The sequence below is a fragment of the Lotus japonicus genome, chromosome 1 (genome assembly GCF_012489685.1).
Source record: "Lotus japonicus ecotype B-129 chromosome 1, LjGifu_v1.2".
NCBI classification, from domain to species: domain Eukaryota; kingdom Viridiplantae; phylum Streptophyta; class Magnoliopsida; order Fabales; family Fabaceae; genus Lotus; species Lotus japonicus.
The window spans coordinates 100,205,006-100,274,066 of record NC_080041.1 but is presented as its reverse complement, the minus strand read 5'-3'; the positions used below and the strand labels follow the sequence as shown (position 1 = coordinate 100,274,066).

The 69,061-nt window shown below is 34.5% G+C and overlaps 8 protein-coding genes and 1 long non-coding RNA gene across 22 annotated transcripts in view; 7 read left to right on the top strand and 2 right to left on the bottom strand.

The window, feature by feature from the left end:
- Positions 1-11,455: 11,455 nt before the first annotated feature.
- Positions 11,456-16,014, bottom strand: LOC130728392 (uncharacterized). 11 transcript variants are annotated; one of them, XR_009015660.1, is made up of 8 exons: positions 15,690-16,010; positions 15,504-15,538; positions 15,210-15,238; positions 14,259-14,709; positions 13,522-13,656; positions 13,176-13,345; positions 12,399-12,509; positions 11,456-12,297 (listed from the first exon to the last, which is right to left on the bottom strand). It is a non-coding gene; the product is annotated as an uncharacterized LOC130728392 (long non-coding RNA). The 11 variants fall into 11 exon arrangements; XR_009015658.1 differs by having other exon boundaries at positions 12,399-12,495; positions 15,690-16,009; XR_009015654.1 differs by having other exon boundaries at positions 12,399-13,345; positions 15,690-16,014.
- A 659-nt stretch (positions 16,015-16,673) lies between these two features.
- LOC130714797 (albumin-2-like) lies at positions 16,674-17,324 on the top strand. The gene is given in 2 exon segments (XM_057564748.1): positions 16,674-17,145; positions 17,148-17,324. Coding segments are annotated over 2 exon segments (612 nt in total). The 3' UTR covers positions 17,288-17,324.
- Positions 17,325-19,498: 2,174 nt separating this feature from the next.
- LOC130728391 (probable purine permease 11) lies at positions 19,499-24,125 on the top strand. 2 transcript variants are annotated; one of them, XM_057579852.1, is made up of 4 exons: positions 19,499-20,183; positions 20,464-20,526; positions 20,900-21,071; positions 22,717-24,125. In XM_057579852.1, exons 3-4 carry the CDS (start codon positions 21,068-21,070, stop codon positions 23,805-23,807), a joined length of 1,095 nt encoding a protein of 364 aa, XP_057435835.1. In that variant the 5' UTR covers positions 19,499-20,183; positions 20,464-20,526; positions 20,900-21,067; the 3' UTR covers positions 23,808-24,125. The 2 variants fall into 2 exon arrangements, with proteins under 2 accessions (XP_057435835.1, XP_057435834.1); XM_057579851.1 differs by having other exon boundaries at positions 20,893-21,071.
- Positions 24,126-26,263: 2,138 nt separating this feature from the next.
- LOC130732325 (probable purine permease 11) lies at positions 26,264-27,554 on the top strand. The gene has a single exon (XM_057584395.1). The coding sequence runs from the start codon at positions 26,279-26,281 to the stop codon at positions 27,350-27,352; it is 1,074 nt and encodes a 357-aa protein (XP_057440378.1). The 5' UTR covers positions 26,264-26,278; the 3' UTR covers positions 27,353-27,554.
- Positions 27,555-28,564: 1,010 nt separating this feature from the next.
- LOC130714786 (probable purine permease 11) lies at positions 28,565-30,542 on the top strand (the record flags this gene model as incomplete). Its single annotated transcript, XM_057564737.1, has 2 exons — positions 28,565-29,187; positions 30,512-30,542. Coding segments are annotated over 2 exons (654 nt in total), but the record flags the coding sequence as incomplete, so codon positions are not given.
- Positions 30,543-35,468: 4,926 nt separating this feature from the next.
- Positions 35,469-36,503, top strand: LOC130714776 (albumin-2-like). Its single transcript, XM_057564726.1, has one exon. The coding sequence runs from the start codon at positions 35,469-35,471 to the stop codon at positions 36,174-36,176; it is 708 nt and encodes a 235-aa protein (XP_057420709.1). The 3' UTR covers positions 36,177-36,503.
- A 2,405-nt stretch (positions 36,504-38,908) lies between these two features.
- On the top strand, positions 38,909-40,341 carry LOC130732324 (probable purine permease 11). The gene has a single exon (XM_057584393.1). It carries the CDS (start codon positions 39,000-39,002, stop codon positions 40,008-40,010), a length of 1,011 nt encoding a protein of 336 aa, XP_057440376.1. The 5' UTR covers positions 38,909-38,999; the 3' UTR covers positions 40,011-40,341.
- A 1,221-nt stretch (positions 40,342-41,562) lies between these two features.
- On the top strand, positions 41,563-45,514 carry LOC130728389 (probable purine permease 11). The gene is made up of 2 exons (XM_057579850.1): positions 41,563-41,837; positions 44,214-45,514. The coding sequence occupies exons 1-2, from the start codon at positions 41,831-41,833 to the stop codon at positions 45,299-45,301; spliced, it is 1,095 nt and encodes a 364-aa protein (XP_057435833.1). The 5' UTR covers positions 41,563-41,830; the 3' UTR covers positions 45,302-45,514.
- Positions 45,515-65,853: 20,339 nt separating this feature from the next.
- LOC130728388 (replication protein A 70 kDa DNA-binding subunit C-like) overlaps positions 65,854-69,061 on the bottom strand; it is a 4,478-nt gene continuing 1,270 nt past the window's right edge. The window contains exons 3-7 of one of the 3 annotated variants that reach the window (XM_057579847.1): positions 68,890-68,986; positions 68,679-68,800; positions 68,510-68,594; positions 68,222-68,353; positions 65,854-66,279 (exon numbers count right to left, since the gene is read on the bottom strand). In XM_057579847.1, the coding sequence (XP_057435830.1) occupies positions 68,317-68,353; positions 68,510-68,594; positions 68,679-68,800; positions 68,890-68,986 (341 nt within the window). In that variant the 3' untranslated portion in view covers positions 65,854-66,279; positions 68,222-68,316. The remainder of the gene's footprint in view (positions 66,280-68,221; positions 68,354-68,509; positions 68,595-68,678; positions 68,801-68,889; positions 68,987-69,061) is intronic. The other 2 variants (XM_057579848.1, XM_057579849.1) reach the window with 2 other exon arrangements.

The following is a 69,061-nucleotide window of genomic DNA, read 5'->3' as shown; positions in this document are numbered from 1 at the left end:
TTATTATTATAATACGAATTTTTGTTTTGTTTCTATATTATTAATGTTTTTAAGAAAAACAAAAAAGTAAGCACAACAGTAGTTGAAACAAGAAAAAAATATTACAAGTTAAAAAAAAAAAGAAAAAAATATTACAATTGAACAAATTCTAGAACATGTTGCCCAACGCACAACAACATGAAGGATAGAGAAGGAAATTAATGTGATGTGTTAGTTTTCTTCTCATTGTTGGAGAGAAATCTTTTTTGTGGGGCCCACGCGCATTTATTCCTTTCCCATCATTTTCCTCTCTCATGCAAACGGATGGAAAACACTATTTGCCACTTAACTTCCATCCCACCCAGTGACGGAGTCAGAATTTTCGAGGAGCCTGGGCAAAATTAAACCTAAGCCTAACTAACTGCACCTGATGTCTGACCTAGAATTTTAAATTGCAATTGCGTGCAATGCGATGTTGCGGGGTGAATAGCTTGTTGCAGTGACAAATATGCCGCATTCTTAATTAAACACCCAACTTGAAACAATGTGTGTTTGGATCAGCGTGGTTGAACTAATAGTAGTTAAATAATATATTTTAAATAAATATTAAGTAATATATTAAAACAAATTACTCTTTTTTGACTACGGTAATATATGTTTTAGATTTCTAAAGTTTGATTAAATTTTACGGACTCAGTTTTGATATTGTTTTTTGGTCAATAGAAAACTATATCTATATAATTTTTTTCCGAATCTATATATAGTAGTAGTATACTTTTTTTTGGGTCAAATACAGTAGTATACTTTAAAAAATAATATAACGCTGATGTAATGTTAGTTTACACATATAGATAAGCTCTTTAACCCAACCCAATATATACCTAAAACCTAAAAAAAGAGAGAGAAGGATACACAGTAAACACCATCTCTTGCAGCCGCCGCATTACTCTAAAATGAGAGAAATAGATTCAAGATGCTACAGATTGATTTTTTCTTCCAAACTCTTCTACCCTCCATCTCCTTCTCCATTTTGTGCGACACATTATCTCTTCTCCCCCTTCAACACGATCGCAGTGTGTTATACAGAGGCTGAACAGTAGCAGAGTAGCTCACGGTAGAGTTTTTGCCTAGGCTGCCCTTATTTTTTTCCCCTAAAAGGACCCTCAGACCAAATCAAATATTTTTTTTTGCCATGGAGCTCGGGCAAGCGCCCAGGCAAGCCAGGCGGTGGATCCGCCCCTGAATTCCCACCAACTTTCTTCCTGTCATAATCTCTAAAAACAAACAGAGCATAAAACTAGTTTGATTAGAGGAGAAATGTTAAAAGAAAACTTCCATTGATAGTTTTATAGGTTTGGTTTATGAAGTGCTTGAGCTTTTGATCTCATTATTAATGTGTTTTATAAGGGAATTTCCTTTTCTTATGTGGATTGACATTTATTTGTAAGTTGCGCCTAGTGGACTTCCACATGATGCTCTTTAATATAACTTTTCAAGACTATACCAACTAGATAAAAGTGTCATTTCGGTAAAGCTTCAAAGCCAGGTGCTCTTGGAATATGACATGTGCATGTTATAGTCATAAATAACAACAAAGTTTTTAAGTTTTTATGTGCTTACTATCATCAGTTACTCAATGTCATTATTCAATAATGTTTTGGACTAGACAAAACTTTCATAGTACAAAAGTGTCATACTCAATATCAATATTCAATAATATTTTGAACTAGGCAAAACTTTCATAGTACAAAAATGTCATGCTTAATGTCACTATTCAATAATGTTTTGGACAAGACAAAACTTTCATAGTACAAAAGTGTCATACTCAATATAATTATTCAATAATGTTTTGGACTAGGTAAAATTTTCAAATTACAATAGTGTCATTTCCCTAAAGCTTCAAAGCCATGTGCTCTTGCATGTCATAGTCATCATGTGTGCTTTTGGTACATTGACAAGCATGAACTTAATGCCATCAATTACTTAATGTCATTATTCATTGGATAGCAACAGAAAAGGATCATTCTAGATGAACTTAAAATGTGCCATGCGAACTGAAGTAGATGATGCAGTGCTTAATAAGATAATCAGTGCAGCTGCAGGTATACTTTTGCGCTAAAATCACACACATTCTAACACTGCGCAGGCATACTTATGGTTGATCTCTCACCTAATTCTCCAATGTTTGAGACGTACTGCTGCAATTTCAAGGTTTACTTTCTGCAGTAGTAGAGCTAGGAATTGGGGAGAAAGTGCTAAAAAGTAACTTATTACCTCCCCACTGAATATGATTTTAACTATATCTTTCTATCACACTTACATAGACTAAAATTTCTCTCGAGTAAATGGAGACACACAATAAGGAAGCTTAATGCTCATGCAGCATCCACCAAACATGCATTCAAATCAGTAATAGTCTTGCATCACATCAAAGAAACAAGGAAATGAATAGCGAGTTGCTATGTTCTCTAACATCAGTTCAACCATGATTGAAAGTTATCCCACAAAGCTGGCAATTTAATTAAGTTTGACGACACACATGAAAGCTTTACCATTGAGTAATTGATTGACATTATTGACATTAAGCACATAAAAACTTTGATGTTATTTCAATTTATTCTATAAGCATGCCCGTGAATCTACCAAAAACACACATGATTACTATCATGTGCACATCTCATATTTCAAGAGCACATGACTTGGAAGCTTCATCGAAAGACACTTTTGTACTATGAAAGTTCTGTCTAGTTTAAAACATTATTGAATAATGACATTGAGTAATTGATGACATTAAGCACATAAAAATTTTGGATTACTATTTAACTTAAAATTAACTATATATTTTATAAATTCTAAAATAAATCACGTTAACTAAAAACAATTAAAATTACTATCCCAGAAAAGGCTTTTTAAAGCGCTTTGTTTGCATTCTAAAGCGCTTTGGGAGCGCTTTAACTCTCGGTGCCTTAATAGGTCCTTTAAGCGCTTTTGCGTCTTAATTAATAAAACACCTTTTGAAGCGCTTTTGTATTAAAAACCTTTAAACATGACTAGATACTACAGCGTTTGAGATAATAAAAAAGTGCTGTAAAAGGGTACTGCCCATTTAGCCTACAAAATAGTCAAAACTAATGCATCAACATGAATATATCCAGCTTCAACATAAAAAAATTTGATTATAAAATATAATTAAACTGGAAATTTATATGAGAATAGAATTCGGGTATACATTAAAGAATGAATATGTATAATCAATTACACATTCATTTTGCATATAATTAAGAACTCACTTACAAAGCAAAAAGAGTAACTAAGCCAGTCAAAATTACAACAATTTCCTACAACGATGAGAAAGTAATCCATGACAGCACTCTACTCATTCCTTCAACTACAAAATTTTCCTTGATCTTCTTCTTTGCCCTCAACTGCAGTACCAAATAAAAAAGGCAACCTTAACATCTTTTATCAAAATATCAAAATATTTACCAGAAAAATCAAAGATTTGAAACTCTATGAAGGGGGAAATGAATATATGAACTACATAGTCATACAATACAACACCTACAGTTTAGTTGTTGCTTTTTTCTCATGAAGGAAGAAGTTATGGCTGCTCTTGGCTCATGTCATGAAGGGGTGTGAAATTGAAGATTAAAGAAGAATCCTTTTGATATTTTTCCAGCTTTAAAGAGCATAACTTTCACAAATCCAGCTGTTAAAATTATTGGTGAGAGAGGGACAAAAGTAATCAACACAACACTCACTCTTTTTCTTTTTTGTGATGGTCCCAGCAACATGCCTGCTCTTCATCTTCAGAATAGCCTGATGCACAAAAAGAGCTTCCAAAGTGTCATTACAATTGCAGATTGGTGAATCGAATACTTCTAGCTAGAATACTATATAAATACTTTTTTCACCTCTACTATACTCCTGCAAATGTCTAGAGAACACCATATCCATGTTTTACAACAATACTTGCTAACTCCCCTGCTGCTGCCCTGTGCTACAATGAGAGCAAGGAGCTAGTTTCTATGGAAATGATTGATTCTAAGTGGCTTAATCAGTCTACAACCGAATCAGGACCACTCATTTTTCACATCCAGCTACTATTCCCATAGAGCAGATAGAAGGAACAGGCCTGCATTGAAGAGCCATGATCATAAGAACAAAAGCTGCTTGTTTATGTGCTTTTACAGTAACAGAAGGTTATAGTACATTGTCTTACCAATTCATCTCTCATGCTCCTGTACATCTGGTTTGGATAAAGAGAGAAAGAACCCTAATAAACAAGACAGAACCAATCCTGAAACAATCTCAGTGAAAACACATCATTTTTTTGTGAAAATGAACAAAAACATAGAAACCTGAAGATGACTCTTGACATATGAAATTGTTAGCCCTTTAACATCCACAAACTAAAGAACAAGGTTAGGAGCAACCTCTGAAAAAAAGTCCATCAAAAAAGAAGAAAAACTATCAGAAGTTCATCAGTCTAAGCATATGATAAAGATAACACCAACAATAAACATATTGAGAAAAATTAAAATTTAACCTATGTGGTGACAAATTCATTATGTGAGCCCATGATAGAACTGAATCGGGTGTGCATCCTTGACACATTCACAAAAAATAAATAATAACAAAAAAGTAACAAAAGGAAAGAACATTTATCTCAGATTTAGATGATACCTCATTCCCAGAAATCGCCGCAGAAGATATTGTTCTATAGGTTCATTTACTACATCAACTTCTTGGTCATGCCAATCATTCGGAGTCTACAAAATTAACAGCCCACAACTCAATGTTATATCAGTTTATATATACTCCCATCCATTAGCAGCTAATGCGTAATCCCACCATTTCGAGATTTTAAAGCAAATTTGGGTTACTCCCCAAAGCATGCCATCTCAGAGAACGTCCTAGGAGGTTTGAACTTTGAAATCCTTATGATACTGTAAAAACTGCTTGTTAGCTGAAAATTTGGCCAATAAACAAAACTTCACATTTAATTAAACAAATATGAATTTTATCATATATTTTTTTCATACAGTTTGTAAGCAAAATACAGTACAAGTGTTGAACAGAACTAACAGATATACATATATTAAACCTTAGTCTTCCCACTGTGAAAACCAAATACATTATGAGTGTAAGGTGAATACCATTTTGTCAGCCTGACCTTCCCTTGACGACTAATGAGTAGCACAAAGTTTATCTACATTTAGGAAGAGGAATAAAGCACATTGAAATTGGAAATACATAAATAACCTGTACAGTAATGGAACAAAACAGTGTCCCGCCATAGTTGCAAACCTCAGATAATAAAAGTTAAACAGGGATGAAAACCAAAATCAAGTACTAGAGCATCCTGATTAGTTAAACACTGATGGGAAATATGCCATACATATCCTCCTATCATTCACCACAAGGATGTGTTGTCTACAATGTCAATGACCCCACAGACGCGACAAACATAACCAATATTATCTTTTAAAACAAAAGAATGATCACAATCAGCATCTTTTTCAACTTCTTCCTCAAGCGGAGGATTCATAGAAACATCCTAGTAGAAGTACAAGTGAAATTAAAAGACATAAAAAAGGAACAAAATTAGTAGAAGATATAATGAATTGACAAAGATAGTTGTTCTTATAGAACTGTGAAAACAAGTTACACTTATCATAATATAGAACATTCTACTGCCATTGACATTTCCCTCCAAATATCTTCTAGCTCATCGTCTTCAGTATCAACCTCATGATCTTCTTTCTCCTGTACACCAACATAAACACCTTTATCTCTCTGAGTGTTATCTTCAGCAGCCAGAGTTGCCTCAAATTTTAGATCTTCACTTTCTCCATGGTAAGCAATGGGAGCAAGATACCCTATAAAGAACTGTTGCACAGATAATAAAGCATGTCAGCGAAACAACTTGCTTTAAAAGAAAGACGTAGTAGCAGCTTCTCATGAAGTTCAACATCTTCTCATGAAGATTTAGCAATAAGTTCCAATCCAAATACACAGAATATGAAAAAGGAATCTATCAAAACACGCATATAATAATGGTGCATACTTGGGTGGTGCCCATAAATTCAAATGAGTGTAGGCTACAGGAGTGAGGTGTACCAATAATGTATAGACAATTAATATGACAAGTGCAGACTAGATCCTTATTTATACTATTTATGTTAGGACCAAGTTGAATTATAGCTTACTAAATATGCCCTCCTACTTTTTAATAATTATGTATGTAAAATTATGTTTTACCACTGTTAATATGAAAAAATCATGTATTGAGATTAGGGTGGCTGAACTTCCATCAAATTGGTGGCTTGTTCTCTTTCGTTCTTCCCTGCGTTTTTGTTTTTTTGAACAACCAATAAAATGAATGAAATAAAATTAGCAATGAGGGATGCTAATACCAATGTACAAGGAGAAGAATGAAAAAAAGGAAGAAGAGAACAGAGAGAGGGATAGTAAGTCGCTGGGATACAAAGAGCCAAGCTAAACTTAACTTCCCTGGTTGTGATTTGGGGATATGCTGAAACCCTAATTGTTAGGATTTGGGGAAATTCGAATTTAGGGAAATTTTGAAACCCTAATTTGATTGTTGGTGTCTCTATTACTTCAGTTTTGGTAGATAAGATGTCACAATTATGTAGTTTTGTTTCATGCTCTGGTCTCAAAATTTCAGCTTCCTGACCAGGTGTATGTACAAATTCCAGTATGGGTTATTCCACAAAAACTGATATGAAGAAAACTGGTTCTTATGCAAAAAAATGATTTTGGTGAAAACCGGTTTGTATGCTAACATTGGATGCTGAATGAGTTAAATTTTTTCACCTAACATAAAGACTAATTTGAAAAAATAGAAGGTTTTGGGGTTAGTTTATAACTACAATAAATTTAAAGGGTTGATTCAGAGTTTCAAGAAATCCATACTAGCTATAATTAATAAATAATTCATGTGTAATTTTTCTATTAGTACATGTCACTACTGTATTTGACCCATGATTTTTTTGCTTGTACCAGATGAATTGCCTATAATAATCCTTATGAAGTACTAGTACTTTTTACCCGTGCGATGCACGGGGATATTCATTTTTGAGTTTTGTGTATGTCTTTTTTTGTTAAATCTGTTCCTTTTATTAATGTTTGTTTTTGTTTTTTTTTTGCTTAAATATGTCTTTGGTCCCTCTAACATTGATGCGGAGGGGACGACGGAGACTTATCTCTCCATATTATTTCCAAAATAAGGGTGTATACTAAATAAAAATATTTAGAGGGGCATAAACCAAAAGATTGTGTTGTTGTTTTGTTTTTATCTTTTGACTTGTTATTTTAAATGGTAGATTAATATTATTTTTGACTCTATTGATTAGTCCATCTTAGCTAGTTGAAGTAACATTGATGTGCTAAGAATAAGAAGTGTTTTTACAATTGACATTATTTCGTTGAGAGTAAAACTGAAAACATAATATTTCACATTTTTATCATATTACATTGAAAATACTTCTTTGTAAACTACATTTGAAGTACTATTAGAATTACTGCCATCACCATCGTAAATGAGGTACGATGCGTGACTCTTGAAAATGCTAGGTCATGTAAAAACACCGGTCTTGACATAATTCTGGCACGTTAGTACTTAAAGAACATTTCTAAAATTATATTAATTTTTTGGTTACATAATGTAATGCATTTAAGTAAGCAACAAAATATAATCGATTTCAATAATTACATTCGTAGCTATGTATGACTGTTCATTTATACCATAATTATAATAAATAAAGAAACGAGGAAGTCAGAATAAACATCCAAACAAAAAGAAATTAATAGTAAAAGCACCTTATTCTTTCCAAATCCTTTGCTAACTCCCCCTATGTTTTAATTTAATCAATTCATCTGCACATTAACACATGTGCACAACCCCTACGTATCAATTGACATCAGTTTCAATTTTTTAATAGATTTAATGGTGTCACACAACCTTTAGTTAAAACAAAACAAAGAGGCACATGGGTGGACAGAAAAAGAGAAGTAAAAAAGTCACTCTCATAAGACAGGTAATGGGAAGTTAGTACTTGAAGAATATTTCTAAAAACATATTAAAAAAATATAAATTTACTAATTTATGAACTTTTATTATTCAATTGTAAGCTTCACTAAAATCCCCTTGGGATTCCAACACTTTTTTTGGTCCTTTAAAACATTTTTTTGGTCCCTTGCATCACTTTGCTAACCCCCTACGTTTTACTTTGATCAAACAATTTACACACTAATACTTGTCCACAACCCCTACGTATTAATTGACATGAGTTTCAATTTTTATAATACACTTAACAGTGTTACATAGCATTTAGTAATTTTACTTGAAACAACATTACCGTAAAAAAATTAAAAGGTCAAATTAAATTATCATTATTATGCTACTTAATTGAGTACATACACGTTAAAACCAAGAAACTAAACCTATCTACTGTAGGTCAATTAAATTATGACATTTTTTAAAATTTCTATATTTGGATTTGTCCCTTCTGTTTGTTCTACTTAAAATTTCATTTGAATCCCTAAATCTTTCATCTTTTTTTTTCATTTTTATGGATTGTGATTAGTTAACGGTAGATCAATCACATAAATGTCATACAAAATAAATTTATTGTGCTTATGAGATATATGAAATCTGGATATTAAAATAGGAACCAATTAAAATATTTCATTTTGCAATATCAGGATTTAATGCCCCTTTAAATTCTCAATCAGTTGAAAATAATGCGGTTACTAATTTTTTTTTGAAACTGATTACTAATTAAATGCTTTAAATCCAATTTTGAAATTTTAAAAATGGGCAACGTGTTTTTTTTATTGAAATGGCAGCGTGTTTGTTGCAGTCATGTTTTTGAATTTTTTTTTATATTTAATGTTTTCATATAAAATCATTATTAATGGAATATTTTATAATCTTTTTTTGAACTCAGAATCTTTTATAATTTCATTATTTAATTGCATTCATATAAAATATTTTAGAATCTTAATCATTATTTCAGCTACCCAAACAAAAGTTGAATATGCAAATTAGTATTTACTAACTGGCTTTCAATTTTAATCTTACTGTTTCATTCTTAATTCAAATTTCAACCATTAGCAATATTTAGTTGCATTTAATATAAGCTTCATAATTTCACAATGATATTGTCTGCTTTCTCTTAATTCTTTTTTGGAAACGAAATAGTTTATTAATGAAAAAGCGTGAGACCGTCCTTCTCAAGTAGGAAATACAAACACTCTTTATGCTAAGAGCTACCAAGCTAAGGTAAGAGACTCCACAAAGGGTAAGTCCTACCACACCCCTCCTTTTCTAAGTGATCAGCTCAGTTAGATCATTAGCTTCTCTAAAAACATGAGAGATGTAACATCCTTACTTGACGACTGGCCTCACGGTAACAACACGAGTCTTTTCAGCGCGCTTTGTCCTCACTCGCGCGCTTCTCGGGAAAACTTCCCAGGAGGTCACCCATCATAATATTGCTCCAAGGCTAGCACACTTAACCATGGAGTTCTTATGAGTTGGGCTCCCGAAAAGAAGTTGCAACTTGTTGTTATGGGTAGTACAATCAAATCATATATGTCTTCCTCAACTGTATAGTCCATCCCTACACAGTCTCGGAATACCTCTTGTTCGGGTGTGGTGCGTCCCTCCACATAGAAGGCGATCAATCCTCGCCCTCGTCAGCTCAAGGCGTCACAGGCCCACCAACTTCCGCTTGGTTCGTCCTCGAACCACACCGTACTGGGAGAGGTCGGCTCTGATACCAATTGTAACATCCTTACTTGACGACTGGCCTCACGGTAACAACACGAGTCTTTTCAGCGCGCTTTGTCCTCACTCGCGCGCTTCCCGGGAAAACTTCCCAGGAGGTCACCCATCATAATATTGCTCCAAGGCTAGCACACTTAACCATGGAGTTCTTATGAGTTGGGCTCCCGAAAAGAAGTTGCAACTTGTTGTTATGGGTAGTACAATCAAATCATATATGTCTTCCTCAACTGTATAGTCCATCCCTACACAGTCTCGGAATACCTCTTGTTCGGGTGTGGTGCGTCCCTCCACATAGAAGGCGATCAATCCTCGCCCTCGTCAGCTCAAGGCGTCACAAGAGACACCTAAGCACGAAACCTCTCTTAAAAACAGATCAATCATCCTTAGCTCAGCTAGAAGCTTAATAGGTTGATTAGATTAACAATTTACCCAACCCACCGCTAATGAGAAATCACTCTCAATGTTTTCTCTTTATTCTTCTGTGGTCTTTTCCCCTTCCTTCCAATAATTAGCAAATTGATGATAAAAACAATATCACATTCATATTTATCCTCACAATGTCAATGAATAAAACCCTCAGTGACCACCTCGATCAAAGTGGGGACATGATTGAAAATTATTTTGCATTTTTGAAATTTAAGTTGAAATAAAGTCTAACTTATGTTTGTAACTACTCAATTGAAGTGTGCACATAATTGTTTATTAAGTGGGTATATGATTGACATTTATTTTACTGTTTTACAAATTTAAGTTAATACTTCATAGATCTAATTTATCAATTTCCTCATGCTAATTTATCATTATAGTTTATAACCATTTCAAAATGTTTTGTAGTGTTTTATTAAAAAATTATTGGTTACATAATAATAGTTTTTAATTCATATCAGTTTGAGAATTTCATAAGGCATAATTTATTAGTTAGAATTATTGAATATATTAGTATTAATCCTTAAAATTAACGTTACAGGTTTTACCATTAAATTTTATATCAATGCCAAAAACAACTTTTCACTAACTCTTTCTTCTACAACTATTTACCTTACATGTGGTGTGTATATAAATTGCTCTTTAAAACTTTTGCACTTCCATTATTTAATTTGATTTTTTATCAAACAAATTAATATGAGATTAATATATATGAGCTAATAAAAGACATTAAATATAGTTTTCCGATTGAGAAAAAAAGACACTGAGTAAGTTTTCATATTTTTAATTTTTTTTCAAGTGAAACATTTACATTAAGAATAAACTTAAGAACTATTATTGTCATAATAATTAGTATAGTGGGTTAATTTTTTATAGTTTTAATTTAGAATTTTAAAAGGCACAAAAAGAATGTTTCTAACATTAACCGAATGAGACCTAGTCACTATCACATAAAGTTCAATGCGTCACCCTTAGAGCAAAAGCCAATGCTATCTCCCTCTCCTAAATTCAGCAACTGGCCGAATTATCAACCGCTCCCCAAGTATCATTCCATTGTTGTTCTCTTACAATTCATTATAACTTTTTCATCCTCAGTGTTCCTTTGCTATTTCCATTAGCAACGGAACATCTTCAATGCCAATTTAAACAACATATTTAAGTAAAATCCCTAGAAAGATACTTCTCAAATAACATTCCCTTTTTTAAAGAGATGTTTATAGACGCAAGAAAATATAACATTTTAACATAGTGAATTCCATTGTTAGAAAATGCGTGCTAAAGCTAAACTACAAAGGTGAATCATAATCTTAGGCCAATATACAATTAGAAAGGAGCAAAAAACAGAGAAATCTAAATTAACTTTTGGAGCCTAGTCCTCATGAGTCATGACTTCGGTAGCCTAACAACACTCAATGGTGTAATTACATTATGATTCTCTACCTACTGTCTTAGCCATCATCTTTGATCCAAATTCTTTGGTATGTTTTCAAAAGCACCAATTCTTGAAGACTTGATCACAGCTCCCTCAGTGGCTGGCTCATCAGGGCTGCTAGAGAATTGCACTCCTAAATCAAGTGACATAGGCCTTTGGATAACCTTAATGGGCAGTGCCATGCCTTGACAATTTTTCCATAATCCTTCTCCCTCCACATATACCATTCTAGCCATCAGATTTTAACCAAAACCTGTAGTGTTGAACTCAACAAAGCTTATGCGCTTCAATTATCCGTACTATCATCCTCTTGAGAATCAACAACAATAACCTGTACAGTTTCTAAATGCATTTCACTTGATACAATTGATCAGAGGTTGATTAGCATATGAATCTTTCTGTCCACTACTTTCTTGTCCTTCACTTTGATGTTGCCTCTGCTGGCTGAGAACTTTACTTTCTTGTTCTGGAAAGATTGACGTTCTTGCAATCTAAAATAACTCATTTTAGCATTTTTCTGTCCCAGCCTTCTCTCTCTGCTCACATAATTCTAATTCATATAATCAGTAAGTAGAAAGACCAACATCCTTATAAGCATTGTACTTGTGAATAGTCTTGGGAATGCATAGGCAGAAAAATAAAACTTCAAAGAAGGCAAAAAAAAAAAAACATTAACATGGAATGGGAGTGAAAGAGGAAAGAAATAACAAAGGTGAAAAAAGTAAAAAGACAGACGATTCATACCTTGGTGGGAGACAACAATGCAGCAACTTGTACATTTAGTAAGAATTCTCATATACATTCTCATTTATCTTCTTCGTTACTCCTACTTTTTTCATTCCTGAGAACATCTGTCTTTAGTTCGGATAAGATGATACACTTGAATCACATTGTTGAAAAATATAGCTGGTTGTGATATCAATTTAAGACTCCAAGATAAGATTCACCACCTTAATTTCCTACTCATTCTACCAAGCATGCAGAATTAGAGAATCCAAAACCTTGCAACAGTTAGCATTTAGATTTGAGACTTGATTCTTGGAATTACGAAAATAAAAATAAACATAAACATATTCAATCAAAACCAAGAAGCTACTATCATGTGCTTTTTTAATCTTTCATTCATTAGCTTTATCACTATGTTAAAATTCAGATGCATCATGCATATGCTTAATATGAATGTCAAAAACAAAATAAAAATCCAACAACATGGCTATGTGATTCCTATTTTCTTCCCTCTAACTTGAAAATAAATAACCATTCTTGGTAGTGATACAACTCATAAATTCAGGGTAGCACATTCCTCCATTCCACTCTCTACTAAGACCATATTGTATGTTGTATAGTAACATTTTCTGAAAGCAAATTAACGAATTTAGGAATCATAGCAAAAAGCAAGTCAAGAGCATGTGCAAGCATAATGAGGAAAAAAGGGATAAAGTATAGGAGTTTCATTTACTCTAATTACATCACTGTTGAAAAATATGGTATGGATTGAAGACACCAAGATAAGATTCAAACCTTAATTGGCTACTTGATCATCCAAGCATGTAGAATCAAAGAGAATCCAAAACAATGCAACTGGGAACATCCAGGAGAAGCATTTATAGAATATTGAAGCAACAAAGGGATGAGATCAATTGCAGACATAATATCTGCAAAAAGAAAAGTTGTGGTTGCAGAAACAATATCTGCAAAGAAGAAAAGCTAGTGAGAAAAGAAAAAAATTTATGATGCGATACCACAATCTCTGTCTGGGAGGGAAATTGACAATGTGGATCAAGTTCTATAATTAGTAAATGATGCTTCAAACTGAAATAAGATTATAAAAGATTTTAAAATAAGGTCAGCAGTAGGACTCTCTTACTATGATTCTTAGCTCTCGGGTGTAGTTCCTCAATCGATGCGCCAATCAATCCAATGGCAGAAGTCAGAGCGCACTCACATCTGCTTCAGGAAGCAAAGTTGTCTGATCATATACTTCATCTGTTTTAGGTTCAGCCTACACAACCAATAACATAGGTAATTAAACTGTGCACAGAAAATAGGTATTAGGCCGTGCATTAGTTTCGCTAACTTGAATGATTATAAACACTCAGATGCCAAAATACTGGTGTAGGTCACACAAAATTTTCTAATAAACACTAAGATGCCAAAATACCCACAAAGTAACGACTTAATAAATAAATAAAATGCCAAAATAGCAATACAAATGTTGATGCAAATACCTATTAATGTAAGATACTTAAAAGGAATGCCACTTATTGGCAATTATTATAAAAAGTAATGCCGTTTGAAACTGCCTAAGCTATCAAAGGCTTCTTTGCTATATTAACTATCATAAAAACAATTCAATGAAAATAACTTGTAATTTGGCAAGATTGAAATCAGCCGTTATGGAAGAAATGAAACTGTAGAGTAATAATTCATGAAATAACAATTACTTAATTATATAGTGATTGTCATTTTATATAGACAATTTTCTTGAATAAGCATCAAAGTGAAGCATATAATGAGAATGAACTAAAATAATTCTACACCAATTAAACCAAGATGGAAATAAAAATCTTAAAAGACACACAATAATGCAGATTGGGAGGTTACCTTATAGAAGAGAATAATTTCCCCACGCTCACTAAGCCTCTGCCCCTTCACCAGTTCTCTCGAATGAACATCAAGATGCAATGTAACACAACTTAGCCACAGACCCTAACTTTCTCATGTCCAAAATTATAAAAAAAAAGAAAAAAACTAAAAACTCAAATAAAAAACTCAACTGTAAAAACACAAAATCATTCTAAGAGTGTTGGCCTGATTGCTAACCACATGACACAGGGGTATGCATATGTAAATAACACCTTGTTATCATTTATCAAATTTATATGGAACATTTACATGAAATTAATAATTCTGTTAGGAGTAGTGCTTACCTGGATCCCATACGCCCAGAATTCTGCAATAGCAAAGGGGGAACACACACATGTATATAGGAAATGCTCACATCTCTGCGCCTTGATTCTTTGGATGTTTCTTTGATATTTGAAGGCAGCATCCCCTGCAAAATTGAAATCTAAAGAGTGAGTCTTTCAGTTGAGATAATAATAATTCAAAGCAGCAAATTCATTAACAAATAATTATAATTTAAAAACCATGATTCAATCTAAATTGAATGAAAGAAATGGAGAATAGAGGCATAAATAGACAGAGAGAAGAGAAAGGAGACGAAGAGGAAGAGAAACGGAATGAAACCTAGGAGACATGACCAAAATTCAGTGCCCATAATGAATCACACACAAACAAAGAAGAAAGAAGACGAAAAATTTATGTCTTCTTAAGAACAGATCTTGTCTAGGTATAAACTAAAATCAGCGAAGAATGATTAAGGATTGAGATGCTAACTTGGGCAATCAAGACAATCAGTAGAAATACTGAATTCATTCTAAGACAATCAATTAAGGCATAGTTTTTCATGAAATAAGAAACGATGTAAAATTTGGAAGCAGGAAATACTCAGGGAAGAAATGAATAACGATTAATGAAGATTAAAACCATTACCTTCTACTCAAAGCACGAACAAAATGGACCTGAAACAGTTTCATACCAAAGAAGATTAGAAACAATAAAAGAAAGAGGCACATGGAGGAAGTATACAATGAATAGAAATTGGATGGACAATAATGAAAGCCCTTATCGTCAATCCCTTTATCTTTATGTTCTAATAAAGAAAAACGTGAATGAAGTCTTGATGAAAATTCGAGAACTTCGAAAGGAAGGCATAGAAGAAAATGGGCCGGAAGGAGAAGGTGGGAAAAAGAAAGTAGGGAGAAGAGATGAGAAGAGTGTTCTTACTGGATTGAAGATTGAGGATCGCAGCCTGCGCCCTGCTGCAAATCAGACATCAAAAATGAAAACGTTAGGAATTCTGGAATACAAAAGTCCAAATTTGTAACAAAAACGTGAAAATTACAGAAGGACGTGAGGAAGGCATAGAAGAAAATGGGTTGAAAGGAGAAGGGATGAGAAGATTGTTCTTACAGGATTGAAGATCAGAGCTCCCAGCCTCTGTGTGTTCCTCTCACCATACCCTGCAACCTCCGTGGTTTGAATCGCTTTGCAGAAGGATCCATCTCAGGTTGTGAAGGAGCTTGGCCTCAGGTCACCACGGGGCACCACCCCAGATCGTAGAGTTCAAATCTCTCTCATGTGAGTAGCGGCGCTGCTAGGTTAAGGGGGAAGTAAAAGGTAGCGGAAGATATGAACGGACTGAGAAACCTGAAGCGTTGAAGAATGAGAAACCCATAAGAGCAAAATAGTGGAAGAAAAATGAGCAGCAAATCTGAAGCAGCGTTGCAACAAAGATATGAATGGCCAAGATTCAATTGTAGGAGAATAATGTGCATCTTTACTAAAATACCCATGTTAAAAATTAATTTGATGTGTAATAAATTGTTGAATGACTTTTTCCCCCCTAAGGCTGCAAAACTTTGCTTTTATATAGATTATAGATATAGATTATAGATAGATAGATAGATTATAGATATTAACATAATAGGTTCTGACAAATAAATGGAAAACCTCTCTAAACTAATACATTATTTCATCTTTTAACACTAATACAAATAAATGCTATTTCACACGACAATTTCCCCCAACGACTCCACACGACCAGTTATGTTTAATTTCCTTTAACTATTTTTGTGGATGAGAAAAAACCTTTACTACGCAAGTTGGCTTTAGTGGATGTTTTCGGTTCAAACATGATTATATCATGTATAAGATACAGGTAAACATGAAAAGAATCTACATGTGGAGTAGGTAGCTATCAGCCGTAACGTATGGGACATCTACTTAACTATTATCGCTATCAGCCATAACGTATGTTCATGAATATGTAATCTCTCTCTCCCTCTCTCTCTAGATCTCTGTGTATATATATCCTTGTTTGGTGTTGGGCTTAATAACATACACTCATCCATCTATCAATCCCTCTTGTTTCAATATCTATAAGAAATTAAGATCATGTCTCCAATCGCTCCTGTTCGTGTCAATGCTGCATTCCGTTCATCTGTGAACAATGAAGCCTTCATATTCATGAACGTATTATTGGATTATGCTCCAGGATCCACTGATGACAAAATTTTGAATGGGCCATATCCTATTTCTGTTGCTTTTCAATCACTTAAAGGCACACCATTTGGAGAACATGGCATAGAATGCGCCTTTGACACTGATCGCAACGAGGCCTACATCTTCTCCGGAAACCTGTGTGCCTACATAGACTATGCTCCACATTCCTCAGATGACAAAATACTCAGAGGTCCCATGTCAATCCCTGACATGTTTCCTTGCTTGAAGGGTACAGTGTTCGAGAAAAGGATCGATGCTGCATTCAGGTCAAGTGTGAGCAATGAAGCTTACATATTCACAGGAGACCAATACGCTCGTATAAACTATGCTTCTATCAGCGTGAGTTACCCCAAAACCATTAAAAATGAGTGCCTTGTTTGGCCGGCACGATCTTTGAAAGCGGGATTGAAGCTGCTTTTGCTTCTCATATCACCAATGAAGCTTACCTCTTCAAAGGAGAGCAATATGCACGTATCAAGTTTACTCCAGGCAAAAATGAAGAATAAAGTCAATAAACACTTCCATGTAGTACTTATTAATGTTTAATTGCTTTATGTTCCTTAATATGTAATGAACACCTGCAATGTGTGGAACCAGCACTCTCTCACACTTTCTCCCACTCCCCTGCATTGATCTGGTACTTGAGCATTATCATGCTTCATTCAATTATAATATGAACACATCAACGTAACCTTTTTATGTGCATCATCAGGTATACAAATTTCCTAAATCCCCATTTATTGAAGGTCTCCCTCCAAATCACCATAATTGACTACAAATTTAAGCACCATAATTCATCAAACTCGTAGCAACTCGTTCAATTGAGAATACAAAACAGGGGAAAATAAAAGCACAAGTGGAAAAACTGTGATGCATGGGTACGGCTGTTTTGGCCGCGTACCCGTACCGGGTACGTACCCGGTATGCATACGCTGTGGGTACGAACCCAGTACCTACCCGTTCCAAAAAAAAAAAATGGTTCCGGGCTCAAAACGACGATGTTTTGCCTTTTTTTTTTCCCTGGCTCAAAACGATGTCGTTTTGGCCTTTATTTTTTTTTCGTGGCTCAAAACGACGACGTTTTGCCTTTTTTTTGCATAATTTATTTATATTTAAATATTATGTATATTTTATTATATATTATATTTAAAAAATATACATATATCTAACGTACCCGTACCCGTGTTTTTTCAAAAATCACGTACCGCGTACCCAATACCGTACCCGTACCGGGTACCGTACCCGAAGAAAAATGAATAATTTTTGAATGGAAATGTAAAACCTATTTGAGGTGTTAATTGGTTGCTGAGAAAGAGGAAGAAAAACACAAGAAAACAAAATGGCTTTAAAATGTTGGTTACCTCTGAACTCATATTGAAGAAAAACACAGATCAAAGCGCATCACGTAAGCATGAAAAGAAACTACTTAACTACATGTGGGGTAGGTAGCTACCAACCGTAAAGTATGGGACATCTACTTAACTATTATAGCTATAAGTGCTTTATGTGTTAAAAAAGAACCAAACTGAATTGCCAATTGCTGCTTACAAAAAGCACCATCCTATTCGATTCATTTCAGGTCACTTCTGCACTTCTCTCACTCTTAATATTCCTTCTTGGAGTGTTCGAGGGCCAAAAGCTTCTCAACAACATGTCACTCTCTCTAGAGCTTCATTTATATGGTTTGGTTATGCCTTCAATTTTTATTGTTTTGGTTGTATGGTCTGGTTGCTCTGTGTTTTTGAAATTTCATGTCTTGGGTAGTTCGGATTGTCACCAATTTTTTTTTATCTTTAGTGATTGTTAAGTGTATGTATGAATGTCTTTTTAATCACTTTTCGATCATAGCATGCTGCATGTTTATTATCTAACTAAGTTCACTTTATTATTGGTTTTTTACTGAGTTTCCTATCATTTTTTTTGAAAGAGAGTTTCTTATCATTAGTCATTCGGATCCGCCTACGTTAAAGTGAGATGACTCATTTTATAGAGGAAAGTAAGTAACAGAACCATTAAACTCAATCAATGATTGTGATGTTTACTTTATATTCTAAAGTGAGTTCACTTAGAACCAAATTCTTTATTATTCTTAATGTAAGCAATTCTAAATCTTTTTAAAACATCTATAGATGGTCATTACAAGAAAAAAATTATTATTTGAGAACTAATTTCAAGTCACTTAATGTCATGAAAAATCTACAGAGGATCTTATAATTTGGGTTTTACTTTCTGCGAAACATTGGATTGTCTTTTTATTTACACAAGTATATTTGGATTAATGAAACATAGGAACGGAATGGAATGGAACATAACGGAATGATATGGAACGAAATAAAATTTATTTTCCATTATTTGTACATTATATGATGAAATGGAATAAATTTACCACTCTATTGTTTAGATAACGAACGGTTTAATTTGTTTATTCCTAAAATACTTAGTGACGAAACTTAAACCATGAGTATAGACACTATATACTAACAAAAATCTTAATTTGTCACTATAGGTTTTAGTGACAAAATATAAAAATGTGGGTATAAGCTTCATATACCTACGGACATATTATAAACCGTGGGTATAAGTATCATATACTCTCGATTACTTGTTTCCGTTGCTAATTCTTTTGTTGACGAAAGCTCCACCGTGGGTAAAGCCATGATATAGTGACGAATAAATTAACTTGTCACTATAAGTTTAAGTCTTAGTAAAATCTAAACTCAACAGACATGAAACCTCATTAGAGTTAAGACTTGAAAACCCTCACACTCTCATTCTCTTTTTCCTGCGCTTAAATTTTATCGCGCTCATCTGCTCGCCGTGACACTCAAATTTCATCTTCGTCACGCTCTCATCTGCTCGCGGAATCACGGAACCTTTACGCCGCATCCACTCAACCTTTACGCCGCATCGCCACCACCAGTCATAGAGGCTACTCTCGGGATCCTGCCATGGTCTCCGATTCACGGCGGACAACCCTAATTGCAGATGGGGAAACGAAAAGAGCACAAGAATCAGAGCATGGACGTCGCAAAGCCACAAAGGGAAGTTATGACTGTGCAAACCCTAATCCCCCAATTCGAAAAATGCTACTGTTTAATTGCTTGATTTAATTGTTCTGCATCTATTGATTAAAACCTAACTACAATTCCTTATCAGCTTCTCCACACTACTGCTCCTTCTTTTTTTCCTTGTGAAATTAATTAATTTTTCTCCTGTTTACGTGGTTGCAGGTTTGCAAATTGAGAGGCACAGTTGAAAGAGGTGAAAGTGATTGGTGTGTTGGCAGAGGTGGGTGAACTGGGTTGTTGAAGGAGGTGCAAGTGATTGTTGAAGACTTTTTTCGGTTTTGAAAATTCACTCGCACTCCTCTCCCTCATTCTGTCTTCGATTGAACACTAAGAGGTTTGATCTTCTACCTAGTTGTTGATTATGTTGTCAATATATGCTAAAGATTACATCTTCATATTTTTGTCTTATGTTTTCTTTCAATTTTTCTACTTATTTTGCTTGAGTCTAGAGATTGGTAAGTTTGAATCCCAAAATCCTATGAATGGAGTAATAGTTATGTATTTAATGGATGAGAATTGTTCATATGCTTTTGTTTTGGCTTTTGTTTTGATTTATTGTTCAATGTCATCTTTTTTCATTAATTGTGAAGTTTTGATTTAATTTTCCTTTCCAGGTAATGCAATCTCTTGCCAAATCTATAGCTTGGGATGGAGAGGGGGCAGCAGACCTCATTGAGGTCTGATTTTTTCTTCAATGATATTTATGCTTCATGATTGTTGATTTATGCTACTTTGTTCTTTTGTGCATCCAATATTTGCGTCAAGGATAGATGTCCACTTTTTTTTGGTTTCATGGAATCTTTTCCTGTTCTTAGGTGCTTGTTGTGAAAGTTGAGAAAAGAAGAGGCACAACTAAATTCTTCAATTATATTTGCAGCTTTTCAGATTAACATTTAAACCTTTTGCTCTGTGATACCCAAACCTTTAGAGGCATTCATGTGCAGTGCATTAAGTTTGTATGTCTGAGAGAAAACTTCAGACATTATTTTACTTAGTTTTCAGTTATTTTAGTGAATTTTGATTGTGTGTTTGCTGCGTTGTAGGTCACAGATGCAGGCAATTATTACAAAAGCATGTACTAGCTTAGCATAAAAGGACATCATAGAGATGATCTTCTTTCTTGTGGTGAATGAGGCATGCTGAGTCCTTGATGAAGGCATTGCAGTTAAAGTCGCAGATCTGGATAGTTTGTTGTCATGGACCTGAGCTTTCCACCTTATGGGTTTGTCTCATCTATTATTTTAATACACTTCTTGTTCTGAATGTGGGATTAATTGATAGCTTGAGTGATTGGGATACACAAAAACTCCTATGTAACTATTTTTTGCATTTATTCTGCCACTACACAAGTTTTGAAGAACTTCTGCAATTGTTGTTAAGATATTTTTATGTATGATCTGTTTACTTTATCTTGATGTTGTTAATTACCACAATTGACTGTTGTTTTCAAGAACTTGTGTAATTGCAGCTGTCAAAACCGCCACTAAAGAACATATTTTTTTTGTAGTGCCAATACCTATACCCACGGTAGAGAAGTCTAGGTATATCTCAAAGTATTTTTCCTACGGATTCCTAACCGTCACTAATAGATATACCGACGGAAATATTTTTGTAGGTATAGAGACTCAAAGTCTACGGAATGAGTTGTTAGTCGGTAAAGGTTTTTTGGGTTATACCCACGGTTTTAAACCCTTTACCAACAGTTTTCAGCTGTTGGTATATGGCAATTTTCTTGTAGTGATTGTTTAGATAACGAACGGTTTAATTTGTTTATTCCTAAAATACTTAGTTTTTTTTTGAGAGATCTAAAATACTTAGTTTAAAAACACTAATTGCATGAATAAGCTTAAAACATGTCAAAGGTGCCTCTCTAAACAGAGAATAGAATGTAAACAACTTTACTTGAAACTCTTGTACGAGCTCCTAGGCTCCTTTTTAAAAAAATCTGCCAAAGTTTGTTTATGCTTTGCTACATGAGACCTAGAAAACCACCTCAACCATATATACATTCTCAAATCTCAACTGCAAGATCTGCTTCTGCAAGTGTCATTTTTCAATGTCCGTTCACACGTTCCAAAACAGGAAGACTTAGTTTCTCAAACTCATCTTACTTTAAAATGTCGCATGCATCATTATCATCATCTCTCCATCCACTAAACCTTCTTCATCTTCTCAGTCAGCCCTCAGCTTTAGCACAAAAACGAGAAGTAGAAAAGCAGGAAGGGAAAATAATCACGATTATCACAAAAATCTAGAGTTTAGAAGGGGTTTATTAGAGGGCAAATTAGTATTTTTATAATTTTATTAAAGGATCAGTTTTGTGCTCTATCCCATTCCTCCCAAATTTAGGGTAACAAAATTGAGTAAAAGAGTGGTATTTGATGAAACATGTAACATTGAGTTTCACTCCATTCCATTTAATTTTAAATAAAACAAACAAGGGTTCTGTTGCTCCTCTCTTCCATTCCATTCCACTCCATCCTCTTCCCTCAATCCAAACGAAGGTCAAAACATAATATTGTTAATCAAAATTTTAGCCTTCCATCATACTTAATAAGTATAAGTTATACCAAATCACCTTTCTTCCATGTGAATGAACCTTGATATATACCTATATTCAAATCCTAACCTATGTGTATAATATTATTGTTGTACTTATGTATTGAGTTTAAATGCTTCTGCATTTATTTTTTCCTTTTTCTTAATAACATGTTTTAATCAGTTTTTTATTTTTTCTCAACATCAATTTTGGCACCTAGAAGCTACTCATGAAAGCTTCTCTATAGCCAAAACGTGCTTACTTTTCTTTGGATGTTCTTGTGTTTAATTTTAAAATACATAAAGAAGACTTCTGCTTTCAATTGCAGATAAAGAAGAACCTGTGATCTTAGCTGTAACAAGTTCTGAATTACCATTTGATAAGTATAAGCGTTGGCAGTGGTGGCTTATGGTGGCAATCAGCATAACCTTTCTTATTATAGGCGAATCAGCTGCGGTTATCCTCGCAAGATTTTATTATGAACAAGGTGGAAGTAGTAAATGGATGGCTACTTTAGTCCAAACTGCTGCCTTCCCAATCCTGCTCATTCCATTATTTTCAATTCCTTCGTCTCGCGAGGCTTCAGCTTCTTCGGCTCCTCCACCTTCCATCAAAGTTCTTGTTTTGATATCTTTTGTTCTAGGAGTCCTAATTGCTGCTGACAATATGGTGTACTCTACTGGACTCTTATACCTCTCTGCTTCTACTTATTCACTGATTTGTGCTTCCCAGTTAGCTTTCAATGCGGTTTTCTCCTATTTCATCAGTTCTCAGAAGTTCACTGCTTTGATCATAAACTCTACAGTGGTTCTCACTTTATCTGCTTCCCTACTTGCTGTTAATGAAGACTCAGATGAACCATCAGGTTTATCCCAAGGGAGTTACATTGTTGGTTGCCTTGTTACCCTTAGAGCTTCTGCACTTTACTCTCTTATACTTTGCCGAATGCAACTGTCCTTTGAGAAGGTTCTGAAAAAGGAAACATTTTCTATTGTTTTGGAAATGCAAATATACACATCTCTCGTCGCTACTTGTGCTTGCACCATAGGCCTATTAGCAAGCGGGGAATGGCGCGGTTTGCACAGAGAAATGGAGGGTTTTCACAAGGGAGAAGCTTCTTATGTGTTGACTTTGGTGTGGACCGCAGTAGCGTGGCAGGTTTGTTCTGTTGGTGCTGTTGGCTTGATTTTCCTAGTGTCTTCGCTCTACTCCAATGTTATCAGTACTGTCTCCTTGACAGTAACTCCTATTGTTTCTGTTATAGTGTTCCATGATAAGATGAATGGGGTGAAGATAATTTCCATGCTTGTGGCTATCTGGGGTTTGGCCTCTTATATCTATCAGAATTATATTGATGATTTAAAGGCAAGACGCACGCAAGCTGTTGTTTCTAAGTCAAGCAATGGTTCTTCGTGTTGAGAATATTCAAACTGGGAACAATCAACGAATGTCTTTGCTCAAAGTACTTTCTTTCCTTGTAATCTTTTTGGCTTTAATTAGTCCTTCAGCGAGCAGCTGCTAGTCTTAGATTCTATTTCTCTTTCAGGCTTAAAGAAATAGTGAGCTAGTTAGGTTATGAGGTTCTTGGCCACTCTGGATGTTGAATGAAAAGGTCTCTCAGAAGGGCTTAAATTCTCTGCTCTGTTGAATAGTTTGTGGTGATTATTGGAACTTTGGAAGTCTTGGGATTATTGTTGTTAGGTTTTCTTTCCTTTTATCTTCTTTTTTCTTAATTTATTCTGGTGTTATACATTTTTTAAAGCTATTTTCTAATCATTGATTGCTAAATCAGTATAAAGGACTAAATATTTCTTTTTATGAAGGGTTTTCTTTATAGTGTCAAGAGTTCTTTATGCACTGATGATTTGTTTGGCAATTGACATCAATATAGCTCAAAATTTACTGTTTGTAAGGACCAAATTAATGTTATTGATCGATCACCGACACAATCATTTATTTTCCCCAACTAGAGGTGTGTTTAGATTCAATTTGAGATCAACTTGAAAGCGCATTTAAGCCAACAGAAGTCAAGAGTTTCTTTCACTTTTGCGTGTTTTCAGTTGAAGTTTTCATGTACCGCATAAGAACGGCAAACCAAACAAACGCTAGGTGGGGCGAGTTATGTGAATCAAAATGATAGCATAGTACCCTGTCATGTGTTGAGCTCACACCTCTAAGTCCATCTTACTGACTTGACTTATAGTTTTTTTTGTCACCCTTTACTTCTAAACACCTCTTAATGTTTTGGTCTATAGTTTATCAGCAAACCATTTACTTCTAAACCTCTCTATGTTTTGGCATATAGTTTTCCTCTGTCAACCTCTATCATTAACTACTCAGCTATCCTCCATTTGGTAAACTCTCATTAGCGGTGTTTCCTTAGGTCTTTTCCGCACATGAACAAACCATTTAAGACAGGACTCTACCATCTTTTCTACAATAGGAGTTCCCCGTCTTTATCTCTCTCTAATAGTTATATTTCTAATCGTATCTTATCTCATGTAATCACTTAATTATACTTATTGATCATAGCATGTTTATCTTTCTGAATCTAAGTTTACTTTCTTATTGGCGTTTTACTGCCCATACCATATTGAGAGTGATATGAACAGAGAGAAAATATCTATTGTATTAACTGAATGAAAAGTTGTTACAGCCAAACATCTAACAATCACTAACTAAACTGAATCAGTACAACTTACAACAAACTAGCAGCAAGTAACTTCTAATAAACAGTCAGTCTCATTCCACATTGCAAGTCTTATAACAGTGCAGAAAAATTCTTTTAAACTTGAGTGATAAGTGATTCTTTTTGAATGGCATATTTCGATCAAAGCATTCTTTCATTTCATCCACATTGGTAAAATTCTAATATTAACATTTCCCTCTATTTCTTTATCATTTTATATAATGAACCCAAGTTACTTGAAGCTTGAGATTTATGGTATCGTATGTATTCCAAGTCTCACCGGAGTTAGAACTTGTATGTCTCTTCTTAAACTTGCATTCAATATATTCTTGTGTACTTATGCGGTAGCCATGCATTTTCAAGGCTTATCTTCATATTTGGTATCTCACCATATTTATTTATTCTCTTGAGTATACAAATAAAACTATATCATAGGCAAGAAAATAAACGTCATGGCATCGTTTAGATATATTTAGTAATCATGTCAAAAACCAACATAAAACGATAAGAGCTCAAAATCGAACTTTGGTGCCTGGGGAAATCTCTATATTCCTTTCTTGTGTTCTGACACTGACCATGGTCCCCTGATACATATATTTAATTATTCAAATATAAGCAATTTGTAATCTTCTTTAAGTCATCTTTGGATACTTTATCATGTCTTTCTCAAATCAATGAAAACCACGTTAGGTCCTTTAATATCTTTCCTTGGTGTTTGTGACATATGATGCCATTACCGGTAAAAATTATAATTTGAGAGCCAATTTCAAGTCATTTAATGTGGTTTGGGTTTGGGTTTCACTTTCAGCGAAACATAGGATTGACAAAATATTGTTTATCCAAAACTTTACCCTTCCATCATAATATGCACCTTGGTATGGTGATTAACAATATTGTTATATACCAGCATAATAAGTATATGCTGGTGAAACTTTACCCTTCCATCATAATATCCTAACCAAAACTTATACTATTATGATGGAATGGTGAGTGAACCTTGGTATATACCTATATTCAAATCCTAACCTATGTGCATAGGTTTACTATTGTGCTTATGTATTGAATTTAAGTGCTTCTGTATCTTTTTTCCTTTTTCTTTCTTGCATTTACTTTTCTTTTTATGTTCTTGTTGTTACTTTTAAAGTCTTAAAAGATGATATTAAGTTTAGTGTTTCTTCCAATTACAGATAATGAAGAACCGATGATCTTAGCTGGACCAAGTTCTGAATTACCATTTGATAAGTATAAGCGTTGGCAGTGGTGGTTTATAGTGGCACTCAGCATAGCCTTTCTTATTATAGGCAATTCCGCTGCGGTTATTTTCGGAAGATTTTATTATGACCAGGGTGGAAATAGTAAATGGATGGCTACTTTAGTCCAAACTGCTGCCTTCCCAATCCTGTTCATTCCATTCTTTGCAATTCCTTCGTCTAGCGAGGCTTCAACTTCTTCGGCTCCGCCTTCCTTCAAAGTTATTGTTTTGATATATTTTGTTCTGGGAGTCCTAATTGCTGCTGACAATATGATGTACTCCACTGGACTCTTATACCTCTCTGCTTCTACTTATTCACTGATTTGTGCATCCCAGTTAGCTTTTAATGCGGTTTTCTCCTATTTCATCAATTCTCAAAAGTTCACCGCTTTGATTATAAACTCGACAGTGGTTCTCACTTTTTCTGCTTCCCTCCTTGCTGTTAATGAAGACTCTGATAAACCATCTGGTTTATCCCAGGGTAAATACATTGTTGGTTTCCTTGTTACCCTTGGAGCTTCTGCACTTTACTCTCTTATACTTTCCCTAATGCAACTGTCCTTTGATAAGGTTCTGAAAAATGAAACATTTTCTGTTGTTTTGGAAATGCAAATGTACACATCGCTCGTTGCCACTTGTGCTTCCACCATAGGCCTCTTTGCGAGTGGGGAATGGCACAGTTTGCATGGAGAAATGGAGGGTTTTAAGAAGGGAGAAGTTGCTTACGTGTTGACTTTGGTTTGGACTGCGGTGGCATGGCAGGTTTGTTCTGTTGGTGTTGTTGGCTTGATTTTCCTAGTGTCTTCTCTCTACTCCAATGTTATCAGTACTGTCTCTTTGGTAGTAACTCCTATTGCTTCTGTTATTGTTTTTCATGATAAGATGAATGGGGTGAAGATAATTTCCATGCTTTTGGCTATCTGGGGTTTTGCTTCATATATCTATCAGAATTATATTGATGATTTAATGACAAGACGTGCGCAAGCTGTTGCTTCTAAGTCACACGATGATTCTTCATGTTGAGAATATTCAAATTGGTAACAGTCAATAAATGTGTTAGCTCAAACTACCAATTTTCTTTTTGGCTTTAAATCCTTCATTTAGCATATGCTAGTGTTAGGTTTTATTTCTCTTTCAGGCCTAAAGAAATAGTGAGTTAGTTAGGCTATGAGCTTCGTTGCCACTTTGGATATTGAATTGTATATCGTTCAGTGAATGAAAAAGGTTGTTGGTGTCTCAGAATGGCTTTAATTATCTGCTCGTTTCATTCCAAATATTTCAAGACTATATAGACTAGACAAAAGTATCCTTTCGGCAAAGCCTTCAAGTCATGTGCTCTTAGAACATGGTATTTGCATGTCATAGTCATCATGTATGCTTTTGGTACATTCGCATCTTTGAAGCGGCATCTCACTCAATATACGCAATTCTCAGATCTGTCTTTTCCGGCCGCGGGCATGCTTGTAGAATAAAGAAGGAAAAATGAAATAACAACAAAGTTTTTATGTGCTTAATGTCATCAATTACTCAATGTCATTATTCAATAATGTTTTGGGCTAGGCAAAGCGTTCATCGTACAAAAGCGTCCTTTCGGTAAATCTTTCAAGCCATGTGCTCTTGGAATATGACATATGTATGTCATAGTTATCATATGTGCTTTTCGTAAGTTCACGGACATGCTTGTAGAATAAAGAAAGAAAAATGAAATAACAACAAAGTTTTTATATGCTTAATGTCATCAATTACTCAATGCCATTATTCAATAATGTTTTGGACTAGACAAAACTTTCATAGTACAAAAGTGTCATTTCGATAAAACTTCCTAGTCATGTGTTCTTGGAATATGTCATGTGCATGTCATAGTAATCATGTGTGCTTTTAGACAAAGCTGTCACTTTGTAAAATAGTTCCTCTTAGTATTTTTATAAAGCTCACTTAAAGTTTAAGAAATTGGTTTCATGTTTTCTTTATAAAGAGACTAACTTATATTATCTTTGAGAATGTCAATAAATCTATCTATTTATTTATCTACATACATGTATGTAGCATGCACGTAGCGCACACATAGCACGCATGTGCGCACACACACATATTTATGTATATATGTATATACGCAGTGTCCCAGAGTCCTACTTTTTGAAGATTAGCCATGTCAGAGTATCAGTGTCGTGTCGTGTCGGAATTGGTGCTTCATAGCTTTGCTTCGGCTTTAGTAAGTGATATATTCATTCGTCTCACGAGGCTTCAACTTCTTCGGCTTCTCCGCCTTCCATCAAAGTTCTTGTTTTGATATATTTTGTTCTCAGAGTTCTAATTGTTGCTGACAACATGATATATTCCACTGGACTCTTATACCTCTCTACTTCTACGTATTCACTGATTTGTCCTTCCCAGATAGCTTTCAATGTTGTTTTCTCCTATTTCATCAATTCTCAGAAGTTCACTACTTTGATTATAAACTCTACGGTGGTTCTCACTTCATCTGCTTCCCTACTTGTTGCTAATGAAGACTTAGATGAACCATGTAGTTTATCCAAAGGGAAATACATTGTTGGTCGCCTTGTTACCCTTGGAGCTTCTGCACTTTACTCTCTTATACTTTCCCTGATGCAACTGTCCTTTGAGAAGGTTCTGGAAAAGGAAATATTTGTTGTTGTTTTGGAAATGCAAATATACACATTGCTCGTCACTACTTGTGCTTGCATAATAGGTCTATTTGCGAGCGGGGAATGGCGCGGTTTGCACGAAGAAATGAAGGGTTTTCACAAGGGAGAAGCTTATTATATGTGGACTTTGGTGTGGACCACAATAGCCTGGCAGGTTTGTTCTGTTGGTGCTGTTGGCTTGACTTTCTCTGTTTTTTTCCTCCCAATCCAAATAACATGAATATTATCTCATTTTTCTTATTTTTTTTTTCTCTTTTAAATTCTTCCTTTCATTTCCCCTCCTACATCCAAACGAAGCATAAGAGACTAAGAGTGCAACTCTTAAAATTTGAACACTCAAACCCAGAGATTTAAACAGATATATTTTACGAGTGCGATAAATAAGTATGATATATAATTACCACTTTATTCTTTTATAAATATATATATATATATATATATTCAATCTATACAAAATGGTTGTTATAAAACTATTATTTGTTGTATATTATATTTAATATTATAATATATATAAAATTTGAAAATAATTTTTATAGTTATAATAATTAATTTTTTTTCTTTTGAACTATAAAACTGAAAATATAAACTGCATTTTTTAAAATTATTATTATAATACGAATTTTTGTTTTGTTTCTATATTATTAATGTTTTTAAGAAAAACAAAAAAGTAAGCACAACAGTAGTTGAAACAAGAAAAAAAATATAACTCAATTGAACAAATTCTAGAACATGTTGCCCAATGCACAACAACATGAAGGATAGAGAAGGAAATTAATGTGATGTGTTAGTTTTCTTCTCATTGTTGGAGAGAAATTTTTTTGTGGGGCCCACACGCATTTATTCCTTTCCCATCATTTTGCTCTCTCATGCAAACGGATGGAAAACACTGTTTGCCACTTAACTTCCATCCCACCAACTTCCTTCCTGTCATAATCTCTAAAAACAAACAGAGCATAAAACTAGTTTGATTAGAGGAGAAATGTTAAAAGAAAACTTCCATTGATGGTTTTATAGGTTTGGTTTATGAAGTGCTTGAGCTTTTGATTTCATTATTAAGGTGTTTTATAAGGGAATTTCCTTTTCTTATGTGGATTGACATTTATTTGTAAGCTGCGCCTAGTGGACTTCCACATGATGCTCTTTAATATAACTTTTCAAGACTATACTGACTAGATAAAAGTGTGATTTCGGTAAAACTTTCAAGTCATATGCTCTTGGAACTTGACATGTGCATGTCATAGTCATCATGTGTGTTTTTTGTACATTCACGGGCATGCTTGTAGAATAAAGAAGGAAAAATGAAATAACAACAAAGTTTTTCTGTGCTTAATGTCATCAATTACTCAATGTCATTATTCAATAATGTTTTGGACTAGGCAAAACTTCCATAGTATAAAAGTGTCTTTTCGGTAAAGCTTCCAAGCTAGGTGCTCTTGGAATATGACATGTGCATGTTATAGTCATCAATAACAACAAAGTTTTTAAGTTTTTATGTGCTTACTATCATCAGTTACTCAATGTCATTATTCAATAATGTTTTGGACTAGACAAAACTTTCATAGTACAAAAGTGTCATACTCAATATCAATATTCAATAATATTTTGAACTAGACAAAACTTTCATAGTACAAAAGTGTCATGCTTAATGTCACTATTCAATAATGTTTTGGACTAGACAAAACTTTCATAATACAAAAGTGTCATACTCAATATAATTATTCAATAATGTTTTGGACTAGGCAAAATTTTCAAAGTACAAAAGTGTCATTTCCCTAAAGCTTCAAAGTCATGTGCTCTTGCATGTCATAGTCATCATGTGTGCTTTTGGTACATTGACAAGCATGAACTTAATGTCATCAATTACTTAATGTCATTATTCATTGGATAGCAACAGAAAAGGATCATTCTAGATGAACTTAAAATGTGCCATGCGAACTGAAGTAGATGATGCAGTGCTTAATAAGATAATCAGTGCAGCTGCAGGTATACTTTTGCGCTAAAATCACACACATTCTAACACTGCGCAGGCATACTTATGGTTGATCTCTCACCTAATTCTCCAATGTTTGAGACGTACTGCTGCAATTTCAAGGTTTACTTTCTGCAGTAGTAGAGCTAGGAATTGGGGAGAAAGTGCTAAAAAGTAACTTATTACCTCCCCACTGAATATGATTTTAACTATATCTTTCTATCACACTTACATAGACTAAAATTTCTCTCGAGTAAATGGAGACACACAATAAGGAAGCTTAATGCTCATGCAGCATCCACCAAACATGCATTCAAATCAGTAATAGTCTTGCATCACATCAAAGAAACAAGGAAATGAATAGCGAGTTGCTATGTTCTCTAACATCAGTTCAACCATGATTGAAAGTTATCCCACAAAGCTGGCAATTTAATTAAGTTTGACGACACACATGAAAGCTTTACCATTGAGTAATTGATTGACATTAAGCACATAAAAACTTTGATGTTATTTCAATTTATTCTAAAAGCATGCCCGTGAATCTACCAAAAGCACACATGATTACTATGACGTGCACATCTCATATTCCAAGAGCACATGACTTGGAAGCTTTATCGAAAGGACACTTTTGTACTATGAAAGTTCTGTCTAGTTTAAAACATTATTGAATAATGACATTGAGTAATTGATGACATTAAGCACATAAAAATTTTGGATTACTATTTAACTTAAAATTAACTATATATTTTATAAATTCTAAAATAAATCACGTTAACTAAAAACAATTAAAATTACTATCCCAGAAAAGGCTTTTTAAAGCACTTTGTTTGCATTTTAAAGCGCTTTGGGAGCGCTTTAACTCTCGGTGCCTTAATAGGTCCTTTAAGCGCTTTTGCGTCTTAATTAATAAAACACCTTTTGAAGCGCTTTTGTATTAAAAACCTTTAAACATGACTAGATACTACAGCGTTTGAGATAATAAAAAAGTGCTGTAAAAGGGTACTGCACATTTAGCCTACAAAATAGTCAAAACTAATGCATCAACTTGAATATATCCAGCTTCAACATAAAAAAATTTGATTATAAAATATAATTAAACTGGAAATTTATATGAGAATACAGAATAGAATTCGGGTATACATTAAAGAATGAATATGTATAATCAATTACACATTCATTCTGCATATAATTAAGAACTCACTTACAAAGCAAAAAGAGTAACTAAGCCAGTCAAAATTACAACAATTTCCTACAACGATGAGAAAGTAATCCATGACAGCACTCTACTCATTCCTTCAACTAGAAAATTTTCCTTGATCTTCTTCTTTGCCCTCAACTGCAGTACCAAATAAAAAAGGCAACCTTAACATCTTTTATCAAAATATCAAAATATTTACCAGAAAAATCAAAGATTTGAAACTCTATGAAGGGGGAAATGAATATATGAACTACATAGTCATACAATACAACACCTACAGTTTAGTTGTTGCTTTTTTCTCATGAAGGAAGAAGTTATGGCTGCCCTTGGCTCATGTCATGAAGGGGTGTGAAATTGAAGATTAAAGAAGAATCCTTTTGATATTTTTCCAGCTTTAAAGAGCATAACTTTCACAAATCCAGCTGTTAAAATTATTGGTGAGAGAGGGACAAAAGTAATCAACACAACACTCACTCTTTTTCTTTTTTGTGATGGTCCCAGCAACATGCCTGCTCTTCATCTTCAGAATAGCCTGATGCACAAAAAGAGCTTCCAAAGTGTCATTACAATTGCAGATTGGTGAATCGAATACTTCTAACTAGAATACTATATAAATACTTTTTCACCTCTACTATACTCCTGCAAATGTCTAGAGAACACCATATCCATATTTTACAACAATACTTGCTAATTCCCCTGCTGCTTCCCTGAGCTACAATGAGAGCAAGGAGCTAGTTTCTATGGAAATGATTGATTCTAAGTGGCTTAATCAGTCTACAACCGAATCAGGACCACTCATTTTTCACATCCAGCTACTATTCCCATAGAGCAGATAGAAGGAACATGGCGTGCATTGACGAGCCATGATCATAAGAACAAAAGCTGCTTGTTTATGTGCTTTTACAGTAAAAGAAGGTTATAGTGCATTGTCTTACCAATTAATCTCTCATGTTCCTGTACATCTGGTTTGGATAAAGAGAGAAAGAACCCTAATAAACAAGACAGAACCAATCCTGAAACAGTCTCAGTGAAAACACATCATTTTTTTTGTGAAAATGAACAAAAACATAGAAACCTGAAGGTGACTCTTGACATATGAAATTCTTAGCCCTTTAACATCCACAAACTAAAGAACAAGCTTAGGAGCAACCTCTGAAATATAGTCCATCAAAAAAAAGAAAATCTATCAGAAGTTCATCAGTCTAAGCATATGATAAAGATAACACCAACAATAAACATGTCAAGAAAAATTAAAATTTAACCTATGTAGTGACAAATTCATTATGTGAGCCCATGATAGAACTGAACCGGGTGTGCATCCTTGACACATTCACAAAATATAAATAATAACAAAAAAGTAACAAAAGGAAAGCACATATATCTCAGATTTAGATGATACTTCATTCCCAGAAATCGCCGCAGAAGATATTGGTCTATAAGGTTCATTTACTACATCAACTTCTTGGTCATGCCAATCATTCGGAGTCTACAAAATTAACAGCCCACAACTCAATGTTATATCAGTTTATATATACATCCATTAGCAGCTAATACGTAATCCCACCATTTCGAGATTTTAAAGCAAATTCGGGTTACTCCCCAAAGCATGACATCTTAGATAACGTCCTAGGAGGTTTGAACTTTGAATTCCTTATAATACTGTAAACACTGCTTGTTAGCTAAAAATTTGGCAAATAAACAAAACTTCACATTTAATTAAACAAATATGAATTTTATCATATTTTTTTTCAAACAGTTTGTAAGCAAAATACAATACAAGTGTTGAATAGAACTAACAGATATACATATATTAAACCTTAGTCTTCCCACTGTGAAAACCAAATACATTATGAGTGTAAGGTGAATACCATTTTGTCAGCCTGACCTTCCCTTGACGACTAATGAGTAGCACAAAGTTTATCTACATTTAGGAAGAGGAATAAAGCACATTGAAACTGGAAATACATAAATAACCTGCACAGTAATGGAACAAAACAGTGTCCCGCCATAGTTGCAAACCTCAGATAATAAAAGTTAAACAGGGATGAAAACCAAAATCAAGTACTAGAGCATCCTGATTAGTTAAACACTGATGGGAAATATGCCATACATATCCTCCTATCATTCACCACAAGAATGTGTTGTCTACAATGTCAATGACCCCATAGACGCGACAAACATAACCAATATTATCTTTTAAAACAAAAGAATGATCACAATCAGCATCTTTTTCAACTTCTTCCTCAAGCGGAGGATTCATAGAAACATCCTAGTAGAAGTACAAGTGAAATTAAAAGACATAAAAGAAGGAACAAAATTAGTAGAAGATATAATGAATTGACAAAGATAGTTGTTCTTATAGAACTGTGAAAACAAGTTAAACTTATCATAATATAGAACATTCTACTGACATTGACATTTCCCTCCAAATATCTTCTAGCTCATCGTCTTCAGTATCAACCTCATGATCTTCTTTCTCCTGTACACCAACATAAACACCTTTATCTCTCTGAGTGTTATGTTCAGCAGCCAGAGTTGCCTCAAATTTTAGATCTTCACTTTCTCCATGGTAAGCAATGGGAGCAGGATACCCTATAAAGAACTGTTGCACAGATAATAAAGCATGTCAGCGAAACAACTTGCTTTAAAAGAAAGACGTAGTAGCAGCTTCTCATGAAGATCAGCATCTTCTCATGAAGATTTAGCAATAAGTTCCAATCCAAATACACAGAATATGAAAAAGGAATCTATCAAAACACGCATATAATAATCCTTATGAAGTATATTAACATAATAGGTTCTGACAAATAAATGGAAAACCTCTCTAAACTAATACATTATTTCATCTTTTAACACTAATACAAATAAATGCTATTTCACACGACAATTCCCCCCAACGACTCCACACGACCAGTTATGTTTAATTTCCTTTAACTATTTTTGTGGATGAGAAAAAACTTTTACTACGCAAGTTAGCTTTAGTGGATGTTTTCGGTTCAAACATGATTATATCATGTGTAAGATATAGGTAAATCATGGATGACACATGATTATATCATGTGTAAGATACAGGTAAACATGAAAAGAATCTACATGTGGAGTAGGTAGCTATCAGCCGTAACGTATGGGACATCTACTTAACTATTATCGCTATCAGCCATAACGTATGTTCATGAATATGTAATCTCTCTCTCCCTCTCTCTCTAGATCTCTGTGTATATATCCTTGTTTGGTGTTGGGCTTAATAACATACACTCATCCATCTATCAATCCCTCTTGTTTCAATATCTATAAGAAATTAAGATCATGTCTCCAATCGCTCCTGTTCGTGTCAATGCTGCATTCCGTTCATCTGTGAACAATGAAGCCTACATATTCATGAACAATGGTCAGTATGTATTATTGGATTATGCTCCAGGAACCACTGATGACAAAATTTTGAATGGGCCATATCCTATTTCTGTTGCTTTTCAATCACTTAAAGGCACACCATTTGGAGAACATGGCATAGAATGCGCCTTTGACACTGATCGCAACGAGGCCTACATTTTCTCCGGAAACCTGTGTGCCTACATATACTATGCTCCACATTCCTCAGATGACAAAATACTCAGAGGTCCTATGTCAATCCCTGACATGTTTCCTTGCTTGAAGGGTACAGTGTTCGAGAAAAGGATCGATGCTGCATTCAGGTCAAGTGTGAGCAATGAAGCTTACATATTCACAGGAGACCAATACGCTCGTATAAACTATGCTTCTATCAGCGTGAGTTACCCCAAAACCATTAAAAATGAGTGGCCTTGTTTGGCCGGCACGATCTTTGAAAGCGGGATTGAAGCTGCTTTTGCTTCTCATATCACCAATGAAGCTTACCTCTTCAAAGGAGAGCAATATGCACGTATCAAGTTTACTCCAGGCAAAAATGAAGACTACCTCATGGGTGGAGTCCGTCCTATCCTTTCTTACTGGCCCGGTCTTGGTGGCCTCTTGGCAAGCAAGAATAGTACCAATTAAAAATAATGACTCATATATGCATGGTTAGAATAAGGCAAATGCTAATTAATCACTGTCCTCTCTTGGACATGCATTAATTAGTTACATATATAGCCAGGACCTTAAAGAATAAAGTCAATGAACACTTCCATGTAGTACTTATTAATGTTTAATTGCTTTATGTTCCTCAATATGTAATGAACACCTGCAATATGTGGAACCAGCACTCTCTCACACTTTCTCCCACTCCCCTGCACTGATCTGGTACTTGAGCATTATCATGCTTCATTCAATTACAGTATGAGCACATCAACTTAACCTTTTTATGTGCATCATCAAGTATACAAATTTCCTAAATCCCCAATTATTGAAGGTCTCCCTCCAAATCACCATCACTCTAATTGACTACAAATTAAGCACCTTAATTCATCAAACTCGTAGCAGCTCGTTCAATTGAGAATACAAAACAGGGGAAAATAAAAGCACAAGTGGAAAAATGAATAATTTTTGAATGGAAATGTAAAACCTATTTGAGGTGTTAATTGGTTGCTGAGAAAGAGGAAGAAAAACACAAGAAAACAAAATGGCTTTAAAATGTTGGTTACCTCTGAACTCATATTGAAGAAAAACACAGATCAAAGCGCATCACGTAAGCATGAAAAGAAACTACTTAACTACATGTGGGGTAGGTAGCTACCAACCGTAAAGTATGGGACATCTACTTAACTATTATAGCTATAAGTGTTTTATGTGTTAAAAAAGAACCAAACTGAATTGTCAATTGCTGCTTACAAAAAGCACCATCCTATTCGAATCATTTCAGGTCACTTCTCCACTTCTCTCACTCTTACTATTCCTTCTTGGAGTGTTCGAGGGCCAAAAGCTTCTCAACAACATGTCACTCTCTCTAGAGCTTCATTTATATGGTTTGGTTATGCCTTCAATTTTTATTGTTTTGGTTGTATGGTCTGGTTGCTCTGTGTTTTTGAAATTTCATGTCTTGGGTAGTTCGGATTGTCACCAATTTTTTTTATCTTTAGTGACTGTTAAGTGTATGTATGAATGTCTTTTTAATCACTTTTCGATCATAGCATGCTGCATGTTTATTATCTAACTAAGTTCACTTTATTATTGGCTTTTTACTGAGTTTCCTATCATTTTTTTTGAAAGAGAGTTTCTTATCATTAGTCATTCGGATCCGCCTACGTTAAAGTGAGATGACTCATTTTATAGAGGAAAGTAAGTAACAGAACCATTAAACTCAATCAATGATTGTGATGCTTACTTTATATTCTAAAGTGAGTTCACTTAGAACCAAATTCTTTATTATTCTTAATGTAAGCAATTCTAAATCTTTTTAAAACATCTATAGATGGTCATTACGAGAAAAAAATTATTATTTGAGAACTAATTTCAAGTCACTTAATGTCATGAAAAATCTATAGAGTATCTTATAATTTGGGTTTTACTTTCTGCGAAACATTGGATTGTCTTTTTATTTACACAAGTATATTTGGATTAATGGAACATAGGAACGGAATGGAATGGAACATAACAGAATGATATGGAACGAAATAAAATTTATTTTCCATTATTTGTACATTATATGATGAAATGGAATAAATTTACCACTCTATTGTTTAGATAACGAACGGTTTAATTTGTTTATTCCTAAAATACTTAGTTTTTTTTTTTGAGAGATCTAAAATACTTAGTTTAAAAACACTAATTGCATGAATAAGCTTAAAACATGTCAAAGGTGCCTCTCTAAACAGAGAATAGAATGTAAACAACTTTACTTGAAACTCTTGTACGAGCTCCTAGGCTCCTTTTTAAAAAAATCTGCCAAAGTTTGTTTATGCTTTGCTACATGAGACCTAGAAAACCACCTCAACCATATATACATTCTCAAATCTCAACTGCAAGATCTGCTTCTGCAAGTGTCATTTTTAAAGGTCCGTTCACACGTTCCAAAATAGGAAGACTTAGTTTCTCAAACTCATCTTACTTTGAAATGTCGCATGCATCATTCTCATCATCTCTCCATCCACTAAACCTTCTTCATCTTCTCAGTCAGCCCTCAGCTTTAGCACAAAAACGAGAAGTAGAAAAGCAGGAAGGGAAAATAATCACGATTATCACAAAAATCTTGAGTTTAGAAAGGGTTTATTAGAGGGCAAATTAGTATTTTTATAATTTTATTAAAGGATCAGTTTTGTGCTCTATCCCATTCCTCCCAAATTTAGGGTAACAAAATTGAGGAAAAGAGTGGTATTTGATGAAACATGTAACATTGAGTTTCACTCCATTCCATTAAATTTTAAATAAAACAAACAAGGGTTCTGTTGCTCCTCTCTTCCATTCCATTCCACTCCATCCTCTTCCCTCAATCCAAACGAAGGTCAAAACATAATATTGTTAATCAAAATTTTAGCCTTCCATCATACTTAATAAGTACAAGTTATACCAAATCACCTTTCTTCCATGTGAACGAACCTTGGTATATACCTATATTCAAATCCTAACCTATATGTATAATATTACTGTTGTACTTATGTATTGAGTTTAAATGCTTCTGCATTTATTTTTTCCTTTTTCTTTATAACATGTTTTGATCAGTTTTTTATTTTTTCTCAACATCAATTTTGGCACCTAGAAGCTACTCACGGAAGCTTCTCTATAGCCAAAACGTGCTTACTTTTCTTTGGATGTTCTTGTGTTTAATTTTAAAATACATAAAGAAGACTTCTGCTTTCAATTGCAGATAAAGAAGAACCTGTGATCTTAGCTGTAACAAGTTCTGAATTACCATTTGATAAGTATAAGCGTTGGCAGTGGTGGCTTATGGTGGCAATCAGAATAACCTTTCTTATTATAGGCGAATCAGCTGCGGTTATCCTCGGAAGATTTTATTATGAACAAGGTGGAAGTAGTAAATGGATGGCTACTTTAGTCCAAACTGCTGCCTTCCCAATCCTGCTCATTCCATTATTTTCAATTCCTTCGTCTCGCGAGGCTTCAGCTTCTTCGGCTCCTCCACCTTCCATCAAAGTTCTTGTTTTGATAACTTTTGTTCTAGGAGTCCTAATTGCTGCTGACAATATGATGTACTCTACTGGACTCTTATACCTCTCTGCTTCTACTTATTCACTGATTTGTGCTTCCCAGTTAGCTTTCAATGCGGTTTTCTCCTATTTCATCAATTCTCATAAGTTCACTGCTTTGATCATAAACTCTACAGTGGTTCTCACTTTATCTGCTTCCCTACTTGTTGTTAATGAAGACTCAGATGAACCATCAGGTTTATCCAAAGGGAATTACATTGTTGGTTGCCTTGTTACCCTTGGAGCTTCTGCACTTTACTCTCTTATACTTTGCCTAATGCAACTGTCCTTTGAGAAGGTTCTGAAAAAGGAAACATTTTCTGTTGTTTTGGAAATGCAAATATACACATCTCTCGTCGCTACTTGTGCTTGCACCATAGGCCTATTAGCAAGCGGGGAATGGCGCGGTTTGCACAGAGAAATGGAGGGTTTTCACAAGGGAGAAGCTTCTTATGTGTTGACTTTGGTGTGGACCGCAGTAGCGTGGCAGGTTTGTTCTGTTGGTGCTGTTGGCTTGATTTTCCTAGTGTCTTCGCTCTTCTCCAATGTTATCAGTACTGTCTCCTTGACAGTAACTCCTATTGTTTCTGTTATAGTGTTCCATGATAAGATGAATGGGGTGAAGATAATTTCCATGCTTGTGGCTATCTGGGGTTTGGCCTCTTATATCTATCAGAATTATATTGATGATTTAAAGGCAAGACGCGCGCAAGCTGTTGTTTCTAAGTCAAGCAATGGTTCTTCCTGTTGAGAATATTCAAACTGGGAACAATCAACGAATGTCTTTGCTCAAAGTACTTTCTTTCCTTCTAATCTTTTTGGCTTTAATTAGTCCTTCAGTGAGCAGCTGCTAGTCTTAGATTCTATTTCTCTTTCAGGCTTAAAGAAATAGTGAGCTAGTTAGGTTATGAGGTTCTTGGCCACTCTGGATGTTGAATGAAAAGGTCTCTCAGAAGGGCTTAAATTCTCTGCTCTTTTGATTCTTGCTTTTATGATATTTTGAATAGTTTCTGGTGATTATTGGAACTTTGGAAGTCTTGGGATTATTGTTGTTAGGTTTTCTTTCCTTTTATCTTCTTTTTTCTTAATTTATTCTGGTGTTATTATACATTTTTTAAAGCTATTTTCTAATCATTGATTGCTAAATCAGTATAAAGGACTAAATATTTCTATTTATGAAGGGTTTTCTTTATAGTGTCAAGCGTGCTATTTGCAATGCCAGTTGTGTCAAGAAGTAAGGGAGAAGTAGATATGGGAAATGGTGCATGTTGCTCAGCTCATAATCATAAGCACAATTTATGTGTTGATCAGATGAACGTATAGCAGTAGATAAAGGCATAAAGGGAGTGGAATTGGTAAATGCTGAACACATGAGCATAGCTATTATTATTGGAACATACTTATCGCAATAATCACTTATTACATAAGCGCTTAATCATGAGCTAATATGATAACCTCAAAATAGATTATAGGTAGGTATAAGTCTTTATACATATGCTAATCTCAGCAACTTCTGAAAATAAGCTGAAAAGTGAAAACATATACCATAAATTCTTTAGATAAGCTCTCTCAAACTCTTGCATAAGTATTCATTGTAAAACAAACTTAATAAAAAATCTTGACCGTTGATAATTAAATCAAGGCTTAGTTGCAACTTTGGTCCCTGACGTTTACCCATTCCACGATTTTAGTCCCACACCTAATTTAATTACACGGATAATCCCTGACTTAGCTGGTCGTCTGCAACGTTGGTCCTACCGTTTATTTGTCAATAGAGAAGGTTTACGTGGATGGTCACTTAGCTGATGTGGAAGTCGAATTGGAGAGAGAAAGAGACCAGCAACTGATTCAATCTTCTTCCTTGCCTCTAGGGCCTCGTTCGTTCTTTATCTCTTCCCTTTTCGCTCAATCTCAAGCTTCGAAACATCTTCCTCACGGTGCTCTGTTTTTTAAGGAGGAAGATGGTAGAAGATGACCGTTGCAGGTCTCACGTGCAACTCGCATGCTTCCCTCTCTCTTCAGTCCTTCTTTCTCTCTCCAATTGGACATCCGAGTAAGCCTCCTCCGTTAACCAATAAACGGCAGGAGCAACGTTGCAGACGACCAACAAAGTCAGGGACCATCTGTGTAATTAAATTAGGTGAGGGACTAAAATCGGAGAATTGGTAAACGTCAGGGACCAAAGTTGCAATTAAGCCTTAAATCAATTGACTCATAACTAATGATTTCTTTCAGTTCAAAAAAAAGATATTTCCTTAACTCTCACATAAAAACCCAATTCGCCCGTAAAATATGGACCATTCCTACTCAAGTCAACTGTTATATTCGCTTTAAGCGGTGTCACGTGATCAAAGAACAAACAAGAATTGCCAATTTGCTACCTATGAACCAAACCTTTGAATCGAATTCGATTCATTTCACGATTTCATTCACAGCATGGGCCATGTTCATGTTCGCTACGTCACTTGTTTGTCTTTCTTCTCCGCAATAGTAATACCCCTTTGAAAAATAGAAACCCTTCCTTCAATTTCGACGCTCAAAAGCTTCTTCGTTGCACCTGATCAAATCACCATGACGGGTAACTACAGTTTCATTCAGCTAATTGAATTCCAAATTAACATATGGGTTTTCCACTGAACATGATTGATTTTACGTGATTTTGTTCCTGGGTTTTGATTTTTATTTCTTTCTGATTGCTCTGTTTATTGAATTGCTCTGTTTTTTTAATTGCTCTGTTTTTTGAATTGATTGAGTCATTAAATGAAGTGGGTATGGAGAATTTTTGCATGTTCATTTAATGTTTTGTGTTTTGGGTTGTTCTGGTTGTCCTCAAAAAATTGATCTTTATGGACGGTTATATGTGTATATGAATGTATTTGCGCCAATATTGTTCTCTTGGTTGGTCAAACTCTAAGTTTCCTCCATGTTTTCAGTTAGCTTTCTGTGGCCACTGATGTTTTCTTTGACATCAATATAGTGCAAAATTTACTGTTTGTAAGGACCAAATTAATGTTATTTATTGATCACCAACACAATCAATCATTTTCCCCGACTAGGGGTGTGTTTAGATTCAAGTTGAGATCAACATGAAAGCGTATTCAAGCCAATGGAAGTAAAGGGTTCCTTTCACGTTTGAGTGTTTTCAGTTGAAGTTTTCATGTACCGCATAAGAACGGCAAACCAAACAAACGGGTGGGGCGAGCTTTGTGAATCAAAATGATAGCATAGTACCCTGTCATGTGTTGAGCTCACACCTCTAAGTCCACCTTAGTGAATTGGCTTATAGTTTTTTTTGTCACCCTTTACTTCTAAACACCTCTTAATGTTTTGGTCTATAGTTTATCAGCAAACCATTTACTTCTAAACCTCTCTTTATGTTTTGGCATATAGTTTTCCTCTGTCTCCCTCTATCATTAACTACTCAGCTATCCTCCATTTGGTAAACTGTCATTAGTGGTGTTTCCTTAGGTTTTTTCCGCACATGAACAAACCATTTAAGACAGGACTCTACCATCTTTTCTACAATAGGAGTTCCCCATCTTTATCTTTCTCTAATAGTTATATTTCTAATCGTATCTTATCTCATGTAATCACTTAATTATACTTATTGATCATAGCATGTTTATCTTTCTGAATCTAAGTTTACTTTCTTATTGGCGTTTTACTGCCCATACCATATTGAGAGTGATATGAACAGAGAGAAAATATCTATTGTATTAACTGAATGAAAAGTTGTTACAGCCAAACATATAACAATCACTAACTAAACTGAATCAGTACAACTTACAACAAACTAGGAGCAAGTAACTCCTAATAAACAGTCAGTCTCATTCCACATTGCAAGTCTTATAACAGTGCAGAAAAATTCTTTTAAACTTGAGTGATAAGTGATTCTTTTTGAATGGCATATTACGATCAAAGCATTCTTTCATTTCATCCACATTAGTAAAATTCTAATATTGACATTTCCCTCTATTTCTTTATCATTTTATATAATGAACCCAAGTTACTTGAAGCTTGAGATTTATGGTATCGTATGTATTCCAAGTCTCACCGGAGTTAGAACTTGTATGTCTCTTCTTAAACTTGCATTCAATATATTCTTGTGTACTTATGCGGTAGCCATGCATTTTCAAGGCTTATCTTCATATTTGGTATCTCACCATATTTATTTATTCTCTTGAGTATACAAATAAAACTATATCATAGGCAAGAAAATAAACGTCATGGCATCGTTTAGATATATTTAGTAATCATGTCAAAAACCAACATAAAAAGATAAGAGCTCAAAATCGAACTTTGGTGCATGGGGAAATCTCTATATTCCTTTCTTGTGTTCTGACACTGACCATGGTCCCCTGATACATATATTTAATTATTCAAATATAAGCAATTTGTAATCTTCTTTAAGTCATCTTTGGATACTTTATCATGTCTTTCTCAAATCAATGAAAACCACGTTAGGTCCTTTAATATCTTTCCTTGGTGTTTGTGACATATGATGCCATTACCGGTAAAAATTATAATTTGAGAGCCAATTTCAAGTCATTTAATGTGGTTTGGGTTTCACTTTCAGCGAAACATAGGATTGACAAAATATTGTTTATCCAAAACTTTACCCTTCCATCATAATATGCACCTTGGTATGGTGATTAACAATATTGTTATATACCAGCATAATAAGTATATGCTGGTGAAACTTTACCCTTCCATCATAATATCCTAACCAAAACTTATACTATTATGATGGAATGGTGAGTGAACCTTGGTATATACCTATATTCAAATCCTAACCTATGTGCATAGGTTTACTATTGTGCTTATGTATTGAATTTAAGTGCTTCTGTATCTTTTTTCCTTTTTCTTTCTTGCATTTACTTTTCTTTTTATGTTCTTGTTGTTACTTTTAAAGTCTTAAAGATGATATTAAGTTTAGTGTTTCTTCCAATTACAGATAATGAAGAACCGATGATCTTAGCTGGACCAAGTTCTGAATTACCATTTGATAAGTATAAGCGTTGGCAGTGGTGGTTTATGGTGGCACTCAGCATAGCCTTTCTTATTATAGGCCAATCCGCTGCGGTTATCCTCGGAAGATTTTATTATGACCAGGGTGGAAATAGTAAATGGATAGCTACTTTAGTCCAAACTGCTGCCTTCCCAATCCTGTTCATTCCATTCTTTGCAATTCCTTCATCTAGCGAGGCTTCAACTTCTTCGGCTCCGCCTTCCTTCAAAGTTATTGTTTTGATATATTTTGTTCTGGGAGTCCTAATTGCTGCTGACAATATGATGTACTCTACTGGACTCTTATACCTCTCTGCTTCTACTTATTCACTGATTTGTGCATCCCAGTTAGCTTTTAATGCGGTTTTCTCCTATTTCATCAATTCTCAAAAGTTCACCGCTTTGATTATAAACTCGACAGTGGTTCTCACTTTTTCTGCTTCCCTCCTTGCTGTTAATGAAGACTCGGATAAACCAGATGGTTTATCCCAGGGTAAATACATTGTTGGTTTCCTTGTTACCCTTGGAGCTTCTGCACTTTACTCTCTTATACTTTCCCTAATGCAACTGTCCTTTGATAAGGTTCTGAAAAAGGAAACATTTTCTGTTGTTTTGGAAATGCAAATATACACATCGCTCGTTGCCACTTGTGCTTCCACCATAGGCCTCTTTGCGAGTGGGGAATGGCACAGTTTGCATGGAGAAATGGAGGGTTTTAAGAAGGGAGAAGTTGCTTACGTGTTGACTTTGGTTTGGACTGCGGTGGCATGGCAGGTTTGTTCTGTTGGTGTTGTTGGCTTGATTTTCCTAGTGTCTTCTCTCTACTCCAATGTTATCAGTACTGTCTCTTTGGCAGTAACTCCTATTGCTTCTGTTATTGTTTTTCATGATAAGATGAATGGGGTGAAGATAATTTCCATGCTTTTGGCTATCTGGGGTTTTGCTTCATATATCTATCAGAATTATATTGATGATTTAAAGACAAGACGTGCGCAAGCTGTTGCTTCTAAGTCACACGATGATTCTTCATGTTGAGAATATTCAAATTGGTAACAGTCAATAAATGTGTTAGCTCAAACTACCAATTTTCTTTTTGGCTTTAAATCCTTCATTTAGCATCTGCTAGTGTTAGGTTTTATTTCTCTTTCAGGCCTAAAGAAATAGTGAGCTAGTTAGGCTATGAGCTTCTTTGCCACTTTGGATATTGAATTGTATATCGTTCAATGAATGAAAAAGGTTGTTGGTGTCTCAGAATGGCTTAAATTATCTGCTCGTTTCATTCCAAATATTTCAATAGCTTTTGTGATAAATTGAATAGTCTCTGGTGATTAATGGAAGTCTTGGGATTATATAGTCATTAGTTTTTCTTTGCTTTTATCTTCTTTTAATCTTCATTTATTCTGGCGCATGTATAAATTTTTTTAAAGCTGTCTTCAAATCATTGATTGCTAAATCATTATAAATGAATAAATATTATAGTGGGTATTTATGAAGAGTTTTCTTTATAGTGTCAATTTATTATATATTATTAGAAGATTGTATGAACAATTTTGCTGACCAGCTGTTAAAACTTAGGTAGTGTTTAGTCAACAAGTTAGGACAAAACAAACATAGATTCTGTTCTGTTCATCAAGTTAGATTTTGTTCTGTTCTATTCCCTTGCCAAACACTTCATTTAAGCTATTCTTATTTTCTTTTGGGATCCATCTTTCTTTCCTGTTCTAGAAAATCATGTATAAGGATGTTAATAATTGCTTCTGTCAGTTATTACAGTATTTATAAGGCTATTAGTACTCAAACTGTAAAATATTTGTTGGACCTTAGTGTTTTTAAACATGGATCGAATTCAATAAATATCATTCAACAGGAAATAGGTATCGAATCTTAATTTCATTTCCTTATGACTTATTTTTCTTCTTCCAGCATGATATTAACAGGTTATAAGTAAACTATTATTTGCAGCCGCCCTATTTGTGGTTCATGATTGAGAACATGTTTAAAGGAACATTCTTTGTGTGTTTTTCGACACCAATTTGGTGTATGGTTAATGGAATTTCATTCCAATCTAGAAGAAATGTTATTTTTACTTTTTTGTTTTGAAGTGCATATGAACGCCCATTTATACTTATACAAATAGATAGCTGAACACACCCTTACTTTTACAGCTGAACATGCGTTCAGCAGAGGAGAGGTGTGAATGTGTGATATAGTGCTGGAGAGAGTAAGAATAAAATGAAATATTGTTGAAGTAGTGATCCACATCTTCTACTTGGGTAGCTTTTTTACAATGAGGGCCATTTAAAGCTTCTTAAATGAAGGTCGTTTTTGAATGAGTAAGCAAGATCTTAGGAAGTGAGGTAGCATGGATGCAGACATGCAGTGATAGGGTAACAATGTTTTTTTCAGTGTAACAATGTTTTTTTCAGGACCAGTTGTGTCAAGAAGTAAGGGAGAAGTAGACATGGGAGATGGTGCATGTTGCTCAGCTCATAATCATAAGCACTATTTGTTTGTTGATCAGGTGAACTTATAGCAGAAGAGAAAGTCATAAAGGAAGTGGGAATTGCCAAATTGGTAACCACATTCACATATTTATGATTAGAACAAAGAAGTTGTTGAACCGCAGGACTATGATAAACTTAAAGTGTTTTTGTTCAGTTTTGCAGTGGAAAGTTTCATAATCACTTATGGGGAGAAACTACAAAGTGTAGCTTCTGAATTTACTGTAACTTTGAATTGTGTGCGACACCATTCCAAACGTACTCATTATAATGACATTTTCTGAAACTTGTAGTATGCCATCTGGTGCAAAGGACCTGTATTTTTGTGATGGAATCATAGCCTGGAATGTACTCTCAGTGAATCTATTATCTATATTGCCATTTGTAACTGTTGTAGGGCCTAGAAGTAGCCAAGCACCACCAAATATGCATTGGGAGAGGACTAGTTTGGGGGTGGGTAAAAGTTTTGTATAAGGTATAAGATTGGAAATTGCTGAAGATGGAAATCTATTTAAAATGTAAGTAACTGTTATGAAAGCTTCATCCCAGAAATTTTAAGAGTCAAGAAAGCTTTGTAGTGTTTTTGTTTTCTCTAAATGGTGCCATGTTGGGGCAGATTTGTCTTTAGTGATTGCCATTAGATTTGAGAGAGGGGTTCAAAATTTGTCGCCTTTGATCTTGCTTTCTATATGGAGTTCAACCATGTCCTTAAATTCAATGAAAGCATATTTAGTGAAATAGATTTGTGTTTTTCATGTTTTCACAAAGATATCACATTGAATAGAATATGCGTATAAACAGCTGATATTATAAGTGAAACCATTAGAAGCCATTCTGGGTGTTCAATGCAAATTATGGTTGATGCTATTGATAGTAATACATGAGACTTTCTGTAATAGTTAGCGTGATCGAATTACATGGCACTTTTATCAAGCAATGGAATCTTACAAGTATTTAGAAAGTGCTCTAGAGTTGCAGATGCATGGTGACCTACTACCTGTTTGGAAGCAAACCAAAGAGTACTTATTAAAGTTAATTTGATGCATTTTCTAGTAGACTCCAATAAGCATGTATCCAAAAAGGCTCCTAGTCTGCAAAGCCAAAGGGAGAACACTGCAAATAAGAATTGTAAAAGATATGTAAAATTTCATGCTAACACTTTATTCACAGAATTTATAAATTGCTGCAGAAAATGAGAGTTTGAGCTAAGAAGTAAGAATGCACATATTGAAGATGAAATTGATAGAAGTAGTACCAGTCATCTGGTATTGCTGTGATTTGACAAAATAATGGAGGATGAAATTCAAAATACACCAAATTGTCTTTATGTGCTTCTTTGTTCTTGCTTCTTATGGGAGTAATAGACACTACTTCCCAACAACCTAGAGATGAAGCATAAAGTTAATTAATGAGGTTGTTAATGCCCTGTATGAAGTGGCTTGAACATGGCCTTCATGTTCTTGAGGATAGATGTAACTGCAGCACTGCTATATGCTACAAAGAAAAATGCAAGAAATGCTTGACGTGGCAAAACTAACTGTCTTATTTGGCAGAAATCATGAAGGGGAGTGAGCTTAACTTCCACTTCTTGGGTATCATATCGTAACTTATAACATTTTTTCTAGTAGTGTACTCCATTGAAGAGGAGTTTCAAACTCCAGATACCATGAAAGGAATGGGTAATGAATAACAATAGTAAATCAGAAATAGCAGAGTAGGGTAGATAAATCTGAATTGAAAAATGAATTGATAGATGAGTTTGGTGACTATCTCTTAACACTTAATGCTTCTTCAATAAACCTTAACAACTATGCTAGCTCTGCTGGATGGATGTAGAACTGTTTACCTGAGATAACCTTCAATCTACTCTTGTCTTCCACATACGAAGGAATATGCATAAACAAGTCATGTAGCCACACTACTCATTTCAACAACCACATCCTCTTCTGAACCAAGTGCCCAAATGGTTTAAGTGGTTGAAGGTATAATATGAATAGTTTTATATTATTTTTCAATCATACCCTTTCAGGGAAGAGTTTATTGCAGTTTAAACTTAGGTAATTCATAGACTAATACATTATTCCGAAATTTAACTTTTTATTAAAGTAGGAGGGAAAAGAATGATTAAGTCAAGCTATTTGGCACATAGGCATTCACTTTTGATCTTCATAACAAGTAACTATATGAATTAGGTTCATTTCCTTCTGCATTCAATCTTGAATTTTGGGTAATTTTAACTCTAAACCATTTGATTATAAAGGCTCTAATATATACCATGGCCTAATCTAACTATTCAGTTGTCGGGTAAATACACATGATTAACTTTATACTATTATAACCATGTGGTGTGGTATGGTGGTTGTTCACCTCATTTCTTAATATGTGTTTGGGGCCTCAATCCTCGTATATATGAGAACGAAACACATTTCATAGCTCATTTATTTAGCATAAACACCCATAGTAAGGGCCGGAGGGGTTTGTCACTACTATCGGCGGTAAATACACTCGTCTAAAAAATATTATGTTATTATATTTCTAGCCATAACTCAAGAAATATGTCTTCTTGTGAAGAGTTACACACATTAAAGGATTAAATATGAAATTGTAATGTTGACCGTAAAATCATTTAACAAGATTTTAATAATCTTTAAATTTACGATACTAAGTTCATATATTTTATTACAATCTGAAGTCTGAACTAATAAACTTTTATTTTTGTTTATTTGGAGGAACAAAGCCCACTAATAAATTTTCAATTTATTGTTATATAATGTCTCTCCTGTAACATTCATCACCTTGATGATTCGGCTCGCCACTTATTCCAACATCCTCAATGGAAGCAACAACACAAAGGTTTTCTTTTTAATCCACACTTGTCTACATCTAATTTAGTTGTCTTTCGAGACTCAGAAAATACTTTGACAAAACTAATCACTTTGATATATTTATAATAAGAGATTAAGAACAAAATTGAACCAAATATTTTACTTAGAACATTGCGTTTTGAATAGATGGATCATTGCTGAACCATAGCGAAAATGGATTTAGTCAAATTCGGTGGTTTTGATTTTTGGGTTGAAGTATAAGTTATCCAAATCTGTAAAAAAAAAGTATATCCTAAAATGTAAATATATAAATGTACAAAAAGAAATTATATATGAAATATCCACCAAATTAATATTGTGTTATGGGAATAATATTTATGCACTGATTGTGGAAAAAATTTACACAGTTGACCAATTCAATTTTAAGAATGTGAGAAAATTTGTTTTTTATTTAATTTAATTAGTTAACGTGATACATTCTTAAAAACTTTATAATGTATGTGCATCATTCTTTTTCTATAATGTTAGTGACCTCAATGCATTCATTATACTCTTTTTTGGGTGTAGGACATGTATTTTCTACGAGTGGCAATATTGTTTGGGTAGGAAATATTCACATTCTGGGTTAGGGCTAACTTTCTTAGAATTTTCTATTTATCAATTAAACTCAAACTTAAGATTTTACTTACCAATAAAATATGTACTGTCTGAACCAACCACCTATAGTTCTATTCATTATAGGAGTGGAAGTATGCCAAATAACCCGTTAGGGGCCACAACCTGACCCATCAAAGGTCTTGTCAGGCCTTAACCCATTTATTAAAAAATCCAGGCTTAACTTTTTATTAAGTCTGATTATCTAAAAAGACTAGATTCAAGTTATTAAAAAATTATTTACAAAAAAGATATTAAAAAAGTTTATCTGTCTTGATATGATAGGCCGGCTTTTTTAATAATATTATTTTTATTAATAATTAATAATGTAAACTAAAAAAATGCTTAGAAAAGCCTACTAATCGGCTAGTCTACTAATCTCTTCAAGAGAAAACTTTCTATTAAATAAACTTGTAAGCATGGTAGTAACTAGGTCAGGCCAGATTGGGTTAGGGCTTTAAACTTTAAAATTTGACCTATAACAAACTACATGCTAAAGTTAAACTGTAAAATTAAAATGAAGATGAGACCTGGCTTATACAAAATACAGGCTAGACTGATACCCTGCTTTAAATACAGTGCATAGCACTAAGGGTAGCAAAGGAATTAAAGGAGACACTGAAAGAACATAAATGGTGCGGACCCCATGTATGAGCACTACCAACACTTTGAGAGGTAGCTATTGACTTCAGATTCAAGTGGAGAACATCATCCGTTCATCATGCTTCCCACCACTATCTTGCTTTTGTTCAAACTAATTAAAGGATAATGATAGAGTGCACGAGGATGAAAGCACGTTAAGAGCACGAGGAAGTTTCTGGCGGTTTTAAACCGCAAGAAATCTGTACAGCTTGTGGTTTTTTTTTGCACTACAGACTAGTGGCGGTATAAAACCGTCAGAAATGTGTAAACCTTGCGTTTTTACCTGCCACCGCAAACTATTGGCGGTTTTAAACTGCCACTAACTGCAGCTCGTGCACTATCGTGCCAAATACTGTTGTGCTATATAGGACTGCTCCCAATTTATGCACTTTCCTATCTACTAACAATAGCTAATGTGAAGTAGGATTGTGCTAATAAGATTTGTCCAGTGTTGATTAAGAAATTAGGAAGTGGAAACATGCATTAAATGCGTTGATAAGTGGAAAAAAAAAACGTATAAATCCTTATTGTTTTATATATGGTCCAAAATATGTACCCAAAAAAATATATGGTAAAAAATGAGTTGTCTAAATTATCATAAAAAAACTTTTGTTAAATAACCTCAGTACAAGGTGGACTAATAATATGTAAGATAAGTGAGCTAGAAATTCTACTTATCTTAAATGTTATTGGTCAACCTAGAACTACAGTGATTTACCTCAGAATTTCCATGGGTCATTTAGATAAGTTCGGTCCAAAATGGCTTGATCCAAGTTTAATTTCACCACATTATTCTTGTAACAGGAATGTTGGAGTAGCTTCTCCTTTTTGTAGGTGATGAGATATTTACAAATAGTTCTGATAAATAAACATACAGTTATATGCTTTACATTTAACCATAAGCAGTAGTGGTGGTTTTGAACTATCGCAAACATTAGCGGTTAAAAATAACTGCCAATGCATGTGATGATTGAGAAAACTGTATGTTCATATATAACACTATGATTTGTAAAAAGTAGTTTGACTTTGACACTCACTCATAGAGAGAATAAGTATGTGACCTATGTATGAGTCTAATGAGGTTATATTAGAGTATCCAGTTTGGATGGTTTGAGAACTTGTGGTACTTTAGATGTGCCCTGCAAGTGCTAAAAGAAAGGTGGAAGTCTAGGGACGTGTTGTCCTCTCACCATATCCATGGTGTTCCTTCCTTGTGCATATTGTTAGAAAGATATTCCCCTTTAGGCTTAAATCTTAATGGGATAGGTCATCTTTAGGCTTTGGTAGTTTCTTAGAACAATTCTCCCCCAACTTGAGAGCTATATTAAGCTAAGGTACAAACGTAAGTTTTTGTAAGCCTTACATTGTTGATGTCAACTTTTTGACATGTGCTCCTAAAGTAATGGTACATGATATTAGCCTCCTTAACATCATCAAACCATCAAACTCCAAGTTTTCTCACACACAACCAAAACATTGTTAATAAGCTGTCAGCGACATCAAGTTTTCTTGTAGTGTAAATTTGAATTTGTATTGTTGGATCACTTCACTTGGTGTTGTTTATTGGATCGCATCCGATTTTCATGTCATGTCTTTTCAATTGTCATCTTATTTTGGTGTTTAAAATGGGAACTGCGCGTTTGATTAACCCGTTTAACAATCTTCTGCTTGAACTTTTGCTTATGTTAACACCTTTTGCAACCTTTTAGGTAAAATTTTGTTCCACCAGTTGGCCTTCAATCTTGCTTACAGCGTTCCTTTTTTCTCGTCGTCTTTTGACTTCTCAGGTAACCCTTGCTTCATGCCCTTTGTTTGTATTTTTCTTTTTCTAGTCATATTTCGTAATGGAGGTTGAGGGTCTGTCGAATGTGTCTAAGACTTCCTCTTAGGAAGGAGGCTAGCTCTAGAGCCGCTACAAAATTGTTGAAAGTAGTAAGAATAAAGATTTCTTGCTTTCCGGTACTAGTTGCCTATAAAAGTATACAATTAGGGTTGAAAATGAGGAGACCCATGGAACCTTTTAATTTTGTCAACTATCCTTGAGTGTTTGTTGAATGAGGCATAAAGGCATTATTCAAAGTATATTGATCCTAGGGCCATCCTCCCATTTTATTATATTCATGTGAATAGCATTTAAAACATGTTACTGGTGCTTTGTATTTTAAAAAAATTATTAGACAAAAAAACATTAAACTAATCATTTTTTGATTATTTTTTTTTATTTTCTTTCCATTAATTCAAAACGTAAATTTAACCTTGATTACAAGTTCAACGGAACTTCAATTCTTCAACAAAAGTAGAATTTCCACTCGTGTAGTATGTCGTATTAGATATGATTGTATAAGCTTATATAATACATTATAAGTTTATTATGTTTAATGTTAACATCATATTGTATATGTTATCCATGAATCCTGTGAGACGTTAAAATGATGAATGATCTAATTCATCCAACAGATGTGAGATTAAGCATGATAAAATTGTGACATATAAGCTACTAGAGAATATTTAAGCTACCAGTAATATATAAATCAAACTCCATTCAAGATATATATCAAACACCCCAATATATCAGGCACTAGGTAGATCTAGGAAAAAATGAAGATGAAGATTTTAATGTTTCTGTATTTTTACGAAGATGATGGAAAAATGGGATGAAGATGATGAATGTCTCTGAACCAATTTTATTTTAAAAACAAATTACGGAATATTCTGTAAAATTGTGGACGGAAAACTAAAAGTGCAAATGACAGTTAACATAAGGGACGTAAAATGCTAATATTTTTTGTTAAGGACAAAAATCGTACGACTGAACAAAGTGGAGGACCAAAAGTGCAATTAAGTCTATTGTCATTATAACTCACACAGTAGATGAAAAGAATGAATCATACAGAAGATCTGGCCTTTAAATGGAATAGGCCTTTTATTAGTGTGTTCAGTTTGCTATGCTGTTTCGTTTTTGAAGAGTCCCTTCTGTTTAGTTTTGGTTTGTGTCATGGTGGCAGTAGCACACTTGTTGCTGGGTGGATTTCATTGCTTTGCAAGGTGTCCATACAGAAGATATAGTAACAGTACAGTCGGATTCAGATCTTGTAAACACAGAGCAAGGGCCTGCAATTAATTACAAGCCTTGCAAACACACCAGAGGGTGGGAAGTCCATTCAAATAGCCTTGCAACATGTAGAACCTAGAGCTTCTTGATAGAAATAGTCCACAGAAGATCTGAATCCGACTGTACTGTTACTATATCTTCTTTAACGATATTTGATGTGCTTACTAGACCTCCAAATCTCATCTCCGTGTTATCTGAAATAGTCAAATAAAATGCTAATCATCAAACTCCACTGGCAAACAAGATCAGAACTGGATGACTGAAAAAGGAAATTAAAGATAAAGTATTCCATCCTATTTACTGATTAACAACAGCCGCACAAGAATTGAAATTTCATGATAGCATGTCACTAGCAATGATTACCATCCTACTAATCTTCAGCCAGTCAGTTAGACTTACAGGATTGAACCAGCATTATTATGAAAGAATTATACACAATACTTACTCAGGTCCCATTGGAGCCCAGTTGTAGTAGTACTTCCTGATGGAATTCCGATGGGAACGAGTCCACAATGCGGACCCTCAACCGAAGATTGAATAAAGATCTTGTGAGAATAATTCTTCGGAAGAAGGTGAATGAGGCAATCATCAGATAGAAGGATTACTCGTGTGTTGGAGAATCGGCACAGCACATTAATATTTCCAATCTCATGATCAAATCTCCCACCAAGTGCTCCAGCAACAAGAACGCATAGCTGCTATTAAAGGGACAGGGAGCACAACTGATATTAATTCCAAATTTTCAATTGTACAACTAAATACATATCTATAGTAATTCTCTGCTATCAAAAACAGATAACGGCTGATACTACACCAGACTCGATTCACTTCAATTATCCCAAAACTATCTATGCCTAGATTTAAAATTGACATCAGTTCACTCTCTCAAAGAATGTGAGAACTCTTGAGAGAGATTGAGAGAGATTGAAGAAGAAGAAGAAACTTTGATATTCTGATTTCAACTGAATTGCAATACAACACTGTAGATAGCTATTTATACCTAGATTAGACACTAACTAATTATATAACAACCTAACAAACTCTAAACTAATCAGTAACTAACATGCCAGCTCATGCCAGCTTACAATGAACTTCTATATTATTACAATATAGTCCTTGTACTACTACTGATTACTAATAGTGATCCTGTGAACTTTTACACCCTCCCACAAGCTGAAGGTGGAAAGATATTGATCATTGCAAGTTTAGCCAGAAATCCCTGAAAGATCCGAGGCTGCAAAGCTTTAGTGAAGATATCTGCAACTTGCAAAGCTGTTGGAATAGGCAATAGCTTGACAACTCCAGCTTGCAACTTCTCTCGGACAACATGGCAATCAATTTCCAAGTGTTTAGTCCTTTCATGAAACACTGGATTGGCAGCAATATGCAAAGCACTTTGGTTATCACAAAACAAAGCAGGTGTTTTAAGACAAGAAATTCTCAAGTCTTTCAACAAGTAAAGTAGCCATTGTAGTTCACAAGTGGCATAGGCAAGAGCTCTATATTCTGCTTCACTAGAAGACCTGGATACTGTGACCTGCTTCTTTGCTTTCCAAGATATGAGTGAATTACCAAGATAAAAACAGTACCCTGATATTGACCTTCTCGTATCCAAGCAACCTGCCCAATCTGCATCTGAATAACCTTGTAAAGTGATTGGAGTGTTACTGGAAAAAAACAAACCAAGTCCTGGAGATGCTTTCAAGTACTTTAAAACTCTAAGTGCTGCTGTGTAATGTATATCAGTAGGTTGGCTCATGAACTGTTCAGTTGCTGTGTTGCAAAAGAAATATCTGGTCTAGTGTGTGTCAAATACAACAATCTGCCTACCAATCTGCGATATCCCATGACATCTTCACAAGGTTTTCCTTGATCGATTGTTAACTTGAGAGCTGGATCCAATGGAGTGGAAACTGGCTTACTACCAAGATTTCCAGTTTCTTGAAGCAAATCCAAACAGTATTTCCTTTGACACAATGAGATTCCAGAGGTAGAATGAGCTACTTCTAGGCCAAGGAAATATTTCAAAACACCTAGATCTTTAATACCAAATGCTGAATGTAGAGAATCCTTAACCATTTGAAATTCTAAGAGACTGTTACCAACCAGAATAACATCATCCACATAAACAAGCAATCCTGTGAACATGTCTCCTTGAAATTTAACAAATAAAGAGTAATCTGAAGCAGTTTGTGTGTATCCAAGATGTATAAGATGAGCAGCAAGTTTTTCATACCATTTCCTGCTAGCCTGCTTAAGTCCATAAAGTGACTTTTGCAACTTGCATACTTGATTAGGCTTCTCTGTCAAAACTCCTGCCGGGACTTGCATGTACACATCTTCATCTAAAGTTCCATGAAGAAATGCATTGTCTACATCCAGCTGATGCAAATGCCAGTTCTGTGCTGCTGCTAAGGCCAGTATTACTCTAACAGTGGTGAGTTTGGCAACTGGAGAAAAAGTGTCAAAATAATCCAGTCCTTCAACTTGATTATATCCTTTTGCTACCAGCCTAGCTTTGTATCTAGCTAAAGTGCCATCTGCATTCCTCTTAATCCTGTAAACCCATTTATTCCCTATAGGTTTTACACCATTTGGTAAGTCTACCAATTTCCAGGTTCCATTTCTCTCTAGAGCCAATATCTCTGCCTTCATAGCCTCTTGCCAGTGGGAATGCTTATTAGCTTCTTCAAAAGTAGTAGGCTCTTTATCTGATGAGATACTAAGTACATAGGATTGATGTGGTGATGAGAGTTTATCATGAGAATAGTACTGTGTGATGCTATGTACTGTACTAGTTCTGGAAGGCAATGAACTATATTGAAAATTTTGTAGAAAAGCTGGCCTCTTTACTTGTCTACTTGATCTTCTCAAACTTGGAACTTCCCCTTCTTTCTCTGTCTCTGTAGCATCAAGATCTATGGAATGTTGCAAGTTCAGATTCTCAGTCTGAGGAGATAAAGTTAGCCTTTCTGCCTGAGAATTATCAGTAATCACTTCTGGAACAACAGAAGAATCTTTTTCATTCTGCAGCATCTGACTTTCAAGTATAGATTGTGGCACTTCTGACTTCTCAATATCTCCAGGTTTCTTGTCTTGTGCTTGCAAATCTAAACACTCCCAAGTAGGTAGTGTAGAACTCTTATAAGGTAAAATGTGTTCATGAAACACCACATCTCTGGAAATTATGATCTCATGAGTAGATATGTCTAGCAAAACAAATCCCTTTACACCTTGCTTAAATCCCAAGAAGACACACTTCCTGGCTCTTTGGTCTAGTTTAGATCTTTGAGAGGATATTGTACTAGCAAAACATAGTGATCCAAACACTTTTAAACTCTCTAAATCTGCTTTCTCTTGATAAAGTAAATGATAAGGTGACCTATCATTTAACAGCTTGCTTGGTATCCTGTTCATAAGGAAGACTGCATGTAACACAGCATAGCTCCACATTTTCTTGGGCAATTTAGACTGAAAAAGCAATGCTCTGGCTATGTTCAGAATGTGCTGATGCTTCCTTTCTACCCTCCCATTCTGCTGAGGTGTATGAATACAACTTCTCTGATGTAGAATACCCTTTGCAGAATAGAAAGATGGCATGATGAACTCAGGCCCATTGTCAGTTCTAATAGCTTTAACAGTATGCCCAAACTGAGATTGTACCATGGCCACAAATGACTGAACCTGATGCTGAACTTGTCCTTTATTATTAAGCAAGACTATCCAAACAAATCTGCTGTGATCATCCAAAACAGTAAGGAAATATTTGTGATTATGTACTGAGGGAATAGCAAGTGGCCCCCAAATGTCCATGTGCACAAGGTCAAAGCAATTCTTAGAATTATGTAAACTGTCAGGGAACATTTTCCTCTTCTGCTTGGCCAGATGACAGATATCACATACTAGTAAACTACTAATATTTACTGAACTATGGAATTTATTCAAAGCTTGAATCCTATCATGAGACAAATGTCCCAACCTAAAATGCCACAAAGCTCCAGGTGGAATAACCTGAGTGGAGCTGTTTATTTCAGAAACAGAATGCTGAACACTAAAACATACACTAGAAGGACTTGTAACTACTAAATGGTATAACTTGTCTTCCTTCAAGCTACCCAAACCAATCCTCTTCTGGGAATGCACCTCCTGAATATCACAAGTGAATTCACCAAAAATGATGTCACAATGATTTCTCTTTGCCAATTTATGTACTGAAACTAAATTGTAGCTAAACTCAGGAACAAATAAGACATGAGTTAACAATATTAGACTTGTAAGTCTAACTGTTCCTACATAACAGGTATCTATGATTGTTCCATTTGGCAAACTAACGCTTATAGGCTTTACTTCAGCTAGAGTCTCAAAACACAACTTGTTAAAACAAATGTGGTCACTAGCTCCTGAGTCAATCACCCAATCTCTACTATCATACTTTTGTGAACAAGAGAGAGCAAAATGCTTACCATGCCCTGTGGTTCCTGAATTATGATTAGTAGTTCTGATCACATGATTAACTGCAACTTGTCCTGTTTCTGCAACTTTCTTTGATGAACCAGCAACTTGTTGAATTATAGACACTATTCTTTTGTACTGATCAGCTGTGAATGGTTCTTCACTCTCTTTTATTTGAATTGAGTCATCTCCTTGATCATCTTCTGTATCATAACCTCCACTACCTCCACTGACATTGTTTACATGAGTAGTGGAATTAGAAGCAAATTTAGTATTGGAAGTGTTGGGATAACCATGCAGTTTATAGCAGATGTCAATAATATGACCAGGCTTCTTGCAATAGGTACAAAATTTTCCTGCACCCTTGTATCCAGAATAACTAGAATTAGGCATTTTTCCCCTGCCATATGACTTTCTTCCTTCTGCAACATTCACTATAACCTTTGATTCATCACTTTCTTCAAAATCTGACTGTCTTTCATGTTGCATAGCTAAAGAAACAACTTTTGCTATGGATGGCAGAGGATTAGACATCAAAATCTGAGACTTAATAACTCCAAAATTCTCATTCAGTCCCAAAAGAAATCTAATAGCATTATCTTGCTCCCTAAACAATTTTACTTGCTCTATGGCTTCACATCTACAGGGAACAGTACATCTACATTGAGGTATTGGTCGATAGTGCTCCAATTCTTCCCAAAGAGTTTTGATTTCAGTGTAATAATCGTTTACTGACATAGAATTTTGCTTTAAGCTACTGATTTCATTTTGCAATTCAGCAATTCTCACTAAATCTCCCTGAGAAAATCGATCACGAAGATCCTTCCAAGCATCACAAGCATTTTCAACAAAAACTATGCTATTAGCAATTGTAGAAGTTACCGAATTGAGTATCCATGAATGGATCAAGCTGTTGCAGCGATCCCAAGCATCGTAGTTGGCATCACCAGGTACTGCAACTGGAATTTCGCCATTGATAAACTTGAACTTGTTCTTCGCCACAAGTGCTCGCTTCATCGATCGAGCCCAGGCACTGTAATTCCTTCCATTGAGAGGTGGAGATACCATTGTAGCCGACGGATTTTCACCGGAATGAATGTAATACGGCGAAATCGGATTTTGCGCTGGATCCTGAACCACATGTGCTTGCTGATTTCCATTGTTGTTGTTGATTTGTGCGTTTCGCACCATTTCTGCGGAAGCTGGTGATGGCAGAGCCCAATCTAGGGCTCTGATACCATCAAAGAATGTGAGAACTCTTGAGAGAGATTGAGAGAGATTGAAGAAGAAGAAGAAACTTTGATATTCTGATTTCAACTGAATTGCAATACAACACTGTAGATAGCTATTTATACCTAGATTAGACACTAACTAATTATATAACAACCTAACAAACTCTAAACTAATCAGTAACTAACATGCCAGCTCATGCCAGCTTACAATGAACTTCTATATTATTACAATATAGTCCTTGTACTACTACTTATTACTAATAGTGATCCTGTGAACTTTTACACTCTCCGTGTGTCCTCCTCGCAAAAGAAAATTAAATGATGAAAGTATGAGCATGTATTCAAAACTTACTGATGATTTATCAACATTTGGTGTGGAGTCACGTATGTAAGCTACACATTTGTGTAAATCTGTAGTATCCTGATCCTGAGACTCGTCAATTATCTTAGTTCCCTGCAGGAAGCAAACAAGCATAAGTCATTGATATGATTTATGCAAGTTTGTAAATAGCAGTAACATAGGAACAGAATAATTGTCATTTGGTGTGAACCAGAAAGTTGAGTTTTGAACTAACTTTCTTCATTACATGCACATTGACACACAAAAACCATAAGCATATAGATAGATAGAGATACCAGCGTTGCATAGAAATCAAGCACTTCTCTTCTGATTGAATCCATGTCACCTTTTATTAGATCAGGCTTGTACCTATTAGAAATCTAGCAAGTTAGATAATGGGAAATCTGCAACCATAAACTCTTTTTGTCAAATTGTCCTGGACCACTAAAAGCGAGAGAACCTAGAAGTGTAGGGGAAGGAAAAGAGGGAAGAAGTAGGAACCTGGAGCGAACATGGGAAGGTTGTTCATGAGGGAAGAAAAGAGGCATTTCATCAAACACCCTGTTGGCACCTCCATCAGCACACACTCGTAGCTTTGCTGCAAATAGGTAGGTAGGTAGTTAGCAACCAAATCAACGTGAATGAAGAAAAAATAGAGAAGGAATGAAAGAGCAGAGCAGTACCGTGTTCCCAAAGCAGAGGAGCAAATCTGGGGAGGCTTTGATTCAGAATAATTAGAGCGTATGTGGTGGTGGTGGTGGTGGTGGTGGTCGGAGAAAGAGCGGCGGCGGTGGGTTCTTCCGGTGGTGGAAGAAGAAACTTTGAACAATGACACATTGTCTCCATATCTCGGTAAGAGCTAGAGAACATAAGGGTTTGGGAGGGTGATGAGGGAAGGGTTCACGATTTGAACCTTGAGTGAGACTAATTTACTAACATTACTAACAACTAACATTTCTTTAAAAAGAATAAACATTGTCTCCATCTCTCTTCCTTGCCTTCTTCTCTTCTTCTTCTCAATATTACACTTACATTGCATTGTTTATATATAGATATATTAGTTGTGATGGGGATGGATGCCAACCCATGTGTCATTTATGTATTGGGTAGCTATGGTTGGTTGAGGTTTTAAGTTTGGTTTTTTGGTTGGTAGATGTTAAGGTGAAATTCTGGTTGTGATGGGGTTGTTGAGGCACATGATACTCATATGGACGAATGTGTTTGTGGTGCGCCAATAGTGTTGGTCAAATTTCCTTCATATTTTCAGCTAACTTTTCCATGGCCACTGATGTTTTGTTTGACACTGATATAATCAAATTACACTTATTGATCATAGATGTTTATCTTTCTGAACCCAAGTTTACTTTCTTATTAGCATTTTACTGCCTATACCATATTGGGAGTGATATGAATGAGAGAGAAAATCTCTATTGTATTAACCGAATGAAAAGTTTTTACTGCTAAACACATAACAATCACTAACTAAACTGAATAAGTTACAAGTTACAACAAACTAGCAGAAAGTAACTCCTAATCAACAGTCAGTCTCATCCAACATTGCAAGTCTTATAACAGTTCAGTGAATCTTTTGAACTTGAGTGATAAGGGATTCTTTTTTAATTGCATATTACAATCAAAGAATTCTTTCATTTCATTTACATTGGTAAAATTCTACAATTTACATTTCCTCTATATCTCTGTCATTTTACATAATGAACCCAAGTTAGTTGAAGCTTGAGATTTATGCTATCGTATATTTTCCAATTCTCACTGGAGTTAGGACTTGTAAGTCTCTTCTTAAACTTCCATTCAATATATTCTTGTTTACTTATGCGGTAGCCATGCGTTTTCAAGGCTTATCTTCATATTTGACATCTCACCATTTACTTATGCTATTTGTTTGTTGATCAGATGAACTTGTAGCAGTAGAGGAAGTCATAAAGGAAGTGGGATTTGGTAACCACATTCACATATTTATTATTAGAACATAGAAATTGTTGAACCGCAGGACTATAGGATAGACTTATAGCGTGTTTGGTTGGTTCTTTAGAAAAAAGTTTCATAATCACTTATTGGGAGAAGCTACGAAGTGTAGCTTCTGAAATTACTGTGCTTTGAATTGTGTGCGACACCATTCCAAACACACTTTTAATTGAGAAGGCAAAATAGAGCTCATTATAAATGACTTGTAGTATGCCATCTGGTGCAAAGGACTTGTATCTTTGTGATGGAATCATAGCCTGGAATGTACTCCCAGTGAATCTATTATCTATATTGCCATTTGAAACTTGTAGTGTGCCATTTGGTGCAAAGAACTTGTAGGGCCTAGAAAGAGGGCAGCCAAGCACCACCAAATATGCATTGGGAGAGGACTAGTTTCGGGGTGGTTAAAAAGTTTTGTATAAAGAATAAGAGTGGAAATTGTTGAAGATGGAAATCTATTTATAATATAAGTAGCTGTTTTAAAAGCTTCATCCCAGAAATTTCAAGAGTCAAGAAAGCTTTGTAGTGTTTTTGTTTTCTCTGAATGGTGCCATGTTGGGACAGATTTGTCAATAGTGAATGCCATTGGATTTGAGATTAGTGGAGAGGGGTCCAAAATTCTTCGCCCTAATTGTACTAATTTGCTTTGATCTTACTTTCTATTTGGAGTTCAACCATGTTCTTAAATTCAATGAAACCATGTAGTGAAGTTGATTTGTGTTTTTCAAGTTTTAACCAAGATATCACATTGAATAGAATATGCATATAAAAAGCTTATATAATAAGTGAAACCATTAGAAGCCATTATTGGTGCAGGTCCCATCAATAAGCCCATTAAGATGAGTTCTGGGTGTTAATGCAAATTATGGTTGATGCTATTGATAGTAATACCTGAGATTTGTCATAATAGCTAGCATGATTGAAGTACGTGGCACTTTTATCAAGCAGTGGAGTATTATAAGTGTTTAGAAAGTCCTCTCAAGTTGCAGATGCAGGGGGACCTACTACCCGTTTGGATGCAAACTAAAGAGTACTTATTAAAGTTTATTTAATACATTTTCTAGTAGATATGCTCCAATAAGCGTGTATCGAAACAGGCTCCTAGTCTACAAAGCCAAAGGAAGAACACTGCAAATAAGGATTGAAAGAGATATGTGTAATTTGATGCACACTTTATTCATAGAACTTATAAATTGCTGCAGAAAATGAGAGTCAGAGTTAAGAAGTAAGAATGCACATGTTGAAGATGAAATTGATAGTAGTAGTACCATTCATCTGGTATTGCTGTGATTTGACCAAACAATGGAGAGGATGAAATTCAAAACACACCAAATTGTCTTATGCTACGAAGAAAAATGCAAGAAATGGCAAAACTAGCTGTTATTTGGCGGAAATTATGAAGGGGCAGTGAGGTTAAATTCCACTTCTTGGGTATCATATTGTTTTTTTTATAGGTCAATGTTAGTTGTTAGTAAATTAGTCCTCCTCATGGTTTAAACCCTGGACCCTTCACTCATTTCCCCCCAAACCCTTATGTCCCCTAGCTCTTTACCACTTGAGCTAACCTTCGGGGACTTGGATATCATATCATAACTTAAACATTTTTCTAGTAGTGTTCTCCATTGAAGAGGGGTTTCAAACTCCTGATACTATGAAAGGAATAGGTAATGAATAACAACAGTATATCAGAAATGGCAGAGAAGGGTAGATAAAACTGAATTGAAAAATGAACTAATAGATGAGTTTGGTAACTATCTCTTAACACTATGCTTCTTCAATAAACCTTAACAACTATGCCAGCTCTGCTAGATGTGGAACTATTTACCTGAGATAACCTTCAATCTACTCTTGTGTTCCACATACGAAGGAATATGCATGAACAATTCATGTAGCCACACTACTCATTTCAACAACCACATCCTCTTCTGAACCGAGTGCCCAAATGGCTTAAGTGGTTGAATGTATAGTTTTATATTATTTTTCAATCATACCCTTCCTGGCAAGAGTTTATTGTGGTTTAAACTTAGGTAACTCATAGACACATACATTATTCTGAAATTTAACTTTTTATTAAAACTATGAGGGGAAAAAATGATTAAGTCACGTCATTTGACATATAGGAATTCACTTTTGATTTTCGTACCAAGTAACTTTATGAATTAGGTTCATTTCCTTCTCGATTCAATCTTGAATTTCGCTTGATTTTAACTTTAAACAATTTGATTATAAAAGCTCTAGTGTATAGATGTCCTAATCTAACTATTCATTTCTTGGGTATTTACTTTACACCATTAACTTTATATTATTATAATCACATGGTATGGTATGGTGATTGCTCACCTCATCTTTTAATCATGAATTTGAGAGTTCAATCCTCACACATGAAAATAAAACACATTTTATGATCAGCCATTTATTTAGCGTGAGCACCCTTTGTGAGAAGGTTTATACATCACCACTATAAATGGTGAATACACTCGTCTAAAAAAACTTTATGCTATTATAAATATAATGATAACTCATACAGAAAATATGTCTTCTTTAAAGTAAAGAGTAGTAGAGTACACATTAAATGATCAAATATGAAATTTTAATGTTGACCGTAAAATCATTTAACAAGATTTTAATAACCTTTAAATTTACGATACAAGTTCATATATTTTATTACAACCTGAACTAATAATTTTTTTTTATTTATTTGGAGCAACAAAGCGCACTAATAAATTTTCAATCTATTGTCAATTTGTCATATAACTAGTGATTATACCAGTGCGATGCACGGGATCTAAATCATTGATTTCGTTGAAAAAATTGCGATTAATTTTTAATCTAACAGTGGTTTATTATTTTATTATTATTTCTCAGATCCCAACGTACCTCATATATTTATATTATTTATTTTTTAAATTTTAAATTTATAATTAAAACAATGCTCCAACTACAATTTATTTAACTAATATTTGTAACAATAAGATTTAGATATAGATTTAATTAATATTTTTAAATCCGGACAAAGAGGTACAAAAGAGAAGCAAAACCAGATCTCGGTGATCAAAACTAAGTACACACAGGAAATATAACATATATAATAGAATGTATCACACAGTGCGATGTACGGAGACTAAATCATTGATTTCATTAAAAAATTATATTAAATATATCACACAATATAATTAAGATTAATTAAATCCAACCATGCTTCCTTATTTTACTATTCCCCATATATCACCATACCCCATATTTTTAATATTATTTATTTTCTAAATTTAAAATTTAATATTTAATTAATGCTTCAACTAAAAATTAATATTATAAATATATATATAAGAATATAGTTCTGTCAAAAAACTAATTTAAAATTAGATTCAATTAATATTTAAAACCAATTTCAAAAGTAAAATACATTTTGATGGTATTCTAAGAACATACTAAAATACACTCCCCTCCCTCAAGGTAGTGGAAATTTGCTTTCTGATCATGCCAAGATGAAGACCCACCTGAAATCTTTCTATTAATACCATAAGCTTTCTAAAGCATGACGTTGCACTGTGCAAAAAGATCAAGTATTCTATACTGATATCATCCATTTGAAATTACATTACATTACATTGATTACATGTATACCAAAGCATAGAATAATTCTACTAAAAAAGCATCAAGCAATGGAGGTAATCAATTGGTGAGCGATGTGGGATTAGGGTAAACATTAGTTGCAATAGATAAAATGAACAACAACGTAAACACCTTGTGTATATTTTTTCAGAAAAGTATTAAGGTGTTATTTACTAATTAGGATGAATTTTTTAAAGAGTTGTATTATATGTGAAAGTATATCTCGCACAGACATACACACTCAAACAGGGTAAATTTAATTAACACCATACAGTAGATGCCTGATGTGATATAAAAGTGGTGGGGTTTTGATTCAGGACTTCAGGTGTTACTTAAAGCATAGGACAATACATGGCTACTATTGAAGGACACATACATTAGTTCCAACTTATCTTTATAACCTATTGAGTGGATCACAAAGGGCCTTCAATCACAAACCTAGTTCCACTGCTGCCTCTGCCCTCTATGTGTCTGTCTCGTACCTTACATCAATCCAACACATAAACAACTTTCGCTTGGTGCAAAATTCCACTCAAAAATGCTTTTTTTTTCACGCTTTCCACCATCCATATATGAAAATTATTGCAGTAGATTGATGATTTCCTGATTGTTGCCTTAATCCGCTGGCCTTGTAGATTAACGAAAATGACATGTTGTAAGCTATAAAATAGATCAAACCACATCACAACAAATACATTCAATGATTTAGTGCTATTCATATATGAGAAAGTAACTTAAATTATCTATTATATAAACTAATCAACAAATAACACCCCTGGGATTGAATGACAGTAAAACTATAAGAGTTACACTGATTGGTTAAGAACCCTCCTTAGACCCATTAGAACATGCTCATAATACATACACAAACAATTTCAAGAACAACCCAATGAAAATGTCAATATTGAGGTACATGAAAGCAATTGGTGGACTTAAACAAAGAGATAGTATCTATTATACCTGCAGAAATAGAGTTCAGTGTGTATAAACCAAATGTCTAGCAAAGGGATAATTAGTTCCATATCACAGCAGAAACAAAAGGGGAAATGCAGACCCAAACGTTAAGATACAAATGACATCAAAATGAAAGAAAGGGAAAAAATAGGTTCAATAAGTGTTCCCTATCAGTTAAGCAGAAATTCAAGGTTCTTCACACTGATTCCTCGTCACAGCTGATAGTTTAAACTTTTAAAAACATCATTTTGAATACCAAATATATATTAAAATAATAGAAGACCAGAAATTGTGAATTCATGTACCTCCAAAGAGAAAGGTTGAAATTAAGTAATAATTGATAAGTTAAAGGATTTGGGAGAGCATTATGTGATTGTCGAAAATAAATATAGCTGAAATTGAAGAATTGGGAAAAATGGCACACTTTAGAGAGTTCAGGCATGATGATGAGATTGTTGTGACTTGTGAAAGACCAAAAATGAATATAGCTCAGAATGACTTGGCTTCTTATGGAACAGAATAGTCAATAGAATCCTTAGGGAGTACTGGTGCATATTCTTCCTCAGCTTTTAATGCTTATACGGTTATACCATCATTCATGTGTGTGTGAGGGAGCTTACTCATTTTTATTGAGGTTGAGTGCTTCCACAGTTATCATGTCAGTCAGTTTCCTAAGTTTGTCAATATGTCTTGCTTCAATTGATTTAGTTGAATATTGTTTACATTACAGTAAAATGTAGAACTCTAATCCACTTCTAATCCAATACTCAGTATAGTAAATTTAACTATACTGATGAGCATGTGACCATATGGTGACATAAAAAAGATGGATAAACCAACATTCTAGCAAAAAAAAATGGTTCCACATCACATCAGAAAAAGCTTACGAAATGTATATCATAGCAAACGTACAGTCTAAGAAGATCTCTAAATAATGGATATATAAAAAATAAGTACAATACGTTCACACACTATCGGTCAATCAGAAATTCAAGTTTCTTCACAACTACATTATGTAACCTGATAGGTAATAATAGGTAAATTTAAAGGATTAGCGAGATCATTGCTTTACTTTCGAGAATTAAAAGGTTTGACATAGAAATAAAAACTACAGACAACTTGGTCATCAATCGAAAAATTGTCTTCATAATTAATACCAATAAGTGCACACCATATCAGTCAAGCAGAAATTCAGTGTTCTTCGCACCTAAATTATGGACCCTAATATGTAATAGTGATAATTATAAAGGATTTGGGAGAACATTAAGTGACAGTTAAAAATGGACAGGTTTGACAAAGAAATAGAAACTACAAACCTATTGGTCATAAGACGAAAAACAGATGTTTAGAAGTAGCCATGCATGTGACTTGGTTAGAGAGGTCTGTTAGTTAGTTTTGGGGGAGTTAGTGGTTTGGTGGGAACTGATCATTGGGTATCAGTGTAACTCTCAGAAATAAGACGTGTCCGCTGATAATAAAATTGCTCAAATGCTATAACTGACATTAACTGTTTAGTCACAAAATAGAGCTCTCCCAAACACTATAGATTTCTAATGTGCTTAAAAGAGAAAGGAAGAAGTAATAGCTAAACAACATTACTTAAATTTAAGAAAAATATATTGGTAGATAGGATTTGGTCTCCACTTACATGAAAGGTAAGCAAAACCTTATGTATCCTTGTATATAATTCAAAAAAGAGCAAGGGTGTCTCTAATGAATCAGGTGAATTCTTTTGCGACAACTTCAAATATTTAGTAGCTTCCGACGGTGGAGCATCAACCTAAGAAGGGAAAATCACACGCATAACCGGACTATATCAGTCATAGCAATCATAATGACTACAGTAAAAAAAATATTTTGGAATTAGATCAGTTTTTGATAAACCTGACAACAGTTAAGATAGAAAAATTAAAGGGGTTTGTGAGTACACACACACCTATTGCGGAAAGCAAGCACCTCAGGAATTTCAGGATTCCAGAGAATCCTGGTAGCATGCATAACATTTTGAAGCACAAAATCTCCTACAAAAAAAATATAACAAAAATCAAACAAATTGTGAAAATACTGTCAATGAGTAGAAAATGTACATATTTCACTCAAATAACCTTTGAATGTCTTAATCTTAGCAAACTTGACAACAACCACAGGCATAGCTTGTCGATCCTCTTGTACATGATGAGTAACAACGTCAACATAGCTTCCAAAAAAGGTACACTGGACACTGCCCCTAATTACATCAAAACAGCCAAGTATTACAACATATTTGGTTAAAGGATTGTTTAGGAAATCATTGGTGCAAGAATGAGTAAACCATACCTATCATCAATCAATTGGAGCTCGATCATCCTTGTGATATTTGCACCTTTGGTGTATTGTTTCTCGCGGGAAACTGCAGTCACCAAGCCTATCACATCTGTTTAAAAAAATATGCAGCAATTCAGAATCAGACCTAGAAAGGGGCAGCTAACTTACTTAACCAATTTGACAT

What these genes read in the sequence shown, in the direction of transcription:
- LOC130732325 (XM_057584395.1), top strand. Translation starts at nt 26,279, where the DNA reads ATGATCTTAGCTGGACCAAGTTCTGAATTACCATTTGATAAGTATAAG.
- LOC130714776 (XM_057564726.1), top strand. Translation starts at nt 35,469, where the DNA reads ATGTCTCCAATCGCTCCTGTTCGTGTCAATGCTGCATTCCGTTCATCT.
- LOC130732324 (XM_057584393.1), top strand. Translation starts at nt 39,000, where the DNA reads ATGGTGGCAATCAGAATAACCTTTCTTATTATAGGCGAATCAGCTGCG.